This window comes from Amborella trichopoda, chromosome 10 (genome assembly GCF_054954075.1).
Source record: "Amborella trichopoda isolate Santa Cruz 75 chromosome 10, AtrichopodaSantaCruz75HAP2 v2.0, whole genome shotgun sequence".
Lineage (NCBI taxonomy): Eukaryota > Viridiplantae > Streptophyta > Magnoliopsida > Amborellales > Amborellaceae > Amborella > Amborella trichopoda.
The window spans coordinates 34,573,675-34,645,763 of record NC_142345.1 but is presented as its reverse complement, the minus strand read 5'-3'; the positions used below and the strand labels follow the sequence as shown (position 1 = coordinate 34,645,763).

At 33.8% G+C, this 72,089-nt stretch overlaps 1 protein-coding gene and 2 long non-coding RNA genes across 3 annotated transcripts; 1 reads left to right on the top strand and 2 right to left on the bottom strand.

Moving 5' to 3' along the window:
- Positions 1–20,475: 20,475 nt before the first annotated feature.
- Positions 20,476–22,613, bottom strand: LOC18446630 (Calcium-dependent lipid-binding (CaLB domain) family protein). The gene has a single exon (XM_011629638.3). It carries the CDS (start codon positions 22,075–22,077, stop codon positions 20,815–20,817), a length of 1,263 nt encoding a protein of 420 aa, XP_011627940.1. The 5' UTR covers positions 22,078–22,613; the 3' UTR covers positions 20,476–20,814.
- Positions 22,614–60,941: 38,328 nt separating this feature from the next.
- On the top strand, positions 60,942–66,075 carry LOC148780171 (uncharacterized). Its single transcript, XR_016042645.1, has 2 exons — positions 60,942–61,777; positions 65,738–66,075. It is a non-coding gene; the product is annotated as an uncharacterized LOC148780171 (long non-coding RNA).
- A 1,895-nt stretch (positions 66,076–67,970) lies between these two features.
- On the bottom strand, positions 67,971–71,270 carry LOC105421620 (uncharacterized). The gene is made up of 2 exons (XR_967081.3): positions 70,848–71,270; positions 67,971–68,682 (listed from the first exon to the last, which is right to left on the bottom strand). It is a non-coding gene; the product is annotated as an uncharacterized LOC105421620 (long non-coding RNA).
- Between the last annotated feature and the right edge of the window lie 819 nt (positions 71,271–72,089).

Sequence of the window (72,089 nt, the reverse complement as noted above, 5' to 3'; positions counted from 1 at the left end):
TATAAAAAATCTGCACAAAATTGTATAAAATAACTTGCATGAAATTATAGAGTAGTAACTAACCTTAAATTTTAGGATCTTCATAAATTTTACCATCATTTGGACATACACTTTTAGACATATTAGATACACACTTTTTAAGTATAAAAAAAAAAAATCAGGACTTTTTTTTTAAAGTTTTTCATTGCAATCCATTTACTTATTATGTAAAGTTTTTAGTTAGCTTTTTCTCTATGGTTTAAAATCATTTTTCTATCTATTTGCAGTTTAGTCAACTCAATCTTCTAGAGGTCCAAATTATGTACATACTTCGACTTTGATGGAAATTTTACTTTCTAAATGACTTCAGCTTAATTTCAAAATTATGTAATTTTTAATCGAGAAATTGATCAAAATACACCCAAAAGTGAGTTATTTAACATTTTACTCGTTGTAATAATAAAAAAATTTATTACCCATTTTGATAAGTTATTTTATGGGTTATTCGAAAATTGATCAAACGAGTGATATACTATTTAAAATTAGATAAAACAAAAAGATGAAAAACGCTGAATTTGAAAACTTTTTTATTTAATTTATGAACCGTAGAAACGAACCCTGATTTGGAATAAATTCCATGATGGTAACATTGATATTCTTTATAATTCTAGAGAGTTATTTAATGTAATTATTTTGGTCATACAACGCTCTCTCTCTTTCGCTTTCATCATGTCTGGTGGTTTCTAACTCCTGTATAATATAATCCATATAACTATGTGATAATGGAGTTATTAAATGGGTGTGGATGTAAAATTCAATTAGTTAAATATATGGCGGAATCCACTCCCCTTCATTACCGTCCAACCCATTGATTGCACCATTGATTGCATGGCGAAGAATTTCATGAAATAGTTGTGAATTGTGATGATTGCAGGGCGAAAAATGTAATGATATGGTTGTGAATTGCGATGATGATAATAAGGACAAAGATATTTGTTTAAAAAAAAAGAAAAATTATATATATATATATATATATATATATATATATATATATATCCATTATGGTTTATGTTAAAATGAAAATTAAAAAAAAAAAGGAAAACTTTACTTTTTTTCGGTTATTCAAAGTATAAACAACTGAAAACACATCAATTTTAGTTTTTGAATAATAGAAAATTTGAAATTTTGAAAATTTTCGTTCTTCAAGAACCGAATTTTTTTTTGTGGGTTGCGTATCCTCTCTCTACCCATCTCTCTACATTAAATGGGTAAAAATGATTTTTTTTTTAAACTCTATCTCTCCCCTTCACAAACCTTGTGTTCGGTGAGTTCATAAGATTTCTCCTAAATTTAAGGGCTTATCCGATTTCCAAAACTCAAAGAGGTAAAGGGAGAATACACTAGCAGATTGCTCATAATCTTCTAATCTCATAATCCCTAAAATTTCTCCTACATTTAGGGGCTCAAACTAGTTGTTCCCCTTTGATTTTATCGGATAACTATGACTTCAGACACAGAGAAATAGGCCACGTCAAACACATAGAGAAATATGCCACTTCAGACACATAGAGAAATAGGCCACAAGAGAGAGAAAACATTTTTCTGCGTTTCAAAAACCGAAAACATTTTTCTGTTCTTCAAGAACAGAAATTGGTGTATTTATGATTGTTCAACAACAGAAATTACTTTGAATTCTTTGTTCAACAAACGAAAAATGGTAAAGTAGTCTGTTTTTTAAATTTTAGTTTTGATATGAAAAAAACGAAAACGGTGGTAATAACCAAAACTATTATGTACAGCCCTAATAACAGAAATTATAACGGATATGTATGTAATTTTTCTTAAAAAAATTGATTAACTAAAAATAAAAAAATAAAATTCTTTAATAGTAAGAACATATTATAATGACAAACGATTACGTAGGACTTGGAGTTTAATATTTTTATTGATGAGATTAATTTTAATATTATAATTTGATTAGATTTATAAATTTGTGAACTGCTTCCTACTTAGGGTATCATTAGACTTTTTATTACCTTAAAAGTATGAATTTAATGTGTCCCTCCTTTTAAGTAAAATTTTGATTTTAAAAAATACAATAGCAATAATGAACCATTCTAATTTTAACGAGTAAATTTATAGTTTTAATAGGGCTATGACATTTTAATAACTCTATAATGATAAATAAAAATTATTTTAGAATAATAGTTTTGCTAAGAAAAAAGCTAATTGAGAATTTTGTTAAATTCAGGTTATAATTATCATGATATTGCAAATCATAAGCAATCATTAAAATTTAAAAATTATATTGTACAATTGGATTTGTAGGATGATATTATAGCAACAAACAATTATATATCGAATGGTACTTTAATATTTCATTGATACAAGTACTTTTCGCCACTTACTTTTAAGAACATTGGGTTGCGATCCTGACATATCTACTAATTTGAGGACCCAAAGTTTAGGTTTAATGCGAAATGCAGTGACCCTATATACTATTTCTATGTATAAAATTAGTTGTAATTTAAATTTAATTTTCATATTAATTAATGATATCGCAATACTACTTCTATGTATAAAATTAGTTGTAATTTAAATTTAATTTTCATATTAATTAATGATATCGCTCAATGATAAATTTTAATTTAAAATTTACAGATCTATAAATTAAGAATTTAACCTTTTGAAATTATATTCATAAAAATAAATTTATTCTAACAATATTAAAAAAATAATAATAATTATTCTAACTAAGATTAAAATTTTAAAAAATATAGAATTTTATTTGGAGAGAAGCTATAAATAGCGAAGTGGGCTCCATAAAATTTTAAATTTTTTTTTGGAGAAAAGCTAAAAATTGTGAAATGGACTCCATATTGGCAAATAAAAATAGGAAATTAGTAGATCTTCCACCTGTTTCGAAACTCATACATTGTAAATGGATATTTAAAAGAAAACGTAATGCGGAGGATCTATTAACAAATATAAAAAAAGATTAGAAACCAAAGGATTTAAACAAAAAGAAGGCATCGATTATTTTGACATATATGCACATGTAGCAAAAATGCTACTAGTACCATCTATCAACCATCTGATCATACATCAAATGGATGTAAAACCATTTTCTTAAATGGTGACCTAGATGAAAAAATCTATGTGGAACTACCCAAAGAGTTTGCGATGCCAGATCATAAAAACAAAGTTTGCAAACTCTCTATGGACTTACAGAAGCATCTAAACAATGACATAAGAAATTTCACAATATGTTAATGTTAAATGGTTTTGAAGATAAATGAGGCTGATAAATGTGTATATATTAAGAATTAAATTCTCTATGTGTAATAATTTGTCTATTTACAGAAAACATGATGATCTTTGGTTCTAGTCTAAAAAATGTGGAGAAAACCAAAAGATTTATCGCATCTAACTTCCATATGAAGGACTAAGGAGATGCTAATGTCATACTTGGTATTAAAATAATGAAAAAATAAAATAAATTAATCTTAACTCAACCTCACTATATTAAGAAAATGCTCAATAAGTTTGAGCATACTGATAGTAAGCCAGTTTACCCCTATACATCCCCATATTAAGTTAAAAAAAAATGACAAGGGATGTATATCTCAATTAAATATGTTAAGGTAATTGGTATAATGTATGCAATAACCAGCACGATGCCTGACATTGCATATGCGGTGGGCAAACTTAGCAGACATACAAGCTGCCCAAGTAGAGAGTATTTAGATGCTATACCTCGCGTATTAAGATACTTTTAAGGTATTATCACTTATGGCATACACTATGTGGGTTATCCTGGATTGTTGGAGGGATATAGTGATCCTAATTGGAACAAAGAAATCCAAGATTCACTATCAGTATCCGGATGGATTTTTACACTAGCTGGTTGTGCGATATCATGTGATCAAATAAACAAATGTATATTTCACGCTCTATTATGAAATCCAAAATTATTAGTTTAGATTATTCCGGCAAAGAGGCAGAATGGCTAAATAATTTGTTACATGAGATTTTCATTTGGCCAAAACCAATACCTGTGATGACAATATATTGTGATAATCAAGCTACTATTGCAAGAGTTTGCAATGATGTATATAATGAAAAATCTACACATATTACGAGAATGCATAACTCCATTAAAATATTAATTAGAGATGGAGTGATTAGTTTAAAATATGTAAGATTAAAAGAAATTTTGGTTGATCCTTTGACAAAAGGTCTCGCAAGGATGACATTAGTAAGATGTAAAAAAAAATAGGGCTAGAGTCCATTGAGTAATCATCTAGAGTGGGAATCCAACATATTCTTTTGTAATCTCAAAATTCTAGGTTCAATGTGGTAAAAATAAATTGTATTTATGATTAGTTTGGTCACTAGACCAAAAAATATTATTAGCATCCATTTTTAGAGAATCCATATGGTGGATAACTCTAGTGGTGACCTGTATATTAGTAAGTTGAGTTATACTTTTAATGTATTCTATAGACTATACATAAGTCAGAGTATTTTATATACAATGGCAATCTTGATAGACATAGATATATAAGTGTCGAAGTGAGATCTCTTGCTATGAGATGGGATTCGTTTCTAGAGCACTTATGAAATCAAGATGTAAGCACAAGGCCCAAAATATCGTGACATCTAAAAGACGCCAGAGTTGAAAATTGTGTGTAAGTTATACTACCAATCAGTTAGAAAAGCAACCTAGTTCAAATGTATATGTTACCACGGTACTTGATGGACTTTATAGTGTATATTCTAAGTAAGGGTTCAAATCGAAAGATACCTTCATAGTATGCAATATGTTTCTTATGTTTTTTCTTGTTATTTTGTAATAGTGGAGGAAAATATTAGTATTTTTGTTTTGAAAAATACTTGTATATATTTCAAAATAACGATATGGTTTTTGTAGTTTTTCGTAAGTTGTATTTTGTAGAGAGAGAAATCTTTGAGTTTTTAGTCTCACATTCAACATGTGAGAATAAATTGAGTAATATTTAAGAGTGGTTATTCTCATGCCTTATACTCTTAGTACAAGGTGAGAGAGATGGTGCATGTGAAAAGTACGTGTAGCATGCGACGCGCGCACACACATGCACATGTGTATGTGAAGGCGTGGGCACAAGAGCATTTGATGATGCACTTTGTACTTCGCTCGCATCGGTGCATAAAGTGCCCTTTGCCCGAGCATGTGTGCGGGTCAACCTCATGGCTTGGTATCTTTTTGTCAGCCTAACTCGTGTGGGACATCCAACGGTGATCTAGCTACTGATGAAATAGAGGTCTGTTACAGCAACCGTCAAGTACATGTAATTTGTGATTGTTGGTAGTACATATAACTACCACTACATTAAATGGGTAGCATCTTAGTGCTCTATATAAAGGACCTGCGTTCCCATACGAGAATAGACTCTTGAGCCTCTCAACAAACACTTGCAACACTTTTCTCTGCGAAATTCTAGTAAAAATAGCAGTGAAATCCGTCTTTCTCTACTCATTTTTTCTCTCTTTCTCTCACTAAACATCACAATACTCTGGTACCAAGTGTAATGCTTCAAGCCCAGGTGCAAAGAGCTTTGGAGCAACAAAAAGACCTCTATTTTCCTATATCCCGTAGACGAGTCGCCCTTCTTATGTACACCAATTACAATATTGAAGTTGGGCAAATATCGTATTGAGATATCGCTCATGTTTTCTCAAAAACAAGAAGGAATCAAAGTTTCGAACTTTTAAAGTCAACTATCGTTTGCCCCTTTGTTTGACCCAACAATTTTCCAACACATCTTTAAGATGGATTTTGTGTAAAGTGCACCGGACCAAAATAATTCATAGATGGTACGACAATTTATGAAAAGAAAGCACATTTTAAATTTTATTTTTTAATATTTATAGTCATCTTGGTCCATATCATGAATCTGTGAACATTTAAATAAAAAATACATCTTTAAGATAGATTTTTAGAGGGAGTACTTGTGAATCAGCTGACTCCTAGAAAACCTATCCTAGCTTAAATAGCCAATTGCCGAAATGTCAACCTTTATTTATGGAAAACACATTTTACATTTTATTTTTTTAATATTCACAGTCATCTTGATCTAAACCATGAATTCGTGAACATTTAGACCAAAAATACACGTTTACAATAGATTTTAGAGGGGGGTTACATGTGAATCGACTGACTCCTAGAAAACCTATTCTAGTTTAAATGGCCAATTGTCGACATGTCAACCTTTAATTATGGATTTATTATTGTATGTATATATATATATATATATATATATATATATATATATATATATATATATATATATATATATATATATATATATATATATATATATATATATATATATATATATATATATATATGAAAAAGATTATATAAGGATGCAAGTTTATTATGTAGACCTATGGATGCACCTCAACAAGCGATCGGAAAAGGTAGTTTTAATGTTGAAAAACCCTTTAATTGATCATCTCGGCATCGAGATGTATGCCCATGAAAAATAAAAATATTTTAAGTATCAGAAATAATGCATTTTATAACATATTATCTACACCGTCCATTTTCAAGATTTTCATATATTAATAGATCTACTTGATTTTAACTATTTTTTAAATTTAAAATTTTATAATTAGATATAAAATAAATTTTGAGAAAATCCTAAAAAAAATTTACATCAAAATTATACACCATAATAAAATTTGAAGGTGCACCTTACCTCTACAGCTACATATGCATATGTATGCCAACTGCGTCCATATATATATATATATATATATATATATATATATATAACCTCTTACATAAAATATATTATAATTATAGATCTAAATTGTTCAATTGTTTTAATCCAATTGTCATGTCGACCTTGTATTATAACCTATGACATAAAATATATTATAATTATAGAACTAAATCGTTTTAGTTCAATTTTTTCAATCCAACAGTCATGTCAACCTTTAAGTGCGGGCTCCAATTGTCTTAATATATATTGTATCATAACCTTTGATGATATAATGTATACAGCTAAATTGTTTTATTTCAATTGTTTCAATGCCCAATTGTCATGTCAACCTTTAAGAGCGGACTGCAATTGTATAAATATATTTTGTTTTAACCTATACGATATAATGTGTTTTATGATAACCTATTCTTAAAGTTAAAAGTCTTCTAATAATAAGTTTAGGGCTTAGGGTTTTTTGGGTTTAGGATTTAGGGCCTGAGTTGATTTAGTTCAATTGTTTGGATGTCCAATTGTCATGTCAACTTTTTAAGTGCCGACTGTAATTGTATTAATATATTGTACTATAATCTATGACGATATAATGTGTCATTAGAAAGTTCAATGTGAGATGTAGTGGCTAGGTTTTGAAAATCTTTCTTAAGGAAATATATATGTAGTTAAAAAATCTCAAGTAACATTAAAAAGTTCACTTTTTAGTTTTCATTTCATATGAATACCTCTAAAAAAAAATCACTCAATTGCCCACATTGTTAATATTCAGAATTTTGAACCTAAACAAGCATATGCATTTATATAATTTGATGCACGTTTGAACAAGCAGAGGTACTCTCCTCTTTTAATTTGGAGCATAATAGTAGTGGCAATGGGCCAGGCGGCTTACCCAGCCTAGTCAACCTGTCCTAAAACCTAGGGCATAATCCAGAAAATATAGCAGGCCGGACATAGGCCAACCCACAATTGGGCCCAACACGACCTTTTTTTTTCTTTTCATCCCCTATCCCACCACCCCCCCTACACCCCCAGCCCAACCCTAACAAGGCCAGGGCGGACCTTAGTGTTAAATGAGTGCATGGTTCTATTGGTTTGGCAGGCTGTAGATGATTTGTTGGCACCTTGGTCTGTTCCTTTGCCTTACATTTGGCCAGATCGGTTTTAAGGGATGGAAAGAGTACTTTTGAATTGAAACCATGTATATTTTGGATTATTTCTTCTCTTACCTCTCTTTGCTTTGCCACACCATCTTGTAATTCCGCATAATTTTCTCTAAGCTTGTTCATATGTAGTTTTAATGAACATTGAAATTTACTACTAATCTAAACGCTATTAAGCCAATCGTTTAGATTCCTATTACTATTCGTTCCAAATGCCACTTATCTTCTCTCTCTCTTTCTCTCTCTCTCTCCTAACTATGTGTCTATGCTAGATGGACACGGACACTTGTGTCCATAATTCTAAAAACATATATAACACATTTTATAGAGTGTTTAATGGCATGTTCTTTTTCAACACGTTTAGGTTTTGGTATTTAGCATTCGCTATTTAGAAATGCTATTATTCAACAAAAAATATTTTAGAATAATAAAAGTAGGTTAGAATACAAATAAAAAAGAGATAACCCTAAGTCCAGCTGAAGCGTAGTATAGCAAGCTAATTCTTTTTTTATACAGATTTAATTTTTACATAGGTCTCATCTTATCATCATCAAAATATTTTCTCAATATAGATCTAATCTAGGGATCTATATATAATGAATAAACAATCTTGATGTTCTTGAAAAACTTGTTCAATTGTGTATTGTTTGCTCTAGAAATTGATGGATTGGTATCTTACGAAAGACGTGACATATGCCTAAAGAGCAATAGGTTAGGAATAACGCCGGGGCTTAATTGGTTAAAGTTCAATTTGATTACTGAATAACTACCAAAAGTCAAAGAGAGTGCCTATATCACACTCTCGGTGCGCACTGCGCATTCACTAGTGAAAAAACTAATTGGGATAAATTTTTTTTATTTAAAATTTTGAGATATGCTTCTTAGAAAATTTTAATTTTTAAGCACTTAGATCTGACCAGCTAAAGATTGGACAGCCTCTATTCAATATCATGATGATTTTAGGCACATACGAAGTGCATTTATTTTGGCTTTCTATATTTTTGAGGTTGGTCACAAATATGCCCAAATTTGGAGCTCAAAAATTAAAGAAATGGTCTCCCGAGACCACATAATCTTTTGACATATATATATATATATATATATATATATATATATATATATATAAAGAACATCATATAATTTAAATTTCCCAAAAACCTTTGGAGTTGTTTTTTATCTTTTATTTCATCTGGAAACTTATCCACAAATTGTATAGCTCTCTCAATAGGAATCATGGTCCCTCTATAAATATTGTGACCAAAAAATCTTATTTTTTTTTTAAACAATTTTATTTTCTTCGTAAATACTACTAATGTAGCAGATTTTACAGCTTTGAGGAAAATGTTAAAATGTTTCCAATTCTGGTCTCATTATTATGAAAATATAAGAACATCATCAATATAGACAATTGTAAAAGTAGTATAAGGGTTGTTAAAAATATTATTCATAATATTTTGGAATTCTGAAGGGACATTTCTTAACCCAAAAGGATTACATTCCATTCGTAGTGCCCAATTGAAACAGTAAAATCAGTTTTATACTTAGCTTTTTTAACGATTTGGATTTGCCAATATCCACATTTCATATCAAATTTTAAAAATATGACAGCATTATTGAGCCTATTAAGTTTTATTATGGATGTGATATCTAATCCATCTCAGAGCTTTATTAAGAGGTTTGTAATTAATAACAAATCTAGGTACACCTCTTTCTATCTCTGCAGACTTTTCTACATAGAAAGCACGACAACTCCAAGGGGAATGACTTAGTCAGATTAAATTCTTTTTAAAGAGTTCTTGGATTTCTTCTTTACAGATTTCTTATAACCTATTGTTCATTTGGATAGGCCTGGACTTGGTAGGAATAAGTCTTTCATTAAAATTAGGCTCATATGGTAATTCTACTATATGTTGTTTTCTACTCTAAAATGTATTAGGTACATCTAAACAGACTTGTCTTTCCATCTTGTTTTGAAATTCTTTTATTTCGTTTACAATTTTAGGGTTTTCTAGTTTTTCACAAATTGTTTTGTACCGTATTTCTTCTTTAAGAGATAAAAGGAATTTTTCTTTATTTTCAATCTTATTTTGGATAGGATTGATCTCCTGAATGTGAGGTTTTTCTAGAAATTCAAATTTTACCATGTGTCCTTCAACTTCGGATTCGATTCCTGTCTCATCCAATTTTACTATTGGATAAAGCATATTAAGGAAATGGGGTTCCCAATATAACAGGTTGACTAAGGTTTTTTACTATAATAAAAGCCATAGTGAAGCAAGTACCATTACTACAAATGGCGGCTTCTAATAATTTATATTTAACTATCATTCTGCTTCCATCAGCTTGGCTGGTGTGTCTATGGTAATGCCATAGAAAGTTTTTGAGATACTCACAGAATCCTCTCTGACCTTTCTTCTTAAGATTGGGAGAGCAGTTTGGAAGATTGTAGCTGGTATGCTGTTGTGGGAAATATAGAAAGAAAGGAACATAAGTACCTTTGAAGGTCTGATTTTACCATATCAAAATGTTATTATGATAATTCATCATTCAATTTGGTCATGTCTTTATGTGACTAAAGAGGGATGGGGAATTACAAAAGTGGATGTCATGACCAATCTTTCCAGTATTTTCTCACTTGGGGTTAGAACGTCATGGCCCAAGGCTTTATGGTGTGCTCGTCATTTTGGATGTCTTAAGATTAATTTTGATGGTAGCTCAATGGGTAACCCAGGTCCTGCGGGTATTAGGGGTATTATTTATGATTGTTTCAGGAACACTATTCTCTCCTATGCATGACCTATCGGTAGGGCAACATCGAATCTTGCTGTTTACTTATTTTTAAGCACCGTAACTTAGGCATTAATTGCATTGTTGAAGGAGATTCTTTGAACGTAAATGGTGATGGAAAGAGCTATCAATTCCTTGGGAACTTCGATCTCTATGGCTACAAGTTTTGAGCATTAGTCAAAAAAAAAGAACATGGGTTGTCTTATCAAAGTATTTTGTAGGTACAAGTCCTTCATTAATAGAGTTTCTGCTCGTGAATCAATAAGGGCTATTGTCTAGAAATTGTATTCTACTTACTACAACCGTGATCTGAGTATACCATTTTTGGATTATTATTTTGTAAACCATGTTTATGTAATTCAAATCTTTTAATTTCCTTTCATTATTGCATTAACATTTCTATTATTATTTTTAGGACCTAGTTCTGGAGTTTGGTCAAGGACTTGGTTAAGGGTCTTAGGTAAAGGATTACTTTCTTTAAGATTAACTTTATATTCTTCTATCAATTCTTCAAATGATTTTTCACTCTCTTGGTATCCTTCTTCTTCTTCTTCTTCTTCCCCCTTTTTAGAAAAATCATTTGCTCATTTTAAATGTTAATTCTAGTTTTTAGAGCTATAAGTTCATTTTGAACTTCATTCTGTTCATGTCTTAGTTCTCGAGCATTTGGTTCTTTATTAACATTACATTTTTCTGGACTCAATTCATAATATTTTTTAAGTTATAAGGTTCTTGTTGTGACTGATTTATTATTTTAGATTTTAGGCTTTCTTTAGCGATTTTAACATATTATTGTAGGGCCTCTTTTCGAGCTTGGGTATCTTCGATCTTATCTATAAGATCAATAATTAGGCTTTCTTTATTGGATAACACATTTATCCCCAAACCTTTCTTTATTGGATAACACATTGATTAGGAACTCCAGAGACAAACTTTTCTTTCCAGTAATTCGCATTAGCATCCACTCTGGTCAACAATCTAGACCAGAAAACGTCTTTATACCATTTGTAATGCGAAAGAGTATGACATCTTAGATTTGACAATAAGTCCTTTGATTTTCTAGATATAAAGTATTATTGCCTACGAAATGTAGGGTAATTGTGTAAAGCAAAGTATTTAAAGCAACATCCTCAATTACCAGGTTTTCTTGTTTAATATTTGGGCTATCATGGGTATAGACTATCCATCGGTTTTTAGTATTAAGTATTTGGTTTCTAGTTTGTTCATCTAAGACAAAATCTCACCATCCTTTAAGCTAGCCAATAAATCCACGAACAATGGCTCTAGCAATGTCTAGGTCTCTATTGCCATTATTTTTAGAGGTTGTGGCATACATACTCATATGTTTCATATAGAAAAGGATTTTTTGTACTTTGGTGATTGCTCTGTCCCAGATAGAAAATAACTTTTATTCAGAGGAAAATAACGAGGTCAGAAATTGGTACCAAAATGAATTTAAAGAAAAATTCAGAATCAAGTTCCATGAAAAGCATGAAAAGTTTATATGGGAGAAAAATAAATATAATATTTTTTAAATGGCTAGAATACTTCTTAAAGAGCAAGGAATTCGGTTTCCTAATCTTAATAAAGAATTAAATTTGATGAGAAAAGAATTCTAAGTTTTTACTACCAAAGATGGAAAAGAAATCCAAACTATCCATCCTCTTGAAATACCTCTGGATATTGAAGGGGTGAAAGCCGTTTCCTATAAACTTGAACCTAAAGGGTTAAATCTCACTGCAACCGTTGACAGTATAAACCATGTTATTGAACAGAACAATTATACAAATTTATACCTTAAAAGTATAGGTAACAAGTATCCAGTATAGTAACTCTTATAAGTAAAGCAGGAGTTACACTTATAATTTCAATTCCTAAAACATATGACGTGACCCATATATTTTTCATTTCAAAATTAGATTTCAACCATGATTTTGTTTCATTAATCATATCCATGTCATTTCCAGCAGTCAAAATATCATCTACATATAAAGCCAATATCACATTAAGTAGCGGATACTCAAACATATGGTGTTATTGCATGGGGAAGAGTATGTTTGGGCAGTCAGTGTACAATGAAGCAGCGCCATCAGGACAACCAAATAAGGCTGCATCCTTGGAGTTCACCCAACACATTTCCCATCGCAAGTTCCATGAGAAATCGGGTAAGTTAGACACTATGGTGATAGTCCATGTTGGGCATCCATCAATGATGGAGGATGGAATTAGATCTCCAAGATCTTCTAAAGGCAAAGTAGCATTTGGAATGGAGCAACCCAGAAATAATGATATGGAAAATGGAAGTATATCTTTCTCCACCCGTCCTTTCCTTAGAGTTGCACCCTTTTCAGGTCACACCTCTGCACATAAATGTTTTTTCTTTAAATAGAGGTTATGGAGAAAGCTTTTTCATTTTTCTCTGGATTCTTCTTTCTGGCCTAATCCTTTATGTTTTAATCAAAACCTTTTTCTCTGCCACAAACTATAAGCTTGTCCTCATGGTTGCCCAAATGGTCACCATCATAGACTTCAAGACCAAAATATAACCCTTCGTGACTCTACTCTACTACCTGCCCTTCTAGAGGTCACTTAGGATGACCTTATCCCAGTGGGAGAGTGGATGTAATTGAGATACCATTACCATCAAACCCTGTCCATGGGGGCCAAAAAGAACATCATGCTAGAGGCCTTCTACATGCTAACATTCCCTATGCCCCCCCCAATTATTATTTCGGAGTCCTCGGACTCCTTGGAAGAGGACCCCTCCCCTAGGTCGGTAAACTAGTCTAACAAAGGGCAAAAGTGGGTGGAGGTGAGTGGTAAGGTCGAGGACATGTTGGCGGCCATACATGTTAAGTTCTCGAGTGATGTAAGGATTGTGGATGAGGCCATCGTAGTTGAGGAAATTCCGGTACTCCCAAACCATTGTCCGATGAGACTGAGAACAAGGATGTAGAGAGAGGCAGAGGAGCACCCCTTTGATCCACTTTCTATTGGTTTTATGGGGGGGCACTAGGGGTGGTCGAGACTTTCGCCGCAAATGAAGCTGCTATCCTGGAATATAAGAAGTCTAGGGGATATCAGAAAGAGAATGATACTTTAAAGGCTTGTCAGATCCTTTAAGTCGCACATCCTTCTTTTGCAGGAGACGAAGCTTACATTCTCATATTCGCCTCTTTTTTAAGTCTTTTTGGATCATGCCCAGTAGATTTATATTTATTTCCTTCTTTTGGCCCCTCAGGAGTCTTTTGGCTGTGTGGGACCCTACTGTTTGTGTGGATTATGTTTTTGAATTATCTTTTAGATTTATTACTATTTTGTTTGATGGGTCTAGCCTTTTCTATGCTTGTCGAATATTTATGGCCCAAATGCCCTTTCTGAAAAAGAAAGCTGTTTTGTTGTCTTATCTAATGTTATATTTAGATCACCATATCCTTGGTGTGGGGCAGGGGATTTTAATCAGACAAGAGGACCACTTGAATCTTTAACAACAAGCTATCTTAATACTGCCATGTTTTCTTTTGATAATTTCATGAGGGATAATAGCTTACTTCAACATTATGGGCACTCTTTATACATGGACAGATAATTCTACCATTCACCCTCAAATGTCCAAACCAAATAGTTTTCTTGCGTCAAACCTTTGGGAGGCTAATTCTCCCGAATTGCTGGTGAAAGCCTTACCCGACATGACCTTTAACCATGTCTCGATATTGCTTAATACAAAGAGGGATGCTTTTTGCCCCTCTCCCTTATATTTTGAACTTATGGTTGGGTGAAAGCAGCCTATGAGAGGAAGTTTTAAAAATTTGGAACACTACACATATACAAGGCCAGCCAGGGTTCAAAATTAGTGGCATGTTCACAATCTTGAACCAGACACAAACAATGGGGGAATAGAAAATTTGGAAAGATAGCTCAAAGAATTGCATTAGCTTCGAGCAACATGAAAAAACTTAACAGTTTTGAACAAATTAATGGGGGATTAGATAAAAGCATGCTAGAGAAGAATTGAAAGTGAATTTCATTGGACAACCCCTTGAAGATGGAAGAGACATTCCGGTATCAAATATACTGCTCTAAATGGGTAACGGTGGGGTTAACAACATTAAATACTTCCACACCATACCAAATTCAAAAAGAAGATCTAGTTATAGAAGTGGATTAGTAATACCAGGGGTCAATCAAGAAGATACTAATGTGACGGAAAAAGCCATTGTCCTCCATTTCGAAAAAGCATTCACAATAGAGCCTCGTTTACCTTTCAATTTAGAAGAAGTGCCCTTCAAGAAACTCTCATGGAGTTCAGCATTGGCTTTTGAGTCAAAATTCAATATTGATGAAGTTAACGAAACAGTCTTTGGTCTACTCTGAGATAAAGCCCCAAGGCCCGATGGTTTCCCTTTGGCCTTCTTTCAAGAGTTCTAGGATATAGTCAAAGAGGACCTTCTACAATGGATCAAGCATTTCTATGAGGAAGGGGTGATCTATAAAGCTATCAACTATAGCTTTATCACCTTAGTCCCCAAAAAGGAAATCCTAGAATAACCACAAGGCATCAGACCCATACGTATTCTTTCGGCAACCTACAAAATTTTGGCTAAGAATTTAGCAAATAGACTCAAAATGGATTTGAATGAGATAGTAGAGGGACCCCATACAACATTCATCAAGGACCGACAATTATGGATGGCGCTTTATTGGCACAAGAAATTATACATTCCACGATAACTATGGTCGAAAAAGATGTTCTTCTTAAGCTTGATTTTGAAAAGGCCCATGATGGCCTATGATAGAGTACAACGGAAATATCTTGACAAAATCATGGAAGTAAGAAGCTTCCTATGTGGATCAAAGGTTGCATATCCTTGGTAATATTTTTTATTATCATCAATGAATTAATTGTACAGAGTAAACAAATTGCATGAATTAATCGCTTGGGCTGAGTGGCTCGAATGTGGATTGGAATTATTTCCCAACAAGTACCTCAGTATGCCGCTTTGTGATGGTCGATTATCTCGTGCAAAGTGGGATCCAAAAATCCAAAGGTTTGAATACAAGTTTGATATGTGGAAGTCTAGATATCTCTCTTTTGGATATCGCGTAACTCTCGTTGAGGCTACTTTGGCCAATCTTTCTGTTTAGTATCTTTCCATATATAGAGCACCAGCCTCCATAGTCAAGAAGCTAGAAGCCTTAATGAGAAATTTCCTTTAGTCAAAACTAGAAGAAGCTCCACCTGGTTAAATGGAGGGCGGTATGCCTGTGCAAAAGAAAGGGTGGACTGGGCATCCGAAAACCGAGAGCTGTCAATGAAGCTCTTCTAACACAGAGGTGGTATCGACTATCAAGACAGAACGATCAACTCTGGGAGGAGGATATACTTGGGAAGTATGGGCTAGATCGAGATAATTTTAATGCCAGAAAGATGCTTCCACATCCGTTGGTGTGAAAGGAATTTTATTAGTGAGATCCTTATGTATAGCATACTCAGTTTCATTCTCTAAATGAAACCTACTTAATGTTCAAAAGAAAAAAAATCAGGAATTTCTTTTTTTTGTTTGACAGGTAGATGATCTCCTCTACTGTGGTAGCATCGTGGTACGAATCGTTTGACTAGCTTGCTCAATTCCCATTCCAGCCCCTATGTTTTCTTTCAAATTCTAGTAAAAAATTGAAAAAACAAAAAAAAAAGGATGTGGTTAGCATGCAGGCAGTCTGCATGGTAACTCCCCATCAATACCGTCCAACACCAACTTCCAACAAATTGGACTGTGGTGATGGGGAGTTACCTTACGGCCTGCCCGCATATAAACTTTTTCCTTAAAAAAAGCTCTAGTTGACTATTTGACTCCTTAAGCTTACTCGGTCTTGGCAATGACCAAGATGGCCTTTAAATCCAAGCTTTTAAACTCTGATTTGTAGTTGGAAAAAGTTTATATAAAGATGCAACCTTATAATAAAGAACTACAGATGCACCTCTAAAATCCATCGGAAAAGGTAGTTTTAATGTTGAAAAACCCTTTGATTGATAATCTCGACATTGAAATGTATGACTATAAAAAAAAAAAAGATTTTAAGTTTCAAAAATAGTACATTTTACAACATATTATCTATACCGTCTATTTTCAAGATTTTTGTATGTTTATAGATCTACTTAGATTTTAACCATTTTTTTAATTTAACATTTTATAATTAAATATAAAAATAGATTTTGAGATAATCGTAATAATATTTTACATCAAAATTATATACCATGATAAAATTTGAAGGTATACCTTACCTCTGCATCTGCATCTGCATGCCAACTGCGCCGTTTCTAGTTTAGATTTGAATTTTTGTCAAAGATTGAACAAAAAATACCAAGGTCCCTACACCTATCCTAGGCACGCCCAACTAATATCGAGATAATCATGAAATTCGCACCAGGTACAAATGATGGAGCCCTATTTTAATTTTAATAAGGTAGAATGAAATTCACATAGAGGTAGCATGATGTAGAATATAAATTACATAGCCAAATGAATAGACCATTATGAGTGTCCCCATGGCTCAAAAAATTGGATGCCCAGCCGCCTGGAGGGCGCGCGCCGCTGTACCTATGCGACTGACTAATCGTCCAGGGCACCGCCCAGAGCTCTTTTTTAGGGTGAAAATTGCCCTTGCCAAAAGGGCTACATATTGTAATTTCCCCTCTTTAAAAGGGCGAAATAGCATTTGGGGGGCATTTTGGCCCCAGAACACCCCAAAGAATTCTATTTGGGCTTCAAAAACAACCGCTTTTTTTTTTTGTTAATGATTCATAGTTTTTGTGAATATTGTGTTATGCTATGCTTTTCCATCATTTTCAGGTAGTTATCTTCAAAGTTAGGTTTTACATTTATGATGGAACTTCATGAGTGGTTTTTTTTTTTTTTTTTTAAAGGGTTTGCTATTGTTGTGATTATCATATTTCTTTTGTTTCTAAGTTATAATGCAAATTTTAAACCTTGATATATATATATATATATATTTAGCTATGTTTGGCTTTCTTTTTAATTTATAATGCAAATTTAAAGATATTACACTATATTTGGCTATGTTTCTAATTTTTAATGCAAACTTAAAAGTTTAAAATATATTTTTTCTCGTCCCTTTCTCCCTTCCCTTCAAAAAAAAAAATTCCCTTCAAAAAAAAAAAAAAAAAAAGGACAAAAACTACACAATGGTCACCATGGCAGCCGCCCAGGGGGTTGGACCCTCCTAGGCATCCGTCCCCGTCTTCTTGATGAGTGAGCTGCACATAGGTTGCCTGGATTTGGCAAGGCACCAGGAACTGGTCCAACATGCAAAACTAGATTTGGGTTATAAGTTAAAGAGCCCCAAGACTACAAGTCTCATTTAGAGATCCTCAATATATATGCGTTGATGAGTGGCATGAGGAGGAAAAAGAGGAAAGCATTCATGATTCATTATAATTGTAAGAAGACAGTATAGAATTTCCTAACCACTCTATTTCATATTTCAGACAGATTGCTCAACAATGGAGGAATCTTGCTTACAAACAATAAAAGGGGGATATAAGGTGCCCTATTCTGGGTTGCTCTGATGAAAAACAATTTCCTAAAACAAGTGAAGAGGGGACCCTAGGACCCATAAGTGTAAGCATCCCCTCCATCATCTTTCCATCCATAATGGCTTTCAACCAACCATGTCAATAAAATCTCCCATTTTAGCATTTCAATAAAAATTTAAAGGAAAATTTCGTATAGCATCGTAATTCCTCGTATTATTTCATGGTAGACCCTCTTTTTATTTTTCTTTCAAGCGGCATAAGAAAACTTTTAAAGATTTCATCATATCCTCTCATCTCTTACCTCCTTCTTTTATTTGACTTTTTTAATGGGGTAGAAAGGGAAAAAAATGATTTAAAATTTTTTTGGAATGAAATGGCAAAAGAAATTTGTTGGGGCTAATTTTTAAAGTCAAAAGTCAATAAAAAAAAAAGAGATAAGAGATGAAAGGTACCATGAAATCTTTAAGGCTTTTTTTTATGCCGCGTGAAAAAAAACAGATCGAAAGAGGGCCTACCATGAGATAATACACAGAATTAGAGTTCTATACGAAATTTTTCCTAAATCTAATTATCTTTTTAAGCAGCAATCCAAATTGTTAAACTAGCGGAAGGAAAAAGACATGTCATCATTTAAAAAATAATACATTCTAAAATGTTGATAGGCTTCAAGGAAACAAAAATGCCATGATGCATACCAAATGCTTTTAGCTATAACCGATACAATAGGAAAATGGTTTGATAGGGCTGCAGCTCTATCAAAATAAGTAAAACCTCACCTCATACCCCATCAAAAATTGCAATCAAAGCGTTAGAAAGCCTTTGTATAGATTATCTTGGCTTGAACATTATGGTTGTAAAAGAAATAAAAATAGGATTTCAAGCTCCAAATATAGAGAATATTGTGACAAATTATCTAGGCTGTCTATTTTGCTCTAAAAGTGTTCATAAATCCGCAAAAGCTATACTTTTTTTTAATTTTTTAATTTCATTGTCAATGTTGAAAATTGATTTTAATGCCATCATAGAATTTTTTATTACCAAAAATGCTTTGGGGATGAAGATTTGAGGTCTTGCTTTATTTTGTTTTCATAAAGCCTTTGTCTTAAATAAACCGCTAACCTCATCCGATACAATCAAGAGTGCATATACTATGCTCCTGCAGGAGCATACTATATACTTACTCCCTTTGACATAAAAACATTGGGAAGATTTTTGTTTATCCGAAATTTTGGAGGAACCACGCATAAATGACAAGATGATTATATCCAAAAAAAATTAATACTTGAAATTTGAGTTTTCCAAAAATGGATCTCACCATTCAAAAAATAGACGCGTTGTATTCAATTTTGAGGCATTACTTTATTTTTCAAGCCCATAAAGAATGCTAGTTTGAAAATTCTTTTTAATTGAGTTATAGCATGTGGGTTGAAGAGGTTGCATCCCCAGGATTTGGGGCCCAGAAATACTCCTACATTGAGCTTTGCTAGAGGGAGTAAATGAACAGTATGATCCCTAGGGAGTATGAAATCTTTTGGCCACAATAAAAGCCAGTGTGAAAAATGGGATATGAAAAAAAAAAAAAAAAAAAGGTAATGGGTTTAATAAAACTTCCAATGTATATTTCATTGGACACAAAATACTTCCATGATTGCAAAGGAGGCCTCCTACTATAAGTATCAAAAAGTTCACACAACAATCATAAAACTCATAACTCATAATCATTGTTCTTTAGAATCATATCACAGTTAAATAGTGAAATGTAAAACTTGTGAACACGGAGTAAATAATACTCGCAAGGTTGACTGTGAGGACATATTTAGTAAGCTATGAAATCACCTTCAACGTTAGCCTTTCGTGGTGAAACCATTTACAAATTACAGCTCCTAAGTTGCAGAATGATATAGCACAATACATTCTCAATCTGTTAATTGCTTTGCTCCGGCAAGCATTGCTCACAGAAATAAATTAATTAAATGTAATGAAAAGACATACAAAGCATGTGGTCCCAAACAATAGAGCAAAAGAAAGACTAAACAAAAGGGATTCTAACAAAAAAAATCGTAATGGTAAAAAGCTCAACACCTATAAAGACGACATAACCCGTATGGTTCTATAAGGTCCATCAACATGGAAAAAAAATGACTTATGAGTTCAAAGTTCTCAAACTTCGATATAAAACAAAGTTCTTCCTTGATACAACAGCCAAATTTTGGTAACAAGACCGGGAACCGACTTCATCAAAAAACACAGATTTTCATTAGGCACAAAACGATTCAGAAGCAACACTAACTAATTCAAGTATACAAATAACAATAAAAAAAAAAAAACACCCCGGATACTTTGGAGAAAGATATTCAAAGGCAGTACAAGCAGGAAAATAAAAAACAACCAAAGATGGTCAGGACAGTGTAATTCAGTTTGGGATACATGGGCCTGGAACTCATGCATCCATATGTCCATAAGTTCAACAACGCGTCTAAGGAAACCCTGTGCTATAGAAAGTTAAACTATAAAATCACAACCAGTCTTCATTTAGAATCACCTGTTTTACTTCCAAAGATCCTTGAGAAGCTCAGAAGAATGCTCTGCTTCCATAAAACACCCTAGAACCAGTGGTCTTAGAAGCCTGCAACTTCTTAATGGAGCTCAAATCAGTGCCATCAGAGCTGCTTCCCCCATTTTTAATATCCATAGGGAGCTTCATCTTTTCAAGTGACTCTGTAGATTGTTGCACACTCCTCATATACATTTCAACTATGTCCTGTTGCACAACTGGCTGCTCTGGCTCAAGATTTATGGCAAACACAGGTAGGTCAATGGGTTTCTTAGGTACCTCCCCTGAGAAATTGGTCTCCAAATTAGTAGCATCCTTGCTTTTCTCTTCATTTGTCTGAGAAGATAAATGCTCACAACTCTGAGATCCCAAAACCCCAGAAATATCATTGGATGATTGAGAGTTACTGGAAATTGGGGGAGATTCTTTCGCTGCATCTTTCCTTGATGAAGAATATACACTGCTCGAGAAGCTTTCTTCAACACTTGAATCCCTACTAGAAGATATCAGGGGACTCTCAACAGTTGTTGTCACCAAGCTTTCAGGCTTTTGGGGTTCTAGATTGCAGGCAATTTCAAAGTACTCGGTAACCATTCGATCATTTTCATTCACAACCTGGGGATCGGGGAATTCAATCTTACTGTATTCACTAGGGACTGAAGCATCAACTTCCAAATCCAGTAAATTGGCATCTGAACCACTAGTTAGAGGATTGGATGCTTGACCAGAACTTATGACACTCGCATCTGATAAAACCCCATTAAAACAGAGCGATAACTGAATAAACCCAGCAGGAGAGTGGAAGAGATCAGTAGAAGAAAGAGAAAATTCTTGAGTGACTCTCCCTTTCCCTGCTACCATCGAGAGGGGAACCAATACAAATCCAAGTAACTGATCTTCCAAGAAGTTCTTAGCTCTACTCAGCATCCATACTTCACATTTGAGAGAAGAATCAGAGTTTTGAACATTGAGTTGCAGGGTTTCATTGAAGACTGGATTCTTGCCACCCCCATTAACGATCTGGGTTGATACAGAGACTTCAGGGGCAGAAGCGAGCGAGAGCTTCGCATACACATCTTGCTTGTGATAGATGCATATGTTATGGATATCTCTAGCATGGTGAATGTAAACCTGAAGAACAATGGAATTCTCACGATTAACCACCATAGTCTCTCTCTTCTGATCACCATTCTCAGAGAAACTCTTGGAATTTTGATGACTCAGTTTAAGGCCCCCTCTCTCAGATTCAGCATCGGTAGGAAAAACCCGAAGACAATCCATGACAAAGGAAGAAGATATCACTCAATTAAAGCAAGTTTAGAGGTATTTGAAGAAAACCCCAATCTCAAATAAGAAATGTTTGAAGATAACACTTCCGAAGATCTAGACTTTACTTCAAACACTGACAAACACTTGAAAACGGGTTTTTGAAAACTGAAATGCAAGTTGAGAGTGTTTCAAAAAGGATCCACCTTTCAAATTGCAAAAATATTCAATACAAAAGCTAAAAGCAACAAAGCAGAGCTTCAAGTAGTAGAATAATCCCAAAAATCAAAATCTGTCATGAACTAGTAACCATCTGAAAGAAACCCAGTATTCAAATTGAAAAGAGATACTCATGAAACAGTTACCTTTGAAAGTTTGGGGTTAAATTTGATAGACTAATCCCATGACCCAATACCCAAAACCCATGAAGAGCATCCAATACCCAAAACCCATGAAGAGCATCCAATAAAAAGACCAGAACCCCAAACAAACCACAAAAGGAAGCGACCAAAACCCTAAATTTCCCCCAAATCCACCCCACTTGCAGACACGAACGGAATCCAATAAAGCTTTAACAGAAAAGAAAAATCAACATGACTACCAGAATCTGAGGAGAAAAAGGAAAGGAAATGGCACAATAACCCAAATATTTTCCACAAAGTCAAAATATCACTCTAACCCAACACTCCAGCACAAATCCCAAGAGCCCAGGCCTGAAGCTCAGCAGAGTTGCAGAGCAAGAAATAATGGAAAGATGAAATATTAAAATGGCTTGAGAGTAATAAAGAACTGGAAAAAAGAGAGTTGGGTTTTCTTGCCCGGTATCAAGAGTCAAGTGGCTGCTGTCTGGGTCTCAGAACTGGGCTTATCCACAGTTAGAGAGAGAGAGAAAATGAGGAGAGAGAGAGAGAGCACGCGCCCGTGAATGAATGTTCAGAAAATTCAGGAGCACTCACCTTGATTTTCTGTCTGTATCTGGACAGAAAAAAAGAAGGCCGACCTAACTAGCCTCAACTTTTACTAAATAACCATTTCGTCTCTCGCTAATCTTTGCCATCCTCAACTTCCCAAATGACCATTTTACTCCCCCTCTCTATTCGCCCTATAAACATTGAGGAATATATTTAGGACATGGTTTATATGACTCCGGAGACTCATGTATTTACATGAGTCCTCCATCCAAAATTGTTAGATTTTAGATCCTATGATTTGAGAATCTGTATCATGACGAATATGAATATAAAAAAGTCATTTTAAAAGTAAATTAATAGTTTTTAATGTATTATTTCAACTGTTGTTTTATGGGTGGTGGGACCACCACCTATTTACAAATTACGGCCACCTCTAAGATGGATGTTAGATTTGTCAAGGGGACGCACATGTAGAATTGCATCCCTCATGTATGCCACACTTTTAGATGTATATAAGGCTTAGGCTTTATCATAAAAAGTAAAGCTGCATCTGTGTCCCATGGAGAAAACGTAGTTCGAGCACGGGAAAGTTTTGAAATTGATTATCCTGTTTATTACATCATTGATCCAAAAAGAAATGAATTTCAAGTATTAAAATAATTGTAATTTGTTATACATTAGGTGGGCTGTTTATTTTCCAGTGTTTGCATATCCACTATAGTTATACTATTTTTCATGCTTGGAGTTTCATAATTAGGAGCTGAGTTAGATTTCTGTCATAGGGTTTCCTGCATCAGACCTGCAATTTTGGGAGAAGTTTTGAGGGTGGCTTTACTTTCTAACATAAAGCCTAAGCCTTGTTAACCGCACCTAGGGTGGCAATCGAGGCAGGTCGACCCCATTCAAGTCCAAGTTTTAGGCCCTGTGACCAAAATCCTAGACCAGATTTGTATTTAGGTTCGGTTTCAAAACCCTAGAAACGAGTTCCGTCCGGGTCGGATCTAGGTCCGAGTCAGCCCAGACCGAACCCGACCATTACCACCCCTAACCGCACCCTTACAAAATAGAATGGCAAATCTCCATCATCAAACCTCCCTCACATAAGAAATACTGTTATTTATACCAAACTACATGTAGTGTCTTATCCAATCCATGTCGTCAATTTAAGGAGCTCCATAATCTAGCATCTTCATTCAAGCCTGAAATGTTTTTCCTCATAAGCTATAATGTTTCTTTGTCCCTTGTTGCCCCTGGAAGAAGCTTGTCACACTTTCTACTTGAGCAGTAATGGTGTAAGACGAAGAGAGATCCAGAAATTGTTTTTGTTGAATGTGTAGAGCGCTAGAGAGAGAGAATCTCCCTGTGTATGTCTTGATGTGTGCCATGTGGTGAGAGAAGCCGAGTGAAGCAAAAAAAGAGGAGAGTGAGAGTTAGGTCTGAAACCCCAGCATTAACGTTTGTCCTCTTTCTCTCTCCTTGAATTATGGCCACAAGGCAACCACCAGCAAGCCTGTGAACACACTCCTTCAAGTTCAAAAATAGGTCTCAAGGGATTCATAACCATCAAATGGGGGTGACAATGGATCCGGATCCAACCCGGCACCCGATCCTGGTTTAGGTATGGATTCAGAAATTAGACTTGACAGGTCGTATTCGGGTCCAAATCTTGGATCTGAACACTATTCGAGTCTGGGTCTTGAGTCCTGTAATGCTCTTCGGGTCCTAATATATGAAATATATTTAAGTATAATTAAATGCATGGATATTTTAAAATTTTTGAGTTGGATCTAGTTGGGTCTAGGTACCACATTATATTTTCAAATCTGGGTCCAGGTCGTGATTTGGGTTTGATTCCAATGAATTTAGGTCCAGTCGAGTTTGGGGCTGGACCCCGACCCAACCTGACCCATTGCCACCCATAGCCAGAGCTCCTAAGCCTCAGAGACACTAGACATGTTTCCTAATAAAGCAAATTGGGTGACCTCCCCTCAATTATTGTGTGATCAAGGCTTCTCATCTTCTAAAATACCTACTTTTGATTAACAACAAATGAGTGTTGGAACTTTTCTCCCATATTTTAAAGGAAATTTATCAAAGTATTCATAAGTGATGAATTATTTAGTATCCTAGTCAAGCGGAAAGTCTCTCTCATCTTGGCTTCAAAAAAAAGCACGAGGAACTCCTAAATTCATTGTGCTGCCACCTTAAGGGGACAACAACATAAACGAAAGCAGCGGTGGCAATGGATCTAGACCCAACCCGGGGGCGTGACGACCAGACCCGACTTGGGTCTGGGTATGGGTCCAAAACTTGGATCCGGCAAGTCAGGCCTGGGTCCAAATTTTGGAGCCGAACATTATTCAAGTCTGGGTTTGGGTCTAGGCCCATATAGACCTGACACAAACCCAACCCGAATAATGCTAATATTTAAATAATTTATAATATATAATATTTTAATAATATTAAAATAAATATAACTATATATTTTATTTTGATTATAATATTTAAATAATTCATGTATAGTTAATATAATATTTTAATATTGGTAAATATATATTTTTTGATTTTTTGATTGGATCTAATTAGGTTCAAGTCCAAGTCCAAATCAGGTCCAGCTAGGTCCAGTCGGCTCCAAGTCCAATAACTTTAGATCCTGCCGGACGGGGACTCAACCCAACCCGTTGTCACCCCTAATAGCAAGCTAAAAACAGGTTCGAGGGTAGAGGGAGGGGGCTTGAGAGAGAAGGCTAAGAGATACTAAAAGTAAAGCATTGCAATGCTCAAACTCTTAACGGCTCAATGACATTAAACATGTTTCTTAATAAAGCTTATAGGATAAGCTTTTCTCAATTATGGAGTGATCAAATCTTCTCCTCTTATCTCAATAGAAAACAAATGAGTGAAGGAGATTTTCTCGGATTTTCAAGAGAGAGGAAGCATAAAGCATCGATCACCTTTTCTTGACATCGATAAATAAGAACTAGAAAGTAAGTCATTAATTCATAAAGCTTTCACTGTTAGAAGTAAAAAAGATGGATAAAAAAAAATTGTCTGGAGATAAGGAATTTATTGATTTTCATCTCTCAATTTCATCTTTTTTCATCTCTCTATCCCTTTGTTTCGTCTTTATCTTCCTCTCTCAAATCTCAAAATAACATTTCCTTGAATTTTGTCTCTCCCGGTCTGGTCTCACGTATATGGCATTTGTTGCAATTTTTTTTTTTCAAATGTAACTAAAAACATAATATTTTTATAGAAGAGTTGTAAAGATAGACTAATTAGATACGAGAACCATGAGCTAAGAATGTGTTTACCATGGACAATGTTGATTTTAGAAATTGGAATATGGCTCTGAATTATCAGGGATCCAACAATGATTCTCTGAGTTTGACTAAAGCAATTCCCAAGTCCGATCGGGTGTTTGAAAAAAATTATAAAAAACATGAATTAGGTGAGCCCGAGGCAATTTTACGGTTTCACAATTCATGGCTACCCACCTCCTGACGGTCCTAATGAGGCTTAGGGAATTCCATAGCTACCCACCACCTGATGGTCCTAATCAGGCTTAGGGAATTCCAAGTCAAATGAGTAATTTTTGAATCATTGATGGAAAGTTCCTCAAGCTACGTCCAATCAGCAAGAGCGTGAGGATGGCTATGGTTTCGAAACCTTAATTGTACCAAAATACAAAAAAGATATAGGGTTGGATCGTGGTGGTAGCATTTTTTGGGTTTGGTGATAGTTAAATCACTATATTTATATATTTTTTTAAAGATTAAGGTATTATAGAAAATATAAAATTGATTTTATTGAAAAGCAAGAAAGTGATATTTTTATAAGAGAATAAATGATGATATAATACTCATCTTTTGAAAGTCACCTCTTTAGGGGTTATGGAAATGGATATCTAATAAGGAGATGGTCTCCAAGAGAGAGAAACATGACCTTTGAGAGAGGGGCGGTATTTTCATGAATTTTGAGTTGGTTAACTTTCACTTCTAGATAGAAAAACCTCTATATTGCTCTCGAGATTATCTTTCCAGTAGCGGTATTGCGGTGGAAAAAAAAATGTTGATCGACGGTGTTGCTCGGTCAGGAGGGCGGATTTAGAAGGAAAGATCGGTGATGGTCATTTATTGATGTTTAGAGATAGGTATTATCTCTTTGTAACCGAAAAACGTAATCTTCATTGTGATAATGGATTTCTAGTTGCCGAGACTGTGGATGTAGCCCTACAAGGTGAACCACGTAAACCGTGTGTTGTTGTGGTATGCTTTTTATGTTTGTTTTATTTCTCACACTCTATTTATCGTTGTATTTATCTAATTCGCATTCGACCAATTGAGTATACGATCTTGGGTAGGATCCCAGTATTTGGGATTATTGGTTCCGCAAGCTATTGGGTGCTAGAGATCCCTACAACATCCCTATACTTAGTTACCACATTGTGGTTTTCAATCCCACAAGATTCACTGACTTTTTCGAAAAGCTAACTCAAGCCTCTCTTCCCTATTGAATTACCCAAAATAAAAGAGCAAAAAAAAAAAAAGCAAGAAAACCATACAAAAATGAGGAACTACTTTTTATTTGCATGTACCGTAGCGTAATAGCATTCTTGTCCATCAGCTCATTTTTGTATAAAGGTATTTTCCCTTTTTTTTTGTTTTGTTTTTTTTTTGCTGATTAACAGTTGGATTAAACTTTAAGGGTTTAATGCCCCATCATATATCAAATACTTTCTTATCATCAACAGTCACTCTATGATACATATTTATATAAGTCCAGTAACTTATATTGGATTTGTAAACTTTTCTTTCATTTTTCTTCCCTAAAATTGATGCATTTCTTCCATCTCTTTCAAGTTTCAACACATTAACATGTCAAGTTGAATTTGTCATGGAACTTGTACGGTTCTGACCGTTGGTCATGCATTGTCAGGAACGAAAAAGGTGAACTGGAACCAGTACAACGCGAAATGGAGAAAAACTTCAATTAATTCATATAAAAAAAGGTATCTGGCAGAGCCCATGGTGCTCACTATTTATCCCATAGAACACAAGCTTTCTCTACGTTTCTAACGGCAAAAGCAAGGTTTAAAAAAAGTTGATCGATGACCCGGAATTGATCATCTAATCTTAGCAATTATAGAACTATAAAATAAAAGTGCAATACCTAAAAATAGAGCATGTGTAACACATTATGTGGGCCATCTTATTCGTAGATCTATCAAATCAATATAATTTTTAAAAATTCAAATTTTATAATCGGTGGTAAAAATGGATTTTCAAGAAATCTAGGCTCCCAATAATGGCAGTACATTTCAAGATGGGGTTTTGAGTGCAACTTCACTTGGAGTAATAATAGGTGTAAGGTAGAGAGCGACAAATATATAGTATTTGTTGAATATAGAGTGTCATAGAGAGAGAATGTCAATGTCGACAGTTGTGTGTTAGTGTGAGTCATAATGTGTGGTCATGTAGAGAGAAAGAGAAAAGACAGTAAAACATAAAGAAATTAAGATATGGGTATGCGCACGCATGCGTGGAATTTTCAGCAATGGGGACCTCAAGGTTACAACTACTGGTTGCTTTGAACAAACTCAATCAAGCTCAAAACTAGTGCTCAAGGAATTCATGCACATCAAATGCTCTAGCTTTGAAGGGTTAGAGACATTAAACATGTTTCTTAATAAGCGTATTGGATGACCAATGTTCAATTATGGAGTGAACCAAGGGTCTCCACTACTCAAAAAACCACTTTCAATTCTTTTATTTTTTAAAGAGAGTGAAAGCAAGAATAAACAGTGTTGAGATTAATAATGTGATTTAAAAAATATTGGGGTTATATAATAAAATAAAATCTAGAAAATAGCCATAATTTTGTCCAAAATCACCAATTTTTTGTTTCCTTTTCTTTTTTTTCTTCCTTAATAGAAGTTAGATTGAGCAATTGAAACTCTAGTGGTGCCCTTATAATAATTACTTACGTCAATCTTGCAAACTAAAAATTAATATCAACTCTGTTACCTTATTTTAATCTTCAAAATTTTTCATTTCGAAGTGACTTTATATATATATATATATATATGAAAAATATTTCTTAAACTACTAGTTATCAGCTGTCAAATCTTCATCAGGTGATTCAAAATTCATATCACTATTTGAATTTTAATTTTTTTTTTAAAAATCAGATCGTAATAAACTTTGGACGTGTGTACTAAAACATAGCGCGTACAATAAAAAGTATTTCTTAAATTATAAAATGATCGAAATACCCCTAAAAAATGATGGGGACAATTTTGTCATTTTAAATATTGAAAGTAATTGTTTTATATTTTTATATAGTACGCAATAGTGTTAGGTATATACATCCAAAATTTCATTTTAATCTGATTTATAGAAAAAAGATTAAAATAAAAATAATGATATAAATTTTGAACCACTCGATGAAAATCTAACGACTAGGAGCTAGTACCTTATACTATTCATTACTACTAGTAGCTTAGGAAATCTCTCTCTCTCTATATATATATATATATATATATATATATGTATATATATATATTACTATGCAGCAGTCCCTTGTAAATCTAATGTCCATCTCTAAGATGGATGTCAAAGAATGTTACATTTGCTAAAAAGTTAAAACGGACGATGTATAAAATAATTAAAAAAAAATATTTATATTTAAAAAAAAAAATCATAATTAAAAAATAACATTTATATTTAAAAAAAATAAAAAATCAAAATTTAGATCATTGTCATGATTGAAATAATTGAACTCTAAAAATTAGGATAAAAATACATCCTTGAGATTTAATTTGTAAGGAGACCGCACAAGAATAGTATGAGGCGGCCGACTCATCAAGCACTTTTCCAATAATAATTCCTATGAAGATACGTAATATCATTTGTACGGCCACATATTATGTTAATTACCCAACAGGGGGCATAATTGGAACGTATTAAAAAAAGGAGAAGAGTGATTTCCTAAAAATAAATAAATAAATAAAAAAGCAGGGCCACTCTTATCCCCCCGAGGAGTCAAACACCAGGGAGCAGCCTTTGCACGAGGCATCCACTTCCTAATACCACTATCACATAAACAACTTTAAAACTTTTAAATCTAAAACGTACAATCTAAAGTCTAAACGCAAAACTATTTATTTGTCTTTCTTAATCAAAAGAATGCCTTTTTTTATAAAATATATTTCTTAATCAAAAGAATGTCATGCTTTATCTCATCATTTTTCAACACATGAGAGTAAAATACATTCTCACAAAACACTCCTTAATGTCAAAAGCAGTCCATTTAGGCAGCCATTTCTTTATGAAAAAAGTTTATATAGACCCGAAGCTCTAAACAATCAATTAGAGCCCACCTCAAAAATTTCACTACAAGAGGTTGTTTTGATGTTCAAATATCCTCAAATTGATCATCACGACATCAAAATGATATAAGGAAAGAATGGATTTTAAGTTTTGAAAGTAGTGCATCTTGTAATACATTTTTGGACCATTAATTTCAAATTTTCATAGATCTACTCTATCTACACTATTTTTGAGGCTTTCAATTTTATAATTAGATATGAAAATATATTTTAAGGCTTTCATAAAAATTTTTAATATTGAAACTACATTTCTCAATGCTATTTGAAGATACGCTCTACTTTGATTGTTTAGAACCTCGGCTCTATACAATATATGTTAGCTATTAGATGTAAAATCTACAGAGAAAAGTTTCTATGTTTCCCTAATAACATAAAACATGTATACTTCCCCCTTTATCCAGCCGTCCAATTTAGATTAAGTGAGTCACTAACTATTTAATCTTATAGTCAATGCCTCAGAGTATTTTATTTTTTCTTGTTTTTCTAAAAACTATATAAATCTAAAATTTGGTTCGTGTCATCTCCTCAATGGGGCACACCTAATAAAATATTAAAAAAATATTTTTGATAAAATAAAATGATTAAAATACCCTTGAAATTTTTATAAAAATTATATGCATATATCAAACCCCTAAATTTTTTAAATATCATTTGCCACTTATTTCCAAACTATCTTCAATCCCTAACCACTCGTTTGGATCCTTGAAAATATCAATCCGGAATGAATAACTAGACAGCGTGATTTCTACAATATCAATTATTAACCATGTTGGATTATTTGTTAGGTGAAATGAGGGCAAAAAATGGTATGATTTGCAAAAATGGATCTCGAACTATTCTTATTTTCGGCACGCAGAAGCACTATCTAAAGACGATATTTGACCCCCTTTAATATAGTATTTGATGTTCATATTATTAACCATGTTGGATTATTTGTTAGGTGAAATGAGGGTAGAAAATGGTATGATTTGCAAAAATGGATCTCGAACTATTCTTATTTTTGGCCACGCAGGAACACTATCTAAAAACGATATTTGACCCCCTTTAATATAGTATTTGACATTCATAAGAAGGGCAATCTGTCCTCGGGATACAGGAAAACATAAATGTTTATTATAATATTCCTAAGCTCTATGCACCGGAGCTTGGAATCCACTTATGAGACATTAGAGTCTTGTTGTATTAGAGAGAGAAAGAGACAAAATTGACTTGAGAGAGAGAGAGAGAGAGAGAGAGAGAGAGTTAGCCCACTTGTTTGCTTGCTAGAATTGCAGAGAATTATCTATTGAGAGGCTACAAAAATTGTATTGTAAAAATTAATTTGTATCGATTGGAGGGCCCTTGTTATAGAGCACCAAGAGCCTGCATATTTAGTGTATATTTGGTGTTGTGGTGGTTATATGCACCACCCAACAGCTATAAGTTACATGCACTTGAAGCATTACATGCACCCCAACAATTAGAATTTACATGCACTTGATGGCTGTTGTTACAAACCTCCATGTCATCAATGGCTAGATGACCTTTGGATGTCCCACACCATCAATGGCTATATGACTGTTGGATCCCTTATGAGCTGGGCTCACAAAAAAATAACGAGCCCCGAGCTTGACCCGCACACGTGCTCGGGCGAGGGGCGCCTCATGCGAAGTGAAAAGTGCGACATCAAGTGCCCTTGTGCCCACGCTCTCGCCTTCGCACATGCATACATGCATGCGTGTACTCCCCACATGCACCTTCTCTCTCTTTTGTATTTAGAGCATTGCATGGGAATACGATCTCTTAAATACATCTCAACACTCTCTCTTCTTCAATGAGGGACTCAAACCCATTTTTTTTCTCTTTCTAAAAAGGCATTTTGGGAAAGTACAATAAAACCAAAGATGTTGTTTGTATAGGAAACATATTATTTGCATAACATGAAAGTATCTTTCGATTTGAACTTTCACTTAGAGCGTACACTACAAAGTCTATCAACTACGATGGTAGGATATAGCTTTGAACCAGATTGCTTATCTAACAGACTGATAGTATAACTCACAAAAAATATTCAACTCTAGTGTCTTTTGAGCTACCAGCACGTTTTGGGCCTTGTGCTTATATCCCAATTTCGTAAGTGCTCTAGCGACGAGTACATTTCATAAGAAGCGGCCTCATTTCCACATTAATATAGGTAGTATGTCTATCAAGAGTGCCCATATATATAAAACACTTCGACTTATATATATAGTCCATAGACAACATTAAGAGCATAGCTCATCCTATTAATATACAAGTCATCACTAGACTTATCTACCATATGGATTTTTTAAGAATGGGTGCTTACAAAAATTTTCTGTCTAGTGACCAAACTAATCATGCATACAATTTGTTTTTACCGCATTGAACCTAGAATTTTGAGGTTACAAAAGATTAAGTTGGGTTTCCACTGTATATGATTACTTAATAGACTCTAGCCCCATTCGTATTGACATCTTACTAATATCATCCCTTGAAAGGCTTTTATTCAATTGATCAACCAAATTTTCCTTTGATCTTACTTATTCTACACTAATCACTTCATCCACAATTAACATTTTAATGGAGTTATGCCTTCTTGCAATATGTGCAGATTTTCCATTATATACATCATTACAAGCTCTCAAAATAGGATATTGACTATCATACTATATTATTATTGCAGGTATTGGTTTTGACCATATGGGAATGTCATATAACAAATTCTTTAGTCATTCGACCTCTTTGCCGGCAGAGTCTAAAGCAATAACTTCATACTCCATAGTAGAGCGTGAAATACACGTTTGTTTATTTAACCCTCATAATATTACACCACTCGCTAATGTAAATATTCATCCGGATGTTGCTAGTGAATCTTAGATTTCATTATTCTAATTAGCACCACTATACCCTCCTAATACTCCGGGATAACCCACATATTTTATGTCATAATTGATAATTCCTTTCAAGTACCTTAATACTCGAGATATAACATTTCAATGTTCTTTACTTGGGCAACTTGCATATCTATTAAGTTTGTCAACCGTATATGCAATGTCAGACCTCGTGTTAGTCATTGCATACATTAAACTACCTATTACCCGAGTATATTCAAGTTGAGATATACATCTCTCATCATTTTTCTTTAACTTAATATGAAGATCTATAAGGGTAGAGACTGACTTACTATCAATATGCTTAAATTTATTAAGTATATTATCATGAGATTGAGTCAAGATTAAAATACTTTTTCTTTTTTCACTAATTTGATACCATGTATTATATTATCCTCTCCTAAATCATTCATATCAAAGTTTGATGCGAGAAACTTTTTAGTTTCTATCACAGTTTCTAGATTAGAACCAAAGATAAACATGTCATTTACATATAAACAAATAATTCATTTTCTTACTATACACATATTTATCAGCCTCATTTCTCTTAAAGCCATTTGACATAAACACAACGTCAAATGTCTTATACCATTGTTTAGGTGTTCGTTTTAGTCCATAAAAAGATTTAACTAATTTACAAACTTTATTCTCATAACCTGGCATTACAAACCCTTCGAGTTGTTCCATATATATTTCTTCATCTAAGTCACCATTTAAGAAAGCAATTTTACATCCATTTGATGTATGACTAGATGATAGGTAGAGGCTATTGCTAAGAGCAATCTAATAGTAGCAATTCATGCCACGGGTGTATATGTGTCAACATAATCAATACATTCTTTTTGTTTAAAACATTTAGCAACTAATCTTGTTTTATATTTATTAATAGAACCATTAGAATTCATGTTTCTTTAAAAATCTATTTACAACCAATGGGTTTAGAACTTGGTGGAAGATCTACTAATTTCCATATTTTATTAGCTATAATGGAATCCATATAATTCTTAATAGCTTCTCTTAAAAAAAGTGCATCTTGATATGCCAAAGCTTCATTTAGAGATGTAGGGTCTTCCTCCACATTTGAGACTATATGTAATGAATTCCAAATTTTATTTTGATTAGCCTCAACAAGATAAAAAATTAGATCCAAAGTTATAAGATGGATTTCCTCTAATTCTCTTACTTCTTCTTGGTTTTATTATTTTAGCATCATTCTTATCTACATGTTCTTCATAAACATTATGACCATTTTCATGATTATTTTCATTTTGCATACTACTTGATTCATTCACTTCACTTTTACAAGTGAGATTTCCAAAAATTCAGCATCTCTAGATTCCAAAAATGTGTTAGAATTTATATCCAAAAATATATAAGCTTTACTATTATGAGCATATCCCACAAAAACACATTTAGATGTTCTAGGACCCAATTTAGTTCTTTTAGAATATGGAAGTCTAACATATGCAAGACAACTTCATACTTTGAAAAAATTCAAAGAAGATTTTTTATCAAACCAAAGCTCATAAAGGGTCTTATCACTCTTTTTATATGGAATTCTATTCAAAATAAAGCATGCGGATAATAAAGCTTCATCCTACAAATTTAATGGCAAAGAACAAGAAATAAGCATTGCATTTACCATTCCAACGATAGTTCTATTTTTCCTTTCTGCTAGTCTATTTTGTTGAGGGGTATAAAGAGCAGTTACTTGATGAATAATGTCATTATTTTCACAAAATTTATTAAACTCATTTGATAAATATTGTCCTCCTCTATCATTAATTTTGATTTCCTTACTAAGTTGATTTTTAACTTCCGTTTTGAAAACTTTAAATTTTTCAAAAGCCTCATGTTTATGTCATAGCAAATAAACATAAGAAAATCTAGAAAAATCATGAATAAAGGTAATGAAATATCTTTTACCACCTCTAGTTCGAACATTATTTAAATCACATCAATCACTATATATAAGTCTTAACAATTCACTATTTTTTTCAATTGAAAGAATTGGTTTTCTTGTAATTTTAACGTGTACAAATACTTCACATTTTCCTTTAGTTAATTCATCACAAATAGAAATCAATCCTAGTTTAACCAAAGATTTAATAGAAGCATAATTAACATATCATAATCTATCATGCCATACATTACAAGAAGTCACAGATAAGCAAAAGACTTATTCATTTCATTAACAAAATCAAATTTACACATCTCATCGCATGAGTATCCCTTGCCAACAAATACGCCATTGTTGGTCAAGATGAGTTTGTCAGACCTAGTGACTATTTTAAAGCCCTTTTTGGTCAAGATATATCATGAAACAAGGTTATTTCTCATGTCCGATACATAGTACACATTTTCTAAGGTGAGTATTTTACTCGAACTAAAATTTAATTCCACCGTACCCTTTCCAAACATATTTGCCATATCTTGGGTTCCAAATTGAATTGAATTACCATCACCTACTGGTTCAAAAGTCTTAAATATATCTCGATTATTAGACACATGAATGGTAGCGCCGGTATCGACCCACCATCTAATGTTTTTATCTATCATATTTACTTTGGTGACTATTGTTACAAAAATTTTCTTCAGTGGCCAAGTTCACTTGGTCCCTGAGTCTTTTGAGCCATTTCCGGTATCGGCACTCCCTTGAATAATGTATCGGTTTTCCCCATACATAACAAGTGGCTTTCTTTTTTATTTTTGTTGGCAATAGACTTTTGGTCCATATAATTTTCATTATGGACCTTAGAAAAGAAAGACTTCTTGTTATATGGAGCACTTGATTTTTGCTCAACAATGTTTTCCTTAGAGCGAAAATTAATTGAGTCATATTTTTTTTTCCGTAAGTCTATTTTCTTTTTCAATTCGAAGAGATCTTTACAGTTGAACCAAATCAAGTTCAACTTTCTTGTGTTTCATCTTCTTTTGGTACTCTCACCAAGATGGGGGTAACATATGAATTATTGAGCATACTAGGAAATATTCATCCAAAGAAATACCATAATCTTTAAGTTCATTGCCTATAAGTTACAACTCATCTACTTGAGAGAGTATAAGATTGCTTTCAATGAATTTAAAATCTAAAAAGTTAGATATCATAAATCTTTTATTACCAGACTCTTCCCTAAGGTACTTGGTTTTAAGTAGTTTCCAAAGCTCTCTCGTCGACATCTCATAAATTGAGTCCACCAAGCCAAATAGGATATGATCCAAGCATATATAGTCATCCTCCATCCATCTCTTGTATGATTGAGTTTGCTCGTCGGTGGAGTCATTTGATGGTGGTGGTGGTGCAGGCATTGACTCGGTGACTATGTAAGCCACTTTGAGAGTGGTAAGCAAAAAGAGAACATTTTGCTGTCATCTCTTGAAATTTAGCATGTTGAAGCGTTAGAGTTAAGGAAAATCGTGAATCATGGTCTTTAAAGAAGTCATGGCAGTCTTATTTCTTTCACCCATAAAATATCATCTTGAATTATTGGATTATTTGTTGGGTGAAATGAGGGCATAAAATGGTACGATTTACAAAAATGGATGTCAAACTCTTCTTGTTTTCGGGCACGCAAGAGCGCTATCTTAAGACGATATTTATTCCCCTTCGATATAGTATTTGACCTGCATAAGAAGGGCAATTTGTTCTCAGGATACAAGAAAACAAAAAGGTTTATTATTATGTTCCTAAGCTCTATGCACTAGAGCTGGGAACCCACACATGAGACACTAGAGTCTTATTGTACTAAAGAGAAAAAGAGACAAAATCGAGTAGAGAGAGAGAGAGTTAGCCCACTGATTTGCTTGCTGGAATTGCAGAGAATAGTTCATTGAGAGGCTAAAAAAAATTTGTTGTAAAAACTAACTTGTCTGGGTAGGAGGACCATTGTTATAGAGCACCAAGATGTTGCCCATTTAGTATTGTGGTGGTTACATGCACCACCCAACAGTTACAAGTTATAGGCACCTTAATAGCTACAAGTTACATGCACTTGAAGGGATACATGCACCCCAACAGTCATTTCATCAATGGATGACTGTTGGATGTCCCACACGAATCAATAGCTACATGACCATTAGATCCTTCTACGAGCTGAGCTCACAAAAAGATAATGAGCCACGATCCCAACCCATACATGTGCTCGGCCGAGGGGTTCCTCATGCAAATGTGCGAAGTGCAAAGTGCGCCATCAAACGCGCTTACGCCCATGCCCTCGCCATTGCACATGCACACGCGCGTGCGCATATGAGTCACATGCTGCTCTGCACATGCTCATTCTATCTCATTTGTACTTAGAGTATATTGTATGAGAATGCGTACTCTTAAATACAAATCAACAAACTCTCTCCTATTTAATGTGGGACTCAAACCCACTTCTTTCTCTCTCTCTAAAAGCATTTTAGGAAAGTACAATAAAACCAAAGATGTTTTGAAATACACTCAGGCGTTTTTCAAACCAAAAAATACTAACAAACCATATCAAAGAAGAGCTTTATCTGGTGAGTAGTAGAAAGTGTGTTTCTATTTTATTTTGTTTTGGGTATAGTTTGTTCAAGGTATGAACTTTAAACAACCAAAGTAAGACGCACAATTAAAATTTGTTCAAAGATGCAGTTTTAGTGTTGAAAACCCTAACTATGACTTATAAATCTACTTTCACCTCTAATTATTAAATGGAAAATTGTTTCATGCGGCCTGGACTGCATGACTACATATGCGGTCCAAAAAGTGTAAATTATCCGTCTTAAAGATGGATAAAAGTAGGTGTTTCATCTAAAAACAATGGAAACTAACAATCCAAATATTTTCTTACTAGAATTATTATTTATAGTTTTTTAATTTATTTTTTTTTCATATTCATGATTTCCATTTTAGATATTACATGTCCTTAAAAACTAAGTCCAAACATCCATCTCAAAAATAGATTTATTAATAGGCCCACATTTCTATATATGCGGGCTTGGCCGCATAGAAACCGAATCCTTATTAAATTTCAATATCTGAAAATGGTGTAGATCAAGCAAATCCACAAACACTTAAAATTTTTGAAAATGGATGGTCTAGATATGTTTTACAAGACGCATTATTTTTAGGACTTGATTATTTTTATAGGTATCCGTACATCTAAGTTGAGAAGAGCAATTGGAAGTTTTTTTGACGTAACCTTTGGGTTGGGTTTGAAACAACCTTTGGGGTGGATTTTTAGGTGTACCTTACCTCAATAGTACAAGGATAACACCTTATATATGTTGGAAATAAAAGGGGTGGAAAGGGGCAAAATAAAGGAAATAAAAAAGCAAAAGATATTCTAATATATCTGATTCCAGGCATGACATGTCGTTTCTCTAGATAATATTTTCCTCTTACTCATAGAAATTAGTGTGCATCTAAGTTACATCTAGGCAATTTGTCTTTGGGGTATATTAAGAGAATTGGGAAACTATTTTATCAATATAAATGCATAAGCATTGCAAGATCTAAAGCATCAAAGATGCGTTCTTTCTAGAGAAATAAAGTTGTAATAGAAAATAGTTAGAAAATTCATATGACTTCTCTATATCAATATATAAAGAAACAAACTCCTATATATAGAGAGATAAAGTGCCCTTTCACTATGATGCATGATCTTTAAAGTCAACTAGCAAAGTCACCACCATATCGCATGTGTGATCCAAAATCACATGGCTGTCTTATTGGGTTCCAATAAAATAATGTCAAACAAGCAACGGAGCACACCAGCCCACCGGAAGACACACTTGCAGTGTGTGGTGTGTCTTCACCGGTGGGGCACTATTCATCGAAGTGCACCTAACTGCTGGAGCATCAAAGTACTAGAAGTTCTATAGACACCAATCCACCAGTCACACATCTACTAGAGGAGCACAATTACTGAAGCGGACCAATCAATCGGATTCTACAGTGCACTCGGAATGCCCATGGACACCAACCCATTGGAGAGCATATATGCCCACAACCACCAAATCTACCGGAGTATTATCTACCAGGGGAGGAAATCAACCATACGAAGTACAAAGTACGTCATCAAGTGCTCAAACACCCCTGCCCCTCCCTTGCCCTTGCCCTTGCATACATGCGCGTGTGTCGCATAGGCTTTTCCTCTATTTGGTTCTTAAAATACAAGTGAAGATGATTTCAATATTTTTAAACAAGATTTCCCGCTTCTACATCTTCAATGTAGAATAAATAACCCAACACTTCTTTCTCTACACATAAAAAAAAAGGGCAAGCTTTCTATGCTTCCCCTACAATATAAAACATATATACTTCGCCTTATCCAACCGTCCATTTTGAATGGAGGGCTAAGATTGGCCGAATCACAATGTCACGTCTCTACACTATTTTTTTTTTAATTATTTGTCTATAAACTAAATTTTGGACGTCCAATCCTTTATTAAACTTGCACCAGTAAAAAATATAATAAAAATATTTTTAATAAAATAAAATGACCAAAATACCCCTTAAAATTCAAGGGGTACTTTGGTCATTATATTTTATCAAAAAATTATTTTCAATATTTTTTATAGGTGCACTCCAATGAGAATATGGTATGTACCAAATTTCATATTCATACAATTTGTATAAAAAAAAACTAAAAATAAAATACTTTAAGATGTTGGATCTAAGATCAAACGGTGAGTGGCAATCTTGATCAAAATTGGATGGTTGGATGGTAAGGGAAGCATAGATCTTTGATGCTGTAGGGGAAATATAGAAATCTTTCCAAAGACAAAAATATAATTTTCAAAGCCTTACACTTTTCAAAATATTATGGAACAAGAGTTATTATTTTGAAATAATAAGATATTTTTTTTAGTAAAAAAATATGACAATATAAACCTTTTCCTTTAGCTTTTTAACAAAGTCAATCGACAATTTAATCTACAGTTTTTATGTAAGGAAAAAGTTTTTTTTATGTTTCTAAGTTAACATCGTAGACACACAAAGCATCCATCTTAAAGATGGATTAAAAAGAAGAGTACTGATCCTATGAGACCCTCCCACAATCATGTGAGTAGAACCCCAAATGATCACCATCAAATTTGGCACAGATCTCTAGAAAAATTAAGTCCCACACCCATGTGATAACATTTCTAAATATCTGTGTCAAATTTAATAGTAACTCTTTGGGGTCCTACTCACATGGGTGTGGGAGGGTGTCATAGTGTTATTTCTCTAAAAAGAAGAGAAATGATCCTATGAGACCCTCCCACACCCATATGAGTAGGACCCCAAATGATCACTATCAAATTTGGTACATATCTCTAGAAAAGTTAAGTCTCACACTTATGTGATAACTTTTCTAGAGATCTGTACCAAATTTAATGGTGATCTTTTGGAGTCCTACTTACATGGGTGTGGGAGGATCTCATAGTGTCATTTTCCAAAAAAAAAGAATAATGATTCTGTGAGACCCTCCTACACCCATGTGAGTAGGACTCCAAATGATCATCATCCAAGCATAGATCTCTAGAAAAGTCAAGTCCCACACCCATGTGATAACTTTTCTATAGATATGTGCCAAATATAATTGTGATCCTTTGGGGTGTGGGAGGGTCTCATAGTGTCATTTTTTTAAAAAGCAGGGTAATGAACCTATGAGATCCTCCCACACCCATGTGAGTATGACTCCAAATGATCACCATCAAATTTGGCACAGATCTCTAAAAAAGTCAAGTTTTACATTGTGCTAACTTTCTAGAGATTTGTGCCAAATTTAATGTGATCCATTGGGGTCCTACTCAGATAGGTGTAAGATGGTCTCATAGTGTCATTTCCCTAAAAAGAAGAGTAATGATCCTATGAAACCCTCCTACACCCATATGAGTAGGACTCCAAATGATCACCATCAAATTTGACACAGATCTATAGAAAAGTCAAGCCCCACACCCATGTGATAATTTTTTTAGAGATCTGTGTCAAATTTAATGGTAATCCTTTGAGGTGTAAGAGGGTCTCATAGTGTCATTTCTCTAAAAAGAAGATTAATGATCCTATGAGACCCTCCTACACCCATGTGAGTAGGACCCCAAATGATCACCATCAAATTTGGCACAGATCTCTAGAAAAGTCAAGTTCCATACCCATGTGATAACTTTTTAGATATATGTATCAAATTTAATGGTGATCCTTCGGGATCCTACTCAAATGGGTGTGGGAGGGTCTCATAGTGTCATTTCTCTAAAAGAAGAGTAATGATATTATGAGACACTCCCACACCCATGTGAGTAGAACCCCAAATGATCACTATCAAATTTGGCACAGATCATTAGAAAAGTCAAGTCTCACACCGACATGATAACTTTTCTGGCAATCTGTTCTAAATTTAATGGTGATCCTTTGGGTCCTACTCACATGGGTGTGGGAGGGTCTCATAGTGTTATTTTTCTAAAAAGAAGAGTAATGATCCTATGAGACCCTCCTAGACCCATGTGAGTAGGACCTCAAATGATTACTATCAAATTTGACACAGATCTTTAGAAAAGTCAAGTCTCACACCCATGTAATAATTTTACTAGAGATCTGCGCTAAATTTTATGGTGATCCTTTGGGGTCCTACTCACATGGGTATGGGAGGGTCTCATAGTATCATTTTCCTAAAAAACAGAGTAGTGATCCTATGAGACCCTCTCACACCCATGTGAGTAGGACCCTAATTGGTTACCATCAAATTTGGCACAGATCTCTAGAAAAGTCTGACACCCATGTGATAACTTTTTTAAAGCTCTGTACTAATTAATGGTGATCTTTTGGTGTCCTACTCATATAGATGTGGGAGGGTGTCATAGTGTCAGTTCTCTGAAAAAAAGAGTAATGATCATATGAGACCCTCCCACACCCATGTGAGGAGGACTCCAAATGATTACCATCAAATTTGGCATAGATCTCTAAACGGTCTCATAATGTCATTTTTCTATGAGACCCTCCCATCAAAAAAATAAAATTTACTATCTAAAATTATTCTATCAAAAATATGAATTTTTAATTTTAAATATTAAAAATAATATGTAAAGAAAAGTGCATTGTACGTTTTTTAGTTAGCATTACACAAAGCATCCATCTTAAAAATAGATTAAAAAAAATAATGGTCCCACCAAAAGAAAAAAACTAGCTGCCTAAAATTATTCTCAAAAAACATTATTTTTACATATTAATGATGTCCATATTCGAGATTATATGTTTCTAAAAAATAAATTTAAAATCCATCTAAAAATAGACCATAAAGAGAGGACACACATCTATACATGATGACTCGGTGGACTCATATAAACGGTCTCCTTATATAGGCATCTGCTTTTAATCTTAAAAATGAATTTATTCTCTATTATAGGATTTCACGTTACTTCAACAATATAAGGTTGTAATCTTATATAAACTTTTTTTTTAATAAAAACACCTAACATCAAGAGTATGGGTAGTCAGAGAAATTTCCCATTAAATTAAGGTGTGAACTGTTTCATTTATCTTTCTTGGCACGGCAAGCTGTCTATTCCCTTGTTCTCAATTTATTTTAAAAAGTTACCAAAAAAATCATAAAATAGTCAAATCAAATCAAATCAGTCTATTACTTATTACAAAAAATTTCTCTCTTAACATGCTTGTCAAAAAGCATAAATAGTCTCCATTTTAAGTTTAAAATCTTAAATAAATAGGTGCATAATTTGGCCGACTTAAGTTACTTCAGTCAAATGACCAAATTACTTCTGGTACCTCTTTTTCATAAGAAGGAATTTGTTCTAGCATTGAAACTTAGAACAAGTGGGTGTAGTTTATAATTTTGCTCTGCTTAAATTACCTGAGCCAAAAGATGTAAATATTAAGGTTTCTTCTAAGTTCTAAACCCATTACAAGACACTTTAGTAAATATAAACTTGCTCAAGGGTTGGAATACTACAAGATACTTTAGTAAATATAAACTTGCTCAAGGGTTGGAATACTACAAGATACTTTAGTAAATATAAACTTGCTCAAGGGTTGGAATATTTAGGTCATTTCATGCAAATGAATCAAGTGATTTAAATTACCAAAACACTCCTTGTTTGAGTTCAACATTAAGAATAGTGACAATTTGGGTACCTTTGTAGCTAAGTAGTTAAGAAGGTACCTATGCGAAATATTTCCAAAAAGTGTCTACTTTAGTTGGTTTGAACTTTGAACACATTCATTTGTATTGAACTGTTGAAATAAGCCACATCTAAAAAATCCATCAAAAAAGAGTATTTCAAAGCTGAGAAACTCTCAAATTGATCATCTCAGCCTCAATATGTATGGATATGAAAAGAGAAAAAAATATTTAAAATCATGAAAATAGTGCAACTTGCTGCATATTGTCCCCACTGTCCATTTCAGAATTTTTAATTGTTTTTTGCGAGATCTACCTCATTTTTGGAGCTTTAGATTTTATAATTAAAGATGACAATAAATTTTCAATATTGAAACTGCATATTTCAACCTAGCTTAGTGGTGCGGTTTACTTTTGCACAAAGCTCACCCTTTTATCTATATTTTCTATATTTCCATTACAACATGCACACGTACACGTCATGCATGGAGGCCCATGAGGTTTGACATATTGGACGGTTTACTCTCTCTTGTTTCATATTGACTCTAATCGTCTTGCACCATGTGGTTATGAAATGATCCAAACCGTTCACTCAAGACACATCGATAACTTTTGCAAAATATGGGTGCCAACAAAATCAGCTACTAGTGCCATATGGGCCTTGTAGGTGTGGATAAATTCGCCAACTTTCGTACACCACTCGATACCATCAAATACGTTACAAATAATTCATATTGTTTGAGAGGAATGTTTGAGGCCAAAACTCTTTAGGAAACAAACAATCTACATTTTGGGAAATTTGAACCCTTTTTAAAGGACAAAGTTTATATAAGGTGTCAACTTTTTACTTTATAAGTAAGGTACACCTAAAAAACCCAGTAGAGAGCGTTGTTCCAATGCTAGAAAACCCTCAAATCGATCATCTCAACCTCGAGATTTAAAGACACGAAAAAAAGCAAATTTCTAATCCTAAAAATAGGTCATCTTCTAACATATTATCTAAACTGTCCATATTAAAGATTTTCAAATGTTTATAGATCTACTTGATCGTCACTATTTTTGAAACTTTAAAAATTTTATAATTAGGAGCAATAATAAATTTTCATATCATCGCAAAGCTTTAGTGGCATCGAAACTAGATTTTTGGCATAATTTTGAGATGCACCTTACTTCAATAGTATAAGATTGATACCTTATAAAAACCTCATCCATTTTCAAAATAATGCTTGATGCCAATGCCAAAGCGAACAAAAGTTTCTCTTTCCTTTTCTTTGTTTTGTAGCTTGATGGAGAAAAGGATTGAACCACAACAAGAGAGGTTGCGACAATTTATCAGTCATAATTCAGAGGTTTTCTAGGGTGGGGGTCCACACGCTCAGCTCTCAACCTCCAACCTCTTACCATAACACCTAGAAGGTAGGTGGCCGACATCTAGCCCAGTCGTTTACACAAAGGTTTGATAAAGGTTAAGTATTTGGTGATCCCCGTTTAAATTTTTCAAAAGGAAAACGTTAAAGAAAAATAAATAAATAAATAAATAAATATATATATATATATATATATATATATATATATATATATATATATATATATATATATATATATATATATATATATATATATATATATATATATATAAAAGAGATTTTGACTCTAAAAAATAGTACATCTTACAATACATTATATGGACCGTCCATTTTTAAGATTATCATATGTTTATGTATCTACTTGATTTGAACTATTTTTTTAGTCCAAAATTTTTATAATTAGAGATGAAAATGGATTCTTAAGCTATTCTAAGAATTTTTTACACCAAAATTACATCTTATGATAAAAGTTGATTGTGCACATTGGATTGTTTAAAGTTGCAACCTTATGTAAACCACAACCCCACAAAAAAATGGTCTTAGAATAATAAAAGTGATCTTTCCGCACAATCTCTTTAGAACAAAATTTATAGGATATTTATTTAAAAATAGCTGGATCCGTAAAATTTGCACCATTTCAAGAGCATTAAATCCAATTTTAAAGGTAGACTTGGATATAGAAGGGTTTTACAGGTGTTTCGGGTCCCTAGTCTACTAAAAACGGGCGGGTTCATAAAAATTAGCTGTCGAAACTTTTTTTTTTAAGGAAAAATGTTCCATGAGTCAGTGGGTGGGGCAGGGTCAAATCAAATATAGATGGTGCCAAATATATCGTAAAAAATAACACACTTTAAATTTTTTTTTTTTTTTATTTTTTTAATTCATATCTATGATCTGCTTAGCTTGGATGATGTATCTCTAAAATTTTGTGAGTTTAAAAGAGAGCCGCACGTGTACACATGAGTCGGCTGACTCGTAGAAACCCCGTCCTTTTCTAATTTGGTTTTATTGTAGATTGTAAACCCCACACATTATACAATTGCAATCTTTCCAATAGAATACTTTTTAATACTTGAAAAAAGGGGTTATATACAAGGATATTTTTTAAGAGACTTTTTTTTGAAGTTTGAGCTTCATCAATGAAATAAATGCCACCACCCAATTTCACATCCAATTGTTAAGATTAATTATGACCACTTTATACCAAAAAAAAAACATTTAATGAAGTGATAAACCATGTCTTAACAAAGAAAAAAGTTTATATAAGGTTGCAACTTTAAAATGTAGAATTAAAGATGCACATCAAAAATCTATCATAAAAGGTTATTTTGATATTGGAAACCCTCTAATTGACCATCTCAACATTGAGATGTATGAATATGAAAAGAAAAAAGATTTCGAGTACGAAACATAATGTATCTTGTAACACATTATCTAAAGAGGTGCACCTTAATTGGATTGTTTAAGGTTGCAACCTTATGGAAACCACACCCCGTAACAAAATGGCATATACATGGAAACTTGTTATTTGATTAAAAAGGGAAAAATTATCCCACGGTTTATACGAGTGTTGTATTGATTACTTTGGTTGAACATCCACCCCGTGGGTTAATTTATATGTAAGATAACCCTCTTTTTTTCCTTTCTTATTTTTTTTTTTAAAGAAAATAAAATAAAATAAGGAGAACTTATTTAAGAGGGCAAGCTTTCTATGCTTTCCCTACAACATAACACTTATATATACTTCCCCTTATCCAACCGTCCATTCTGAATGGAGGGCTAAGATTGCCCCAATGGCATATACATGGAAACTTGTCATTTGATTAAAAAGGGAAAAATTATCCCATGGTTTATACGAGTGTTGTATTGATTACTTTGGTTGAACATCCACCCCCTGGGTTAATTTATATGTAAGATAACCCTTTTTTTTTCCTTTCTTTTTTTTTTTTTTTTAAAGAAAATAAAATAAAATAAGGAGAACTTATTTAAGAGGGCAAGCTTTCTATGCTTTCCCTACAACATAACACTTATATATACTTCCCCTTATCCAACCGTCCATTCTGAATGGAGGGCTAAGATTGCCCCAATCACAATGTCACGTCTCTATACTATTTTATTTTTAAATTTTTTTCTATAAACTATTTTGACACCAAATTTGGACACCCAATCATCTATTAAACTCGCACTAGCAAAAAAAATAAAAAAATATTTCCAATAAAAGAAATAACCAAAATACCCCTGAAGTTTCAAGGGGTATTTTGATCATTATATTTTATCGAAAAATTATTTTTAATATTTTTTATAGGTGTGCCCCAATAAGAAGATGACACGTACCAAAGTTCATATTCGTACAATTTGTATAAAAAAAAACTAAAAATAAAATACTTTGAGACGATGGATCAAAGACCAAACAGTGAGTGGCTCTTTTGATCAAAATTGGACCGCTGGATGGTAAGGGAAGCATAGATCTTCTATGCTGTAGGGAAAGTATCTTTCCATATTTAAAGACTAACATTTCTTATCTTGTATCTACCACATAAGTATGTAATGATGGATGTTGGATACGAGTACCCACCCCATACTTACACTAAACATTATATACTGTCTTTTTAGACAAAAAAGAAAGAAATAAAAAAAAAGTTTGTATAAGGTTGCAACCTTAAAATGTAGAGATGTAACTCAAAAATACAATGAAAAATGTTGTTTTAATATTAAAAAACCTTCTAATTGATCATCTGGACATTGAGATGTATGAATATGAAAAAAGAAATAGAATTTGAGTCTCATAAATAGTATATCTTGCAACACATTATCTAGACCGTCAAGTTTCAAGATTTCCATATGTTTATAAATCTATTTGATTGTAACTATATTTTAATTTAAAATTTTATAATATGAAAATAGATTTACAGATAATCTTAAGAATTGTTTAGACCAAAATTATATGTTATGATAAATTTTGGAGGTGCGCCTTAATTGGATTTTTTAGAAATAATGCTTGTTTTGGCTCCTGATTGGGGTCCTTAGTTAGGGCATACAGCAACCAATCTTATCAAATGGACGGTGCTGATAACCTATTGACTCAATGTTAACGTCTATTAACCATTCAAGGTACAAAGTAGTCCGGAGTGAGTCACATGACCTTGTTCTATCAAGGGAGCATAATCCACTCTCCTTAGAAGTACACAATTTAGGTAAAAAAAATATTAAAAAGAAGAAGAAAGTGTGTCATGTATTGACTATTAGGGGATGCAATTTCTATATTTGCGTTCCCCAAAGTATCAAACATCTATCATAAAGATGGATGTAAAGTGGTAGTCCCTCCAAAAAATAAAACCAAGGATCTAAATGTTTTTTCAAAATGTTATCATTTTTAGTTCTTTATTGTTTTTGTTTTTTTTGCATATTAATGATCTCTATATTAGAGATTATATATTTCTAAAAAATTAGGTCCAAAATTCATCTCAAAATGGACCATGTAGAGGGGATGCATTTTTACATATGAGTCGAAGCACTAAAAAGGCGTGTCAAAAAAAAAAAATTTAAGTAAAGCCTCACCTCAAAACTCACCAAAAATTGTAGTTTTGTCAACCGAAAACCTTCAAATCAATCATCTCAGCTTTGGTCATTATAGCTGTGAAAAAATTAGGATTTCACATCCTAAAAATAGTGTATACTACAATATATTATCTAAACCATTCATTTTACCCCAAAAATAAGTATTTACGGATTTTCAAGATCTGTATCATTTTTTGAGTTTCAAATTTCACAATTACTATTGAAAACAATTTTAGGGCCATCAAGAAGATATCTATTGTGAGAGTCCTTTATAGATGAAGATTCAAAGTGAGACTTTACTCTATTTTTATGAAGTCTAGGTCAATAGAAACTCCATCACAAAAAATAAAAAATAAAAACAATAAAAAAACCAAACCTAGAACCCTTTTCCAGTTGTCTGTGAACAAAAGGATCGTCAAGAAGGCAAAAACAATGGCCAAAACAAAAATAATTGCCATGATTTTCAAAATCTCAAAAGCAACGTCCTTTTTATGAAAATAAAAAAGTAATATTTATTCAGAATTTGCCTTGTGATACTTTGATTTTCCACTATTTATTGTTTTGATAAATGTTTAGAAACCGGTCTCGGATCATCCAATGGGGCAGCTGCTGGGTCAGGGTTGGACAAGCCAAGTTGGTGAGTTGATCCGCCTGAGTCAGGCAACTTATAAAATAAAAATAAAAAAGGAGATGAAAAAATGGTAAAATAATATAAAATAAAGTTGATAAAATGATTAATCAAAACCTGGTTTCATCTAAATGAATCTATAAATCAAAATCAAATGAAATTTAAAAGCCAAAAAAACATATTTTGTGCAGGCAAAAAATCCAAAAAAGCAAATAGTCAATCTTGAATATCTTTTGTTTTGATTCGAAAATATTGTGCGGGATTTTGTAATCAGCATGATGGGAGCATGTTGCCACAAATTTGAACTGATTTGGTTAAAAATCAATGAGAAATCAAAGATTTTTCCTTTTAGGTCCAGAAATTTTATTTCCAAATCTCTTCCCACAAGGCTTTTGATACAACAAATCACAATAGCGCCAAAAAATTGAAACTAATTTTAAGTTCTATCCTGATATGAGAGAGAACTTCAAAGAAGTGGGGATCGATATTTTATGAATGAAATTTCATGAGACTGCCATAAAATCAATACCGTAAAAATCAAATTTTGATGTGCCTGCACTTGAATTGGACAAGTAATAGATCATACAAATCGATCAAAATGGAGGTTCAAACAGATTTTGATCAAACATTTATCAAAAAAAGATCTAACATGGATGTAAAAAACATAAAAAATGACATTCCATGTGAAAAATAACTAAAGAAAGGGTACCGTGGCCAACGCACTCAAGTTCACAAGAGACCCCACCATGGTGCACTCGCGATCCCGAGTTGGCTCAGTGAGTTTAGAACTTTGGTTTTTATGATATTGTCCGAGTTTTCCCTTGTAAAAGCTTGTTTGGATCTGGCATAAAGTGGTTAAATCAACTGCCTAACGCTTAGTTTTTTTGGTTTGGCTTAGTAAACAAAATAAATGTTGGCAAGCTTACTTGTAGAAGTAAAGTCGCTATTTTCAACATTATTTATTTTATTAGGTGGTGTAGATTTTACAGGTATTTTAAAACGTTGTAAAAAAGTGACATGTCTTTTAAGATAATGTCACATCTGGACCATTTAAATAAAATGAATGGTGTAAGTTGTTCAACTTCACTTCTACCAGTAAAGTTACAATCTTATATAAATTTTTTGAATAATATTAATGGTCGCGATTTTCAAAATATCAATGTGACAACCATTATCTTGAAAAGCATTCTTGTAAAGAAAATAGAATATTGATTTTCAAAATTTTCCATGTGATTCTTTGATTTTTTATAAGTTATTATTTTTCCTAATTTTATCAAAATACTCCTAAAGATGAAGTATTTAAGATTTCATCCCAAATGTATTCAGTAAATTTAAAAACCCATTTTGAAATGCCATTTGATAGACTATTTTGAAATTAAAACAAAATATATCAGTGCGATGTTAAATAGCTCAAATTTAGGTGTAATCTGAAATTTTTCCTTTATTATATTTTAAGGTACCTCATTTTTTCCTTCTACTAAGTAATTTTTTATGTTCTACACCCTCTAATAAGGTTAATATTGGTTGGGGTTTATAACTCCCCTTTGAGGATAAGCGCAATACATGTTTTTATTGTTTCCCTCCGTCCCTTAAACTTTAGAAACAAGTAACCAATAATTTTACTATGGGTCGCTGCCATCATACAATGCGGCGAGTAGGAATGGATTTTAAGTTTGAGCGGTTAAGGTGGCAAGGTGCAACAACATGATGTCTAGAATTACACTTTGATGTCCGAAACTTTATTTTTTTATATAAACTCTTAGTTAACATTAAAAAAAAAAAATAATATCATATGGCGAGTGAAAATTTTTTAATCTTGATTTGGAGCTCTTAGTCTTGTACTTGTAAGTTGTGGAATATGAAATGAAAATTTAAAGGGTTCGATTTTCAAAGTGAAGCGCACCTTCAAATGGTGTCAAGAAATGTGGTTTCAATGCTGGAAACCTTTCTGATAGCCTTAAAATATATTTTTATCTTTCATTATAAAACTTAAAGCTTAAAAAATAGTGTAGCTCAAGCATATCTATGAAAACTTGAAAATCTTAAAAATAGATGGTTCAAAATGCCTTACAAGATGCACTATTTCCAAAATAAATTGATGGTTCAAAATGCGTTACAAGATGCACTATTTCCAAAATTTGAAATCTATGTTTTTTTCATGTCAATGCATCTTGATGTTGAGATGATCAATTTGAGTATATTTGGGCATCAAGACAACCTCTTCTAGTGAAAGTTTTGAGGTGGGCTCTAATTCGATTGTTTAGAGCCTCAGTTCTATATAAACCTTTTCCAAATTTAAATGGCCGCGGTTTGTATAATGGTCCACCTTATATAGTAAAAGTAAAGTGCATCTTCAAACTCCACAGGAAGATACAAATTTTTGTACCACAAACCTTATGATTACCTGAAAATATATTCCACCCCTAATAATGGAATTTAAAAATGCATAAATACTTGCGCGGCTGATGCTCTTGCTCGATCTGCCCCTTACACCTCTTTAGGTTTCCCTTTCTCTCCCCTCTCTTCGCTTTCCTCCCCCTTTTCTCTTCCTTGTTAGGTTCTTTGTAACACATTGTAAGCTTGAGCCTCGGCTCCTATTAATGAATCCAAGTTTACGATCAAAGAATCAAAAGACTTAGAAAATCTTTTTTTTTTTTTTAACCTTTTTTTGTATTTATATATGTCGAGGTTGAGATGAGATGATCAATCAAAAACTTTTCCGTCATCTATACAACCTTTTGTTTGGTGTTTGAAGTACTCATAGCTTCTACATGGCATCGTTGACACCTTTTTCCAAATTAAAATAACTTTGTAGATGTTGGAAATGGTGTAAAATATAAACTTTTTGCTGTGAAAACAACTAGTAATATATCACAAGACAATATTTGCCCTTTGAGAGAAAACGAGTTACCAAGTGTGTCACCATGCGCCCTCTCACACTTAGGCTTACATGATTTGTGTGTTCCGCAAATGCATTATCTCCCATTGAATGTTAGAACACAAGAGAAGATAATTCACATATTTAAAACATGACTCTCCTTTTTCCGTTCTTCAATGTGAAATAAATGACCCATAACCTCTCTCTCTAAATATAAGCAAACAAATAATTTTCAAATAAATACTTCTGTACAAAGGATATATTATTTAAATAAATATTTGTATTTTTCAATGCAAAATACAATAAAAGATCCCTTATCTCTTTTCTTTTTCAAGGAACTCTGAAGTTTCAAATTGATATGTTTCAATATGCTTTTACCTTTTCCATTTGTCACAATATGGCTCGTCCCAAAATCACAACCCACCTTACCCACCCCAAAAGGGAAAGGTTTCTATACTTTCCCTATAGCATAGAAGATCTATGCTTCCCTTTGAAAGAAGATCTATGTGATCTTTTATTGGAGAATAATTTATTTTTTCTTCATCTTATTGGAGAATAATTTTTTTTTTTCTTTATCTTTTTCTTTTGGCAAAAAATAACTTACATGTGGACTTTATTACAATAAGATAAACTTCAAAATAAAATCAACATAACAATAAAACCAAGATTTTAACAACTTGATGCCATTGAAATAACTATGCACTATGCTTGAAAATAAAAGATAAGATTGCAAGAAACAAAAAGAAAAGTACAAGAGATTACTTCAACCGAGTTTATTACACCTCACACCGAGTTACCACCATCCGATGGCACGTGATCAATGATCAACCTTCAATCTCAATGGAAAAGCAAGTTTAGGCCAAGCCACATCAATAAAACATGAACCCCTTTAATCCCTAAGTGAATTCTTTTAACAACCTAGTTTGAGAGAGATGGATTATCGTTTTGCTAAACCCTAAAACCCCTAGCCATAAATCCATAGTTAAGATATAAGAGAGAGAAGAACTCCATAACCTAAACCATTAGGTTCTTTCATAATGTGGGAGGGAGAGATCAAATATGAGAGAGTGGTGCGTGCTCCTTTTGGCTTTCATGAGAGAGATAAGTTTTTCTTAAGAGGGCGAGAGAAATTCTAAGTGGGGCATACCCCATTGTGGGATATGTGAGAGAAAGATGTGAATTAGGTATAAGAGATCAGGTGTTGAGATTTTTTAGTAGAGACAATCCCTTTTTATAAGTTTTGAATAAGATTAGGGTTTCTTACGGTTTTCTTTGGCTTGCCTCTTCTTGTGAGATTAAATATGAACCATTGATCTTAGGTGACTTGTGGGGTGAGAGATTTGAACCATCTATTCCATAGATGAGCCATCAACATTATGGGCATGAATCATTATCCCCCTTTCCTAAACCATTTTCCTATCAATAGAAATTAAAAAAATTAAATCTAATCAAAATATTGTCCATGCCATAAAATAGCACAAATCTACTCAATTTTTTACAAATTTTTTCAAAAATATATCAAATCAATATTTAGTCAATATCTTGCAACCATATACCCATATGCCATATCACCAAAAATAGGAAAGATAATAAGGGTGGGGCGTGCCACCCAACCGAGGCACTCATGGGCCCCACCTTCTAGAAATACTGTGGGCCCATGTGCACAATGGGCCCCCATGATATTTTTATATATTGAAAATTAATTAAAGGATTTTATAATATTATTTGAATATTTAAATCATTGTAAAATCAATATCTTTAATTTTATAAATCCAAAAATTATAAATAAAATATCCAAAGATTCATAAAAATTCAAATAATAATCTTAAAATAGTTTTCGTCATAAAACAAACATAATTAAATTAATTTGATGGAAAAAGGATCCATATGGTTTAATAATCAACAATCATGAGGCACTCCACCTTCAACTGTAGACTACGTACCACACTTGTTTTATCAGACCGACCCAGTGTTTCCCATAACCCACAATCCAAGCAGAGGCTTATTAGTAGGTCACAAAAGTCCAGCCGATGAGCCAAGGGGTTGCAATCCCAATTTGTGGATTTCAGGTACTCCCCTAGAGATAAGTCAAGGTCACCTAGACCTGATACGACCACAGCTCCTATGGTGTATAGAGGTATCTCTCGCACATGCATACGCTTCACCCTAAAAGGTGGATTTTTGGCTTTTTCGAACGATCTATTGATATGCATGTCGTGTGATGACACATGGATGAGGCTTTGGCCCCCGTCTCTATAGGCCACCATCACACACAAGGGTCACACAGTCCCTCGGCTCACTCATGTGGGTATATTCTCCGACCTCATCAAGGACTAACCATTATAACCTTTCTCAAATTTTTTTTTAATAGCCAGGTAACATGGGTTTTTCCCAATCGACTGGCCTAGATTGTCAAGCATAATCTGGTATCAGCAAACATCGTTTGTTTAGTATGGTCCACGAGGGACCCCACTTCCACTAAGTTCATGTTCCACTAGATCATTTCATTTTACAAGCACTCATAAGGCCTTTAAAAGCCACACAAACCCAACATATCATCCAGCTGTCCAATTTTGTTCAAGAGTGATCAAGAGAGCCACTCATTGTTTGATCTTAGATCCGACGTCTCAAAGTATTTTATTTTTAGTTTTTTATACAAATTTTATGAATATGAAATTTGGTACGGGTCATTTTCTCATTGGGTCGCACCTATAAAAATTATTAAAAATAATTTTTCTATAAAATATAATGACCAAAATACCCCTTAAAGTTTTCAGGGATATTTTGATCATTTTATTTTATTAGAAATATTTATTTTATATTTTTTTGCTAGTGCGAGTTTAATAGAGGATTGGGTGTCAAAATTTGGTGTCAAAATAGTTTATAGAAAAACAATTAAAAATAAAATATTGTAGAGATGTGACATTGCGATTGGAGCAATCTTAGCCCTCCATTTAGAATAGACGGTTGGATAAGGGGAAGTAAATAAATTTTAGGTTGTAGGGAAAACATGCAAAGCTTACCCATTATAAAATGAAGGATTATTTGATTATATTGTTCAAGTTAATTGATGTACTAAAGTAAGGGACTTTTACATTCACTTTTCTAAAAGAGACTCCCCACAAAAGTTAAAGTAAAAATTAGTGAACAAAGTACAAGACTCAACTAGGTTTAAGACCCGACTCCGGGACCTAAGCCAGCTTGACAACAGCATTAGGTAGAAATAGTGGAGAGAGACAGAGAGAGGATATTGGTCGAGGAGCATAGTTACATATTTAATAGCATATCCGTAGCCTCAAGGCTTGGATAGCCAATGCAAGAGCTCGGATTTGAGTATTGAAAGTGTCTGTTTTGTAAATAAAAAGCCAAAGATTAAAACTGGTTTCATCTCACTCCTCCAAAGACCCTGCATAGGCGGGACCAGCATTAAATTACGGCCCTTATATCCTTAGCCTAAAAGATAATGGGCACTCGAGACACGAGGGGAGGAGGTCATTGAAATTAGGGAAGCTTCAAGATTCTTGCTATAAGTGGGTAATGGATACACAACAAGGTACCCATAGATCATTTTCTCTTGCTTTTTTCTATGCCCCGCTTTTGTTTTGGATTGGGCACGCATGTAGAATTTTATTCAATGATGAGCAAGAGTTTAAGTGGAAAGCACATAAATTAAAGCCTAGGTCTTATAGAAAACAAAGTAAAGCCTCACCTCGAATTCTCAGCTGAAGCACTTTGGGCATCGTAAATCTCTATTGTGGCTCTAAAACCAATTTTCAATACCGACTAAAAAATTTGAAGTTCAAAAAAATGGTATAGATCTTGCGAATTCTGTGAACACTTATTTCTACGGCAAAAATGGACAGTCTAGACAATATGTGCTATTTTCAAAGCTTAAAATCCTAATTTCATCAAGGCCGAGATAATCAATTTGAAGATTTTTCAATTCGAAAACTGCAATTTTCATTAAGTTTTATGGTGAATCTTTACTTATTTTGAAAGAAATGCAGTCCCCCAAAACGTTTTCCTTTTCAAAATAGTATTTTCAGTATCCATTTGTATTATTTTTTTTACTCTTTTCCCGGATATTTTTTCTTTTTCCCTGGATATGTCATGAATTAAAAAAACTTGCAGTTCTGAAGTCCCCGTAGATCTTTTTTTACTATACTAAAGTCCCATAATTTACTAAAAGAAATTAAACTATGTTGGAATTTGGTATCGTAGGAAATCAAGCATAATATAACTTTTGCTTGGAAAACCATCCTTAACAATGAGTTATCATAATAGATGCGGTTTTAGTATGGCTGCAATCTATTGAGGCCACTGGGCCACAGGCCCCTGCATGACCCGATGCAGATGGATAGGCAGCAGGATGAAAGCACATCTTGGTGTCAGCACATTCCATTTGTGTAAAGCACATCCAGAAATAAAATCCAACACAACTAGTTTTTTAAAAGGCCAAGGTAGAAATGTTGCCATTTCCTTTTTAAGGCAATCATGCAAGAAAATTTCAGAGAATGTACCAAGATAGGGAAGTGTACATTGCATATCTAATATATATGAAAGTGGTGACATTGTAAATTATATATTAGTTGTATTCTTTTATCATTATATCATCATAATATATACAGTGAAAGTGAGAGAATATCATGGTATCTACATGGAACTCTCTGAATATTAATGTATTAAAGAATAAACAAGGTTCAGTATAAATATACAGCCAATAATAATTGTAGATAGATATCAAAAGTTGTGGATAGATACAACTTAATCTTATCATAATTAAGGCATATCTATCCATACAAGGACCCCTAATCTTATCAAGAAATATATATCTATACGGATAAATATTCATACAGATAATACCCCCTCAATCTCAAGATGCTTTGAGAGAAAATACCTGGAGTTTGAAAACTAAGTTACAAAAACGAGCAGTTGGATCTTTAGGTGCATACCGTTAGATTGCTAGATCAATTTTAGGTGCACAACTTCAGGTTGCTCGATCAACAAGCATAATTGGACCTTAGATTCGGAGTTCAAAACAGTTAGATCCAAAACAAACTAGTATGCAGAACAAGATAAGCTCTAAGCAACAACAGATCTGCAAGTTGCATAAAAAAAAGGCAATAACAAAGCAACTTGAGCAACGACAAATCATAAGACTTCAGTAATGGACAAAACAATTCATATATGCCAGAGATAGAGAAAAACAATCAAGATAGCTGAGAAAACAGAATAGCACTTAAAAGAGCCAACAGAACTCGATGTGGATTCAAGACCAATTCAACAGCTCGCAAACCATAACAGACTTGATTGAATAATAAAACAAACAAACTTACGAATAAGAACAGACTATGCAAAGATGAACTCAGAGAACCTACTTTCTTTCTTTTTTTAGGTTGAGTTTCAGAGGGACAATGACAGTATCAGATCATAATGGCTGGGAGAGATTTCAAACTGATCTGGACCCTAAAGTCAAGATCCAGAGACAAAAACAGGCAGAGAGGGGGTTTCTCACATGGGACAGATGGACTGTTTTCAAAGTGGCCTTGACCTTGAAATCAAGATCCAGAGACAAAAGCAGGTAGAGGGGTGGTTTTTTAGATGGGGCAGATCGACTGTTTTCAAAGGCCATTTGTCAGAGGTAGGTTTTAAATCTTGTTCAACAAGGGCCCAGCATCAAAGGGGAGCCTGGCAGCGAAGAGTTCTGTGGCGTTCGCGAAGTGCCTCGGAAACCTTCCGAACGCAACAATAACAACAACAAATATACCAATAAATACATGAAATGCAAATATGGAGAGTCGAAACACAACTCAACAAAAGACATCGGTGGGCGCCAAATTTTCTAGAACCTCTATTTTCCTAGCCAAATTGATTATGTGGTCTAATGCCTTGCTTAACCCGATAATCACCATGTTTGCAAAAATTTCTAGAATATCTATTTTCCTGGCCAAATTGCTGATGTGGTATATCTCTTGATAGAGTTAGGTGTCATTGTATGGATAGGCATCCCTTAATTATGATAAGATTAGGTGGTATTTATCCATAATTGTTGATAATTTATCCACAGCTGTTACTGGTTGTATATTTATATTGGACTTTATTTATTCTTTAAATACATTAATATACAAATAGTTCTATGTAGATACCATGATATTCTATCAGAAAGAACCGTCACAATCGTGTGGGGACAATAATTTTTCAAAAGTTCCTTTCTCTCCCTAAATTCTTTACCTCTGTCATTCATTCACATTGGATGTAAGGGCCTCTGGCCATGGCAATACATGGGGTTTGAAACTATATTTGTTTCTTTTGGTTTTTAAACTAAATTTGTTTCTGTTTAATAGTTTAGAGGGAAAGGGATCCCTACCTATAGTAGGAATGAAACTGTATTTTTTGTAGTAAGATTTCCAAACAAACTGGCCAAAATCCAAAGGTGTATTATAAAATGTTGACATATTAAAGCAGCATTAAATTTTTGAATACTTGTAGAGAGGCTGTAGTATTTTGAGGCTCGAAGACTAATTTTTATATCAGTGCTTTGAGACCCAAAGATCCAAATCCACAATACTACATTTACCCCAAATTGGCCGGTTTGAATCGAGAATTTGCCGAAGCGGCCCAATTCCCAATCGGTACCAAGAATCAGCTAGTTCCACATAGAATGATTAGTTCTCTAAGAGTGGTTCTATCGGGGAATCGGGCCTGCCAGATACCAAGAATCATCTAGTTCCACATAGAATGGTTAGTTCTCTAACTGTGGTTTTGTCAGGGAATCAGGCCTGTCAGATTGCTTGATTCTTATATTTTCTATTTGCAATATTTCAATTTTTAGTTTATTTAAATTTCTTTTTATTAGCCAATTCTGTCTGCCGATCACTGGTCCAGATCTAAGACCCAAAACCCTATTCTATGATTTAAAGCACTACTTCGCAAAGGCCCTCTGGTCAAGAGCACGAATACCTAGGCCATTTCTTTGATACGCTAGACATCCAAATCATCTTCAAGACCTCAAATGCTAAAAAGAAAAGGTTGATGAATCTCTTGGTAGGATTTTGATCGACTCATTTGAACATAACGACATGGTGGAGAAAAAGAAAATCCAATTATCTCCATATGATAGTCACCTTGCTAGGTACACGTGTCAATTGATGAAAGGGCATACTAACAGCATCAAAGAAGCCCTCCAAGATATGACAAGTGATGAGACGGTGGATGGAGATCGCTTGAAAGTTTTGATTGAAAGCGAATTTGACTTTTATAGATAAGAGTACAGTGTACTCCTGCGGGATCATACAAAACATCTTCCCTACACACAAAGAGCTGCTCTCCGAGATTTGGACCCGGTTTCTATGCGGCCAAGCCAGCATATGTAAGAAATGCACGCTTCTTAATAAATCGATTTTGGAGATAGATATAAGACTTAATTTGTCAGGGCATGTAATCTCTAACATGGGATCATGAATATGAAAAAATAAGTAACTTTTAAAATTTTCAAATCATAATTCTAGTAAAAAAAGATTTGGATAGTTAGTTTTCATTGTTTTTAGATGGAAAACCTATTTGCATCCATCATTAAGATGGATGCTTTATACTTCCTGGCCAGCATATGTAGACATGCTGTCTAGCCCACGTGAAACAGTTTTCCTTCTTGGATTTTCACTCCCTAGGATAAGACCCCATATATTAATTAATTTTAGGATCCCACATTTTGGGATATAGTTCTTATTTTATATGAAATTGTGGAATTTAAGATTTAAAGTTGGCTGATGATTACTTGCAAAAATATGAAATTTAGATTTTAAGTTTCGTCTTTTTTAAAAAAATATTATGATGTTATCATTTTCATGCAATTTATGCATTTGATTTTGATTTTTTTTCTTCTTTTTCGGAGATTGGTTGTTGGGTCGAAGAAGATATCTTCCCAACTTGAAGTTTAAAATTATACCTAAATTGAGTTTTTCTTAAAGCAGTCATCATTATCATCATCATGTTAGCTTTTTTCTAATTAATTGGGGTTGGCTATAGGAATCCTGGTTCTCTATTTAGCTCTATTAAAGGTCATATCATCAGTGTGACCATAAGTTTCAATATCTTTTCGGATTACTTTCAACTACGTCCTTTTGGGCCAACTCCTTGCCTTTTTCATTCCTTACACTTGAACTAACTCACACCTCCTAACAGATGTTGTACTTGGTCGGTGCTATACATGGCCAGTTCACCTAAGCCAACTCTTTCTCATTTTATCTCTATTGGTGTCACGCCAAAAATCTCTCGAATATATTCATTTCGGATTCTATCCATTATTGTCTTGTCACTCATCCATCTCAATATTCTTATCTCCGCTACATTTATTCTATGGGTATATTATTTTTAGTATGCCCTATCACCGTTGTCCTATAGAACTTGTCATTCAGCCTCATTGGTATACGGCGATCACATAAAATTCCAATTGTATTTTTTACTAGAGGCAATATATAGTGGAAATGTTCTTGCGAGAAACATAAAAATCTTGGAAATTTTTCTCCATATATTCTAATTTGGTGGATGCTTTCCTCATAGACTCAAATTTAAGACATGTTTAGTGGTATTAACTTTGTTAAAATCCTATCTTCAAACCCCTCCTCTCTCTCTCTTTCTTGCCACTTCCCCAACCCATGTATCTCTCTCCCTCCCTCCCCCAACCCCCCCTCTCTCTCTCTCTCTCTTTTATGCTTCCGTATTTAATTTTTCTTTGAACTACAAAGTATAAGAGTTTTTTTCCAACCCCAAATTTCATTTCTATAACTATTAGAAGAACATCTCAAGTGATTCTAGTTTGTTTTTGTTTTTGTTTTTGTTTTTTTTTTTTTTTTTTGAAGGTGTCTTTTCGATGTCGAAAACTTTATGATGGCCTGAAAATCTCTTTTCATCCTCAGATATAAAAATTAAAATTTTAAAAATTGTACAAATCAGGCAAATCTAGAAACACTTGAAAATTTTGAAAATAGACGGTCCAGATAACTTGTTACAAGATGCATAATTTTTTGGACTTGAAATTTTTTTTTTTCTTTTTGTCCATTTCATCTCGATGTCAATATGATCACTTGGAGGGTTCTCCAATTCTAGAACGCTCTGCTCTGTAGGATTTTTTAGGTGCACCTTACTTCAAATGTATAAGATTGCAACCTTATATAAATTTTTTCTTATAATATATACAAGTGATAACCAATTGGGAAGTGGTGAATATTTATTGAGTGAGGAAAATAGGTTTGCTAAGAAGTGGCAAGAGAAGTAGAAGCCAATAGAGAAAACTTGCTTTTTTAGTAGGTTTTTTAGTGTTTTCTATTATTTTGGCAAAGATAGGGAAGTATTTTGGCTATAAAGGTTGATTTTTACATTTTATAACACCTACGGATGCACCCTTATCAATCGTCCAATCAATTAGAAGGTTTGAGATGTTAGACCAAACCTCAAGAAAGCATTTCATTCACCGACAACCTCCGGTTTCTGTTTTTTACCTCTATTTCTCTCTTTACGAATCATTTCCCTCCAATTTTTTTTCATTGAGTATAGTTTTCTCTCACGCACTCTCTCTTTCTACCCTCTCATCCCAAGCTGTTCCAGTAATTTCACCATCGTCCAACCTTCTCTCTCTACCCCCTCATCCTATGAGACAGCCCACATATGGGCGAAATTTAGTACCAGAGAAAAGGGGAGAGTTGGGGTAAGTAGAGATCTCCCAAGTTATGAGGCAACCCACACATGGGTAAAAATTTATTACGAGAGAAAAAAAGGAGAAATGGGGTGAGTAGAGAGAGAGAAGGAAGAGAAGTTCAGAACGGAGGATTTGGAGCCACAAGAGGAACATGAATTTACAGAGAAATAGGGGAAAGTTGGGGTGAGTAGAGAAAGAAGAGGAAGAGAAGTTCAGATTGGAGGCGTCAGGGTTACAGGGCCTGCAGTCATAAGCATGAGCTGCAAGTTATTGAAGCTCAAAACCTTCATCAAAGTTTTCCGGGCATCATCTTTAGGTAAGGATGCATCCAATTGATTTTAGTATGACGATCCTTTGTAGATCCACCATGATGCCCATTTCAAAAAAAAAAAAAACAATTTCAGTGAGGTTTTTGCATCAAGACCTCTTGTTATTGAACCCTAAATCACCCATCTGCCTTTCTTTAATTTTCTCTCTCAAATCAGAACCAAACAATGTAATAATTGATTCAAATCGTTCATATTTCATCCATTTAAAAAAACCCTAAGGTCATATTTCGGATCAATTGAAAATTTTGTAGAATTTGATGCACACCTCTTGTTATTGAACCCTAAATCACCTATCTGCCTTTCTTTAATTTTCTCTCTCAAATCAGAACCAAACAATGTAATAATTGATTCAAATCGTTCATATCCATTTAGAAAAACCCTAAGGTCATTTTTCGGATCAATTGAAAAATTTGTAGAAATTGATGCACAAATTTCTCCATATATATTCATGTTATATATCTAAAAACCTCCATCATGGCATAGCAAACATTTTTTGGGCGTCACTTTTTGTATAGGGCAACTGTATGTGGGCTGCCTGTCTAAATTTCACCCTTATGTAATAATTTTCACAAATTTAATACAATGTTAACCCCTAGAAAAAAAACGGTCATCCAATTTTTTTACCAAAGAAGTGTTCTATTTGATGTAAATCGTTTTTCTTTAAGCTGAGTTTGCTTTATTAGCGTTTTTTTTTTGCCCCATGTATTTCATAGGGTTCTTATTGTCTTTAAATAGTTAAGAGATGTAATGAAGTTGTGATGATAGCTAGTGATAATTTTGTATTAGACCATGTAAACAACAAACAATTGACTGCTGATAAGTATTTTCCAAAATGAGGATTGATTTTGTATTTTTTGTCTTTAAATGATTTTGGCATTCTATCTTAACAACAGTAGAAATATTTCTACAGATATTCTATGTTGTTATAAGTAGTACCATTTATGAGTTCTTTCTAACACCCTTCTAATATTTTATGTTTAATATTTATAAATTCGATGATATTGTTTACTTTGAGAAAGATAAATTGCTAATATTTATGTATTTGATATTGTTTACCACTAAATAATATTAATAGTGCTACAGAGTAATGATAGATTGCTAAAGAGTAATATGAGCAATGATAGCGATTGTTGTACTGAGATGGAAGTATTTAATGCTAGCTTTGAAATTTTCTAAATAATTATATGATTTAAAGTTGGTAGATGAATCTTCTAATTGATTTTTTCTTTCATGTTATAGATTTATAAAATAGAATGGACATGAACTGGACATGAGGTATACAATTGACTTGCAGTTAAGAAGTAAGTTAGTTGGTAGTGGGACAGAAACAAGTACAAAGGCAGAAACTCCTATTGAGGATTACCCAACAGAGGTGGACTATGACGATTTAGGTTGTCACAATGAAATGGAGGATATTAATGATTTCGACAGTGATGGCAACAACAAGTTTGATGTATGCCAAGATACGGAGGATGCATATGAGATTAACATGGATGAGCCTCAAGGTTTTGAACTTAGTAATAATGTCCCTAAAGAGGGTATGCAATTTGAATCACATAAAGATACATTTGACTTTTATAACAAATATGCAAAAAAAAAAGGGTTTTAATGTTAGGTATTCTTCGACTCGTCGTTCAAGGAAAGATGTGTCAGTCATTGCTCGTGAGTATGTATGTTCAAAAGAAGGTTATCAACATAAGAAATACAAGGGGAATCACTCATGGCCCCAAACAAGGACAGGGTGCAAAGCCTTACTAAGAATAAAAAAAGAATGAAAATGGTTTTTGGATCATTGTGGCGCACAATAAAGAACATTTTCATGCCTTAACTTCACCATCCAAAGTTCATCTTCTTCGATCACATCGCGAAATTCCAAAGCACACAAGGTGAATGATCCATATGTATAACTCATGTGGATTAGCTGCATTGAAGATAACAAACGTGCTTAGTACTCAGACTGGTCGCCCAAGGACTCTCCCTTTTATTAAAATAGACTGCAAGAATGAAATCTACAAAAGTCAGAGAAAAAAATCAAAGTAGATAGGAGGGGATGCAGAGGGATTGATGGAGTTATTTGCATCTAAGATTGCTAAAAACCCGTTCTTTGCATATACAATGCAAGATTGTGGAGAAGGGCACTTAAGCAATATACTATGGATTGATGCGAAATCGAGAATTGCTTATGAGTTATTTGGGGATGTCATCATATTCGATACCACATACAAAACTAATGTCTATCAGATGCCATGTGCCCCAATTTTAGGAGTGAACCACCACACAAAGACAATATTCTTAGGTTGTGCGTTACTCCATAAAGAAGATGAGGAGTCTTTTACATGGCTATTTACAAAGTGGCTTGAGGTGATGAATGGATGTCAACCCAAGTCAATCATCACAGACCAAGACAAGGCAATGGCCCTCGCAATAAAAAAAGTGTTCCTAGAGTCCCGACATCGCTTGTGTAGATGGCATATTATACAAAAGTTTGAGAAAAAAATGGCACAAGTTGAGCGCAAACATCCATCCTTCCATGCAGAATTCTATAAATGTATTGACCAATGCATCTCCATAAATGAATTTGAAGCCACATGGCCAAAAATGATAGAAATATATGATTTAAAGAATAATGAATGGTTGCAGTATTTGTATGAAATTCGACATCAGTGGGTAGATGTATATTTACAAGACTGCTTCTTTGCTGGCAATAGAATAAGTGGAAGAAGTGAAGCTATGAACAAAGACATCAAGGCATATGTGAGTTCACATACCAACTTGACTACATTTGTGGGCAAACTACAAAAATTAATTGACAAAAAAATTTGATGATGAAAGCACTGCAAACTTTAAATCTCATAACGAGACACCAGTTATGAAGACTACTAGATGGCTGAAATTTATACCCCAACTATCTTTTCGAACTTCTTTCAGCCAAAGTTGATGGAAGCCATTAATCTTACTTGTGAAGTCCAAGAGGAAGAAGAGGTGGTATGCACATTTAGTTTGAAAGAATATGGGGTATGTCACAGAGCTCACATGGTCGCATTAAGAAACACCGAGGAGAAAGCAACATGCAGTTGTCATCTATATCCCTTGTAGTCATATGCTCAGGGTATTTTTTCTAAAAAATATTTTTGAATTACCCCAAAACTATATAATGAAAAGATAGACAAATTTTTTTACAAAGGGTATTGCTCGTAATGGTCATGGAGTTCAAGTATGACCTAACTGTGAGGATACCTATTCAACAGTTGCAATGATCTATTTCGAAATTGCAACATTCTATCAGTAAATGGTGCAATGAGTATAGGCTTGTATGAGTATGCAAAGATGGTTCTAGATGAGGTATGTGATAAGGTTGTTGCTAGAATTGACATGGAAAAGGTTATGTAATACAAGCATCTTCTACCCATAGCAGCCCTGCATACATAGGATCCCCTTGTGTGACACCGATCCTCTTTGTGGTTTCAAATCCACATGTGACCTAGACATTTAAGTTTGAAACATGGAGAGAACGAGTAAAAGAAAGGGGCGGCCTAGAAATTTTAGTTTGAAACATGGAGAGAACGAGTAAAATAAAGTGCAAGAAATTTGAGTTTACAAGTTATTGTAGATGTAAATGTCCCTCTTTGTGCAGGACACTGTATGATATGTTATTTTTTGTACTTCTGAGTTTAAGTTTTTAAAACTTGTTGTTTATAAGCTAATGCATTGTTTCTATTTTAAAACCTTGAGTTTAATTGTTGTGGATGTTTTCATGTCTATTTGCTACTTTTCAAACTCTAAAAATTGAATAACTAACTTGCTATTTAGCTTTGAGCAGACCTCCCTTTTCTTAATGCTTATGGTTAAATAATTTTATGGTGAGCAGATTGAAATTTTAATCATGAAATCTTTTCCATTGTAATCCACTATCATTGAGTTGTTCCTTGTTTTCTATTTTGGTATAGGGGCGCCACTATTGAAAGCACAATTAACCGCCAAGGATGGTTGAGTAACACCCAAGATGATGAGGCTAGGCAGCAGCAGTGATTAGCCTTTGAATTGACAATGATTTACATATGCTTTTGATAACTACAACCTGAAGTTTTTTGATGCCTAATTACACAATTTTTTGATATGCAATTGTATAATTTTTGATATCTAGTTGGATAGTTTTTTTTTATATATAATCATTGCAAAAATGTAAATATAATGCCCTTCAAATACATGGGTATTTTGTATAAACAAGTAGGAAACCTAACTTGAAACTATATGTTTTGTATGCTTAATGCCTTACGGACTCAAATGTTGATCTATCTAACTCTCTCTCTCTCTCTCTCACATACACACTTTTGGAGTATTCAATTTTGCTTGTTGTTTCAATATGTAAAGTCCTTCTCCCTCCTCTCATCACTTAACTTTTGATAATTCAATGCATTTGATGTGGAACTTGCCCTAGATTTGCATGTTTAACCAATGTTTGCAACATCATGTGTACAAGTGTGCTTATTTAAGGTCTTTCATAATGAAGCACATGAGATCCTCTCAGTTGCTGCCATTTACTATTCTGAAAGCCGTCTCTCTCTCTCTTGCTCTGTCTCTCTCTCTCTCTCGTACATGGATTATATATGATGTATTTGGTGTTGCTGTTGCAAAGATAAATGAATATGTATTTGGTGCGGTTATTGTGGAAAATCTTTGGAGAATGTAGTAGTGGTTGAGAATACTGCTTAAGAATATGTATTTGGTGCGGTAGTTGTGGTAAATGGATATTTTGAGATTGTAATAGATGTGGCAAGTGTGGCTTGATATTGTATTTGGTGTGGCAGGTGTGGTTAATTTATGAAGAGGTTGTATTTCTCTCGTATATTGTAAATGAAATTTTTGCTTGAGAATCTATACATCTATACTTCGTATGGATGGTGCTTGAGAACTATATTGCATAATACTATATACAAACTAGGATTTCATGATATATGCTTTATAGGATGGTATTGGATGGAGATGGCAAGACTAGGTTATGAGTCCAGGTTGTTTTCTGTGATTTTTTTTTTTTTTCTTTCTAGGAAGCCTACAATGTCTAAGGGAGGGCTGTCCCCTGTTCCCATTTTTGTCATGAGTAAATTAGAGATCACTTCAAGTCCCTTTTTTACCAACCCAATTATATAATTTTACCCTTTTTTGGCCTTTATGTAACTCACTTGAATATTTCTCTTGTAGTGGATTTTTCTCCTTGTTTCTTTGTCCATACAAATGGCAATAAGAGAGACTTTTTTTCTGGTTTGGCTGCTAAAGTGCCACCATGTGCTGGTCATAGTTTGTAATATGAGGAAATACAGTTAGTAAGTTGCCTATTGTTACCTGCTGATTTTGTTGGTTCTCATTCAAACACTGAGAAAGAAATATTTCAGGGTGGATTTTGAGGCTTTTTTTATTGATTGAATTTGAGAATTTCTTTTAATGCTGCAACCAGGATGTTAAAGAGAACCTTTCAGCACTTGGTCTTTCCATTTTTTTTTTTTGCAAGAACAGTTACTTCATGAGAGAGGAGAGAGAGCTTTCTATAGGCCCATTGCACTCAAATATTATGATGTATAATAATGATATGGAGTTGAGAGGTTTCTTGAAAACATGCCAAGAAATTATACTCTTTGGCCCAACCGGGACTTAGGGCTGTAAATGGGTTGGATCTGGGTATAGGTCCTGGGACGGTTGCATCGAGATAGAGTTCAGCTCCTGGTGCAAAATATGCGGAAAAGAATATAGTAAGCCAGTCTACGGGTGGAACATTATCAGGCAAATGGGTCAAATTCTATCTTACAAACCTAGTTGTCTGATGTGCTCATGATTCTATTTTTAATTTCTTTTATCATTTTGATGGATATAAAACTTTACTTAAAGAACTTTATCAGAATACCTTTGCCAATCCTGACCATTGAATGGTTTAATTTATGTATACAAGTCAGACCAACTACAACTTCACCTGCCATGCCAACGGGCTAGGTCCAGACCGAGACCTAGGTCAGGTCAGTCGGTCAATCTGACTGATTCCCCCACCCAAACCCATATTTCTTACGACAATGGTTTGGAGCACAGGGTATCACCCAATTGCCTGAATCATTTTTCTTGCACACCAACATCAATGCAAAAATATTGACTGGGATGAAGAGCCAATATAACAATAAATCTACTAAAAGCATGGAAATAACATCACTTAAGATAAATATGCAAAAATACCAATTAAAGAAGTTATACAAATAACTATTACAGTTCCTTCTAGTCAAAATCTCTCTCTCTCTCTCTCTCGCCCACGCATGAACGGCAACAAAAGATCCCACATTTTTGTAGCTGGAGAGTCTTCATGGAGCTTCCAAAAACTTCTCTCGTGGATCAGTGCTCCAGATACAAAATTACAGATACAATTTTCTCACTAACATGTCAAAATGAGGGGGAACCTCACTCCTTAACAATGGCTCTCACGTTAAGTGAGAAATAGAACGAAGGCTTACCTAGCAATGAATGTAAAGAATTGGAGATTTGCGTTATAAGAACAAAGAATGACATGGCAAAAGAATCAGAGCTATGTCATGTTAAAATGGAGTCTAACCAATCCGATGTGTATTCATAAGCCACAAAAGTGACCGCCCCAGCTGGGGCTGCCTTGATAATAGAAGGGACAAGGCCTTTATAAAGACCGGCCCAACCCTCTGCTTGCACTATGCTGCGTAAAGCATCCCACATGTTCTTGTATGCATGACTCTCAACCCGAGCTCCATATTTTGGGTGTCTTTGCAGCCCTTCAACCAGCCCAACCCTCTGCTTGCACTATGCTACGTAAAGCATCCCACATGTTCTTGTATGCATGACTCTCAACCCGGGCTCCATATTTTGGGTGTCTTTGCAGCCCTTCAATCTGCAGTTGAAGGATGGACAAAATTTAATAATTCAAATCAACTTTGAAATCATTGTGCAATATGCAACATCAACCAAAAATGGCAATCAATTATTTTCAAAAAAGAAATAATAAGAAAAAATACTTATTACAAGACTGGCCATTAGAATCATGCCCGTCTAATTAAATAATGGAAGCCGATGGAGAGACAGACTTGTAAGAACAAGACATGAGCCCAAAGCTCCATCGTAATCTCTCTCCATCTCTCTGTCAACAGGCATCACTTTATCAGATGGTCATGACCCAAATGGACTGCGATACACAATATTTTTTAAGTTTATACTTTACTTTGCCGTATTGGATGAAATATTCGATTAATACATGAACTGTGTAAATTAATAATAATGAAGGATGTTGTATGAAGGATGTTGTATGAAGAATTCATGATCATAACAGATAGTGAATGAATTAAAACCATTATAAGAAAATTGAGAATGAAGTTATGCCCATGATTTTTTTCAATGGAATTAAGGCCACAATGTTTTTCAGCAGTTACATTGGCTTAGTTGACTAGTATCAAGGTTCTTATGTTAGGATATAACTAAAATTGAAGGCCATTTGAAACAATTTAATCATAGAATAAAAAAGAACATGACATTTTTTGAACAACAAATCAAGTTTTTAGTTTCTGGGAGTCATATTATAGAACTAATAGCCCTCAAAACATTCATAATCAAACTACTGAATCAAAGTTTAAATGCAAGCAAGTAGTTTTGTGGTTCCCAACCACCAATTTATACACAAACGAAAAAATCCAGATCATGAATAATAGTAAACATTTTGCTTACCTCAACTTATAGAACCAAAGTAAAAATCAATTTATCTGAGACCTAGGTGGAAGCTAAAAGTACCTCAAATTCGGTGCCTCAAATCCTCAAAAACAAGAAATCAAACAAGCAATGACAGTAAGCATAAATGAAAATGGGACTGAGAAAGAATCATGCAGTTAGCCAATTGAAAGTTACATAAACCATCCATCAATAAGAAAAGAATAGAATAAGTTATTTCGAAGTCAAACAAAGCCATATTGAGCAACATGGTACTGCATGAAATTGAGCCACATGGTACTGCATTCACATCAATACATGTCATACAACAAAAGCTATCTCCAAATTGAGCCATAATATTAAACAACATTCACATTTGTCTCATACAGCAAAAGCCATCCCCGAATTGTGCTAATTCAATGAGTAAGTCCCAAATTGTGTTGATTCAATGAGTAAGCAAAAGCTTCAATTTGTCTCATAAAACAAAAGCCTTCCCCAAATCATAACTACATTCACATCAATACAAAGTTGTCTCATACAGCAAAAGCCACACCCAAATTGAGCTGATTTACAAGTGTATACACTTCTCAAATACAGCAAAAACCATCCCCAAATTGAGCTGATTTAAGAGTGTATACACTTGTCAATCAATACAAAGTTGTCACATACTACAAAAGCCATCCCCAAATCGAGCAGATTTAAGAGTGTATACACTTATCAATCTATCAACAAGTTCAAGATAGTTCAACCGTTGGCTTTATCAATCTATCAACAACTTCAGGATAGTTCAAACATTGGCTTTTAGCCTCACCTTGGTTTTTAGCCTCACCAGTAATTAACACTTAAAAAAGCAAACTCAGCTTAAAAAAAAAATATTCACACCAAATATAATACTTCTTTAATTAAAAATAAATAAAATTGGATGACCATATTTTTTTTTTTTTTTTTTGAGGGTTAACATTGTATTAAATTTGTGAAAATTATTACAAATGGGTGAAATTTAAAGAGAAAGCCCACATACGGGTGCCCTATAGAATGCCCAAAATATGCTTGCTATACTAGGACGAAAGTAGGGTGAAGGTTTTTGGATATATAACATGAGTATATATGGAAAAATTTGTGCATCAATTTCTACAAATTTTTCAATTGATCCGAAAAATCACCTAAGGGTTTTTCTAAATGGATGAAATATGAACGAATTGAATCAGTTATTAGATCGTTTGGTACTGATTTGACAGAGAAAATTAAAGAAGGGCGGATGGGTGATTTAGGGTTCAATAACATGAGGTCTCGATGCAAAAACCTCAGTGAAATCGTTATCTTTTTGTTTGAAATGGGCATCGGGGTGGATCTACAAACGTTTGTCATGCTAAAATCAATTGGATGCATCCTTATTGGAGATGATGCCTAGAAAACTTTGATGAAGATTTTGAGCTTCAATAACTTGCAGGTCAAGCACGTCCTATAACTCCGAAGCTCCAATCTTCCTCTTCTTTCTCTACTCACCCCAACTCTCCCCTATTTTTCTCTCTAAATTCCTCTTCCTCCTGTGGCTCCAAAGCCTCCCGTCTAAACTTTTCTTCCTCTTCTCTCTCTACTCACCCCAACTCTCCCCTTTTTCTCTCTCTATATTCCTGAACATCTCTTTCAATCCAACGATCCCCTCTTTCTCTCTCTAAATTCCTCTTTCCTCCCGTCTAGTCTCAAGCCTGGTGTGGCAGAGGGACATGTCGAGGGAAGCAAAACTGGCTACCGACGATCACCCGTTTTGCCCTTTTATTTACTATGTGATCGTGGCCGTCAAAATGTATAGACGGTGTGTATCAGTTAAACCGTGTCTCTACACCTACGGATACATCCGTATGCAAACTGCACCCGTTTTTTTACTAGTTTTTAATCTAATTTGGATATATTTTGTTTAATTACACTTTCAACAATTTTTTGAGCTTTATTTAGATTTCTTTTAGCCTTTTTTAGTCCAGCTAGGACCTGCCCGATTGGGGCTGGTTAGTGGGACTGGCTCCGGGTTACTCAGACCCAGCCCATTGCCGGGTTCCATCCCCTGGTCATGTTTTTTAACGCAAATAACCTTGGAGGATCGATACTGTCTTTGGAGAAAGGTGTTGGCTATGACTCTTGAAAAAGTAGTAGGAAGACTCTCAGTGATTTAATCTAAAGTTGGATGCACCGTGACACTTCATAAAGTAAAGGGGTGCGATTTGTATAGAGCCTAGGCTCTAAACAATCAAATCAGAGCTTACCTTCAAGTAGTATCGAGAAATATGGTTTTAATATTAAAAATTTTTGTGATAACTTTAGAATATCTTTTTATTTTTATATATAAATTTTAAAGCTTAAATAATAGTGTAGATTGACGGATCTATGAAAACTTGAAAATCTTTATGAAAACTTGAAAATCTTGAAAATTGACACTCCAAAAATGTGTTACAAAATACACTGTCTAAAATTTGAAATCCATTTTTTTCTCATATCCATGCATCTTGATATCGAGATGATCAACTTGAAGATATTTAAACGAAAACAACCTCTTCTAATGAAATTTTTGAAGTAGGTTCAAATTTGATTGTTTAGACCCACGGC

Coding starts and splice junctions, on each gene's coding strand:
- LOC18446630 (XM_011629638.3), bottom strand. CDS start 22,077: ATGGATTGTCTTCGGGTTTTTCCTACCGATGCTGAATCTGAGAGAGGG.